The sequence below is a fragment of the Nycticebus coucang genome, chromosome 20 (assembly GCF_027406575.1).
Source record: "Nycticebus coucang isolate mNycCou1 chromosome 20, mNycCou1.pri, whole genome shotgun sequence".
NCBI classification, from domain to species: Eukaryota; Metazoa; Chordata; class Mammalia; order Primates; family Lorisidae; genus Nycticebus; species Nycticebus coucang.
Window position 1 is genome coordinate 14,312,496 of NC_069799.1, and position 72,089 is coordinate 14,384,584.

A 72,089-nucleotide genomic window follows, 5' to 3' on the forward strand; every position below is an offset into this window, starting at 1 on the left:
GTCCATTGATTACAGGGATAGAAATGGGAGGACTCTCCATTCTGAAAGGTTTCCCCATTTCCAAGAAATATTATGAATATTTTAGCCCCCATACCACTAACCTAGAATTGAAAAATCTGTGTAAGGGGAAACATCTTGCTAATCCAAGGGTCTTTTCCATTTGAAAATGTAGATGTGCTCCTTCTCTGGAGTGTAGAGTCCTTTATAAACTTTGCCCTTTTGCACACTTGTGTCTGCTTATTCTGCTCATTTGTTTCACTGTCTTGGTTGAAATAACCATTCTTTGGCACCTGGAACAAAAAAATGGAACACATACCTTACCTCTGTCCCCTAATATCTGACATTTTTGTCTTACTATCTGGGAGGAAAGTACACAACTTCAACAAGATAAGCTAATGGAACAATAGACGATCTGAATTCACTCTGCTGCTGGATATTACTTATTACTCCTCCATCTCTCTGGCTGTCTTCACTTCCAGGTAATGTAGCTCCTTGCGTGCCCCTGCTTCATCTGCTTTTTTCTTCCTCACCTTGACAATGCACTTCATCTCCCAGTTAGTGCTGATATTCAAAAGCTTAAAAAGGGATCTCAGGCCCCACATGCAGAATGTTTAAACCATATTTTAAGGTATTGGTAACCAGAATGGGGATGATAGACAGTGAGAGAAAGCCAGGGCATAGGGCATGAGCAGATCTTTTGATGTTTGGGGAGGGTGTTCTTTTTTGTTTTTTTGTTTGTTTGTTTTTTGTTTTTGAGACAGAGTCTCAAGCTGTCCCCCTGGATAGAATGCAGTGGCATCACAGCTCACAGCAACCTGGAACTCTTGGGCTTAAGCGATTCTCTTGCCTCAGCCTCCCAAGTAGCTGGAACTACTGGTTCCCCCCCCTCATTGCCTGGCTGTTTTTTTTTTTTTTTTTTTTTTTGTAGTTGTCTTTTTTGTTTGGCAGGTCTAGACTGGTTTGAACCCTCTAGCTCTGGTGTATGCTGCTTGAGCTACAGGCATTGAGCCCCATTAGCAGATCTTCAGAGCAGAAGGAAGCTTTTGAAATGGTTACTATCACTAGGGAAGAAGGTTGTCAGGCACTGAGTTCCCCTAGGCAGGTGTCCTCAAACTTTTTAAACAGGTGGCCAGTTCACTGTCCCTTAGACTATTGGAGGGCCAGACTTTAGTTTAAAAAAAAAAACAACTATGAACAAATTCCTATGTACATTGCACATATCTTATTTTGAAGTAAAAAAACAAAAAGGGAACAAATACAATCACACCTCAACCTGTGGCCTGCGGGCCATAGTTTGAGGACCCCTGTGGGGCTCAGAGTAGAAGATACAGGCCTGAGACCTTCCCAGTCTCAGTTCCTGCAGTAAGAAATGAATCAAGAAGGAGCCTGCACTGGAACTATACCCTCTCTATTTAGAGAGGTGCAGTGGAAGTGACATTGCCCTCTCCTGGAAATGGGGAATCACATTCACCCTCCCAGCAGTTCTCAACCTGTGATTCATGACCCCATTATAACAATGAAAATACATCATGGCATTAGGAAGGCTGAGAACCACTGTACACCCTGTGAAATCCCTGAATCAGCACTGATCCTTTGAAACTCTTTCATTCTGATGGACAAACTGCAACTTCAGAACAAGCTCAGCTGGAAAGGCTGAGTGTTCGCAAGCTGTCTCTCTCTCTGTCATAATAAACAAATGTGTGTGCATAACATTAGTGCCTCTCCTCTGCTCTCCCTGGACATTCAGGGCCTCTGTTTCCCTCTCCTATATCTCTCTTCAAAATAGAAGGTGAAATGCAAACCCTTGTGATTGCTGAAGTCCCTCTGCTCACTGCTTGATGATGTCTTTGTTTAACCCTTTTGACGCTTCTCAACTGCCCTAAATTGTTTTTTGGATGAAGTCTCCTCTTCAGGCTACAGACCTAAATCCTTTAAATCCACAGGCCTCCTTTCTCACATCTTTATGAAGAAAAGTCTTAACTAGGTGCAATTTTATTTCAAAGTAGAAAAAAAAAGCAAGAAGGATCCAAAATGTAGAAGTGAAATGTGAAGAAAGTCACGACTATGATAAACAATGAGTCATAATGAACTTTAAAGGGTAATGGAATAATTTTGTCTATGACAAAAACTGATACAGCTATGTTTGTCCTAAAATAAGTTATGTTTTAATAAGAAAAATTTGGAATAAAGACAGGGCTTCAGCATGTCAAAAATAGTCTCTATAAGGCATGATATTTGCAAAAATATTATTCTAACTCCACAGTGGAACATAGATGCTGAATAATTGATGTAATTTATTTGGCAGTTTCAATATATACAGAGCAATCTGAAGAGGTTTTAAACAAGGTCTGGGGTGGTGCCTGTGGCTCAATTGGTAAGGCACCGGCCCCGTATACCGAGGGTGGTGGGTTCAAACCCGGCCCTGGCTGAACTGCAACCAAAAAATAGCTGGGCATTGTGGCCGGTGCTTGTAGTCCCAGCTACTCGGGAGGCTAAGGCAAAAGAATTGCTTAAGCCCAAGAGTTGGAGGTTGCTGTGAGCTGTATGATGCCATGGCACTCTACCAAGGACCATAAAGTGAGACTCTGTCTCTACAAAAAAAAAAAAACATAAACAAGGTCTCATAACAAAAAGAACACTTTGTGGTCTTATTTTTATATTTTTATTTCTTTGAGACAGAATGTCAAGCTGTCACCCTGGGTAGAGGGCTGCGGCATCATAGTTCACGGTACCTCCAAATTCTACGCTCAAGAGATCCTCCTGCTTCAGGGATGGGGTCTCAGTTGTATTCAGGCTGGTCTGGAACTCATAACTTCAAGCAATCCAGCCAACTTTGCCTCCCAGAGTGGCAGAATTGCAGGCCTGAGCCATGGTCCCCAGCCCTCTTTGTTGCTTTAATTAGATATTCCTTTTCAATTAGACCAAATTGTTGACATACAAAATGTTGAAAAATCCACCTTTGCAAGTATCATGCCACAGCACTCTACTAAGGATGACAAAGTGAAACTCTGTTTCAAAAAACTGAAAAAATTTCTCAGGGGCACATGACAACTAGATATGTGAAAGTGCCAGTGACAAGGCAAAGACTCAGCAAACTCCAGGATGGAAAGTCACAGGTTTTAACTTCACTCTGTGTATAAATACCACTGGTGTTTTTCATCTTTTGTAGTAGTGACATATACAAATGTTTTCCACCTGAATGGTCAGGACTCTGTAGACTTAGTTATCTGACACCCTCTGTTACCTGTTATGTTCAGATCACAAAGTCCCCAAAGACCACCAGGGAGCTGATTCCAATGCAAAGGCAAAAGAGCCTTTATTGTCACAAGCTCGAGCCTGGGCTCCTCGGGGCTCCGCTGCAACGGATCCAAGCCAGGAGCCCCGAGCTCTGAAGCAGGGGATTTTTATATTGCAGCACAGTAAAGTGGGTGTATACAACTTAAACAAAGGGACTGCTTCTGAATTGGCTGCCACTGGGCCTGCCATATGGCCTGATCCAGAGGACGGTTCCCGATTGGAAGCCCGTGACTCATTTTGGGGGAAATGCCTGCTTTTACAGGAAAGTTCTCTCATTGCCAAGTCCTTCACCGTAAATGCTAGTTGAATAACAAACTTGGCCTCTTTTGATCATAAGGTGGTACTTCATAGACATACAAACGTGACATTCTAAGAATTCCCCTTGTATAAGTAGGAATCATGGAAAAACCTGCCTTTTCCTCTTGGTTGCTTCATTCAAAGATTAACTCACAATTGTGGTAATTTTTAAAAATATTTTTTTATGTGTGTTTTTGTAATTGTGGTAGATTAATAGGAGAAAGGTTGGGTAGTGCCTGGAAGTTCCAGAAGAGGGGAATGAAGGAGTTAAGTAAATGTCACCTCAAAATATGACTCCTCGGTATAAAGAATATTCTGAATTAAAGGCCATTCATGATTAGGAAGCATTTAAAGAGGGCTTTTTTCTATCTACATAAACCTGAGTAACCTGAAATTCAGAATTTCTTTTCTGAATACTAACAAACCTTCACCCAAATGATGTAGAACACAATACCTGGGTCAGTAGTGATGGCTCACGTCTGTATACCTAGCATTCTAGGAGGCCAAAGTGGGTGGATTGCTTGAGCTCAGGAGTTTGACACTGAGCAAGAGCCAGACCCCCATCTCTACTGAAAATAGAAAAACTGAGGCAAGAGGATTGCTTGAGCCCAAGATGGAGGTGGCTATGAATTATGACACCATGGCATTCTACTCAGAGCAACAAATTCAGACTCTGTCTCAAAAAAAAAAAAAAAAATCACAATACCTGCCTCTCAGGTTAATTTATAAATCAAGCTGTTTCCCTCCATCTACACATCCTCCCTAGCAATGGTTTGGTACACCTATACTTTCCACATTCTCCCCAGTCCCTTCTAAAAGGCATTCATAAAAGTCTCTAACCATCACTTAGACATTGGGCAATCATTCTTCTGGTTCCCAGGATGGTCACAGGAATACAGTGAGTTTTGCCATGATTCCTACAATGGGTTAAGGGTTGCCATGCTTGTGAAAAAAATGTAGGAGGGAAACCAGTCCCCCTGTAGAGTGTTGAAATATACAAGAGGGAATTAGGCTGAAAGGGATCTAAAGCCTTCCACTTCTACGTTAGAAAAACAAAATCCAAAAAAAAAAAAAAAAAAAAAAAAAGAAAAACAAAATCCAACTCCAATTTATTCTTATAAAGTACACGTTGTATTCGGGCCAGATGTAGGACCCACCCAAATAGAACCATTCTATACAGGAAGGAGTGAGTCCAGGCAGGAAGGAATGAGTCTACCAATCCCCACCCTGCCAACTCTTATATGTATCTTTCATATTCCTGTTGATATTATTATATCATTGTATTTAGAATTGTTGTTATATTAATAATGTATGTAGGCTGTATAATTTACTTCTTCTATTTACTTCTTCTGTTTTTCTCTCAGAGACATAATAGTAGTCTCTGTTGCCAGTTATTAGGGCATCTGGGGAAGCTAACTCTCCTCAGAAACATTCTGAGGTGAGTATATTCTGAAAGTGAATATTTAAATCCAGGGCCTAGTAGAGCAGAAGTCTGCACCCATTTTAAATTTTAAAGTTTAAAGAGACAGAATGGCTTTCAGACTTATTTTCAAAAGGCAGAAGAAAGCAGCCTGTAATAGATTCAGGTGTGAGGTGATGAGGGGATCTTTTTAAAATGTATACAGACTTACCCTCTTCAAATTCTCATCCATGTCACTCTAGCTTCTATTTGGAGAATCACTAACTAGAAGGGTGATGTAAGGGTGTCCTGTTTTTCAAGTGTGTGGAGGTAAAAAGAGTTTAAAACATTTGATTGAATATATGGTACAGCAAAAGAAAGAAAATGCCAATCTGAAGAAGGCTTGGTCAGACTTAGGCCAAGAACTTAGGGCTTAGGACAGTAAAGTAGCATCACAGAGGTAGACTGTGATCTGTAGAGAAGTAAGTATATGGAGATGGGACAGAGAGGAATGATCATGCTCCACCAAAGTCACAGTAAACTGTCCCTTAAGCTGTTTACCTTTGTTCTGATTTAATGCTTATCATGCAACCTTCCGATTACTGATCTGACTGGTATTCAGGTGCTGTGCGTAGTGGAGTAAAAGATTTCTCATCACTAGAAAGGAATATTACCCACTCTACATTAGTGTATTTCCATCTGAATTAGTATGTGCAGTTTATGGGTATAGCTTTTTTACGTCAATCTCTCTGAGCCCAAGTCTAGGACAGTGACAGTGCTGAGGCCACTCCCTAAATAGTGGTCAGTTTACAAAGCTAATGTCACATTCTGAAAACTTTTAAAAGGCTATCATCCAACCTTCTCCTGGAGACTGCTCTACCTTATCAAATCTTTTTTTTCTCCCTTATGCCACTCTCCAAAAATCAAGCCTTTTTCAGTTACTTGGAATTCTAGAAGTTTTGTAGTAGTGTAATGCTATATATATAATAAATGTTGCATTCAGACATATGTGGAAGAAGTAATGTTTAATTGCTAATGATTTTAGTCAGATTTGCTATATCATATCTCGGCAGTGTAGATGTGTTTACAATTTTTTATTGTTTCTTTTTGACTTTTTTTTTTTTTTGAAACAGAGCCTCAAGCTGTCACCCTAGGTAGATTGTAGTGGCATCACAGCTCACAGCAAACTCCAACTCCTGGGCTCAAGCAATTCTTCTGCCTCTGCCTCCCAAGTAGCTGTGACTATAGGGGTCTACCACACCTGGCTATTTTTTGGTTGCAGCCATCATTGTTGTTTGGCAGGCCCAGGGTAGATTCAAACCCACCAGCTCAGGTGTATGTAGCTGATACCCTAGCTGCTTGAGCCACAGGCTCCTAGCCTCTTTTTGACCTTTTTGATCAGCAGAACTCCCTGATTAGTTTCCTTTGGTCAGTGCACCACACTATCTCCTACCCAGTCACCTAAGCCAGACACTTGGACCCTTCTGGTTTCTTAACTCTTTGCTAACCATGGTCAGTGAGGCCTTTCTCATGTCAAGCTTGAACCTTTTAATAGTCTCCTAACCATATCTTTAAACACCCTACTCTGTTCTGCAGACTGTTACCAACTAGTAGTAGTAGCTTTTAAAACCACAGTTGTGAATTTGTTATTTTTAGATGTGAAGCCACTGAGTGTGGCTTTTTATATTTTGACAGTCCTTTAGCATGGCACACAAGGCTCTTCATGACCTGGCTGCTTCCTCTTACCTGCCTCCTGCCCCCTGCCTCCAACACACACACTCAAGTCATGGTGAACTGGCCTGCCAGGGTACTTCACTCTTCAGGGGTGTGCATTTGCCATGCATGTGCTCATCACATGCACATCTTACCTGACCTTTTAGCAGCATTTGATACATTGTACACTTCCTTCATTTCCAAACAGTGTCTTCCTTTGACTTCCATCACATCATTCTTTCTGTATTGTCCTCCTAATTCTCTGGTGTTTCCCTCAATTTTTTTTACTAGCCACTGCCTCAGTTTAGTTTCTGTTTTCCCTTAAACCTACTGAATTGACCTCTGCTCAAAATGACTGTAGCAGTCATTTTGTATAAGAATTTTTACATTTTGAAAAAAATGTAAATATTAATTACAATACAATTAATGTTTATTTTTCTCATAGTTATTTGTTCACTGTAGTAGATAGGTATATGTATGTACCATTTCAGGCATTGAAAACTACCATAATATGCTAAATGCACCAGTTTGTAGACAGTGGGAGCTAGCCCCACAGTGTGCTTTCTTCATTTGAACGAGTGGTGGTATTCCCTAGTGTCACCCTGCTCTCTAATCTGCCATTCAATAAAATTATGAGATTATAGCAAACTCCCCAAAGGATTGATTCTTATAGTTCATCAAAGAGCATTTGACACGTCTACATATTTTACTAAAGTAAATGGAACAAGTAGATAGAATACGGCCAGTTTTGATTCTTTGTTTAAAAGAAAATTTTTTTAATGAGAAATAAATTGAAATTGGTACAAGAGACTCTGTGGTGTTTATTATACTTCAGGTCCCTGCCAGGAAATTATTCTTTTTTTGTTTTAAGACAGTCTTACTTTGTCACCATCAGTAGTGTCCTGGTATCATAGCTCACAGCAAGCTTTAACTCTTGGGTTAAGGTGATTCTCTTGTCTCAGCCTCCTGAGTAGTTGGGACTACAGGTGCCTGCCACAATGCCTGGCTATTTTTGTTGTAGTTGTCACTGCTGTTTTATCTGGCCAGGCCCTGGTTCAAACCCGCTATCCTCAGTATATGGCATCGGCACCCTACCCACTGAGCCACAGAAACTGTCCCCAGGAAATTATTCTCATCAAACTAAAGACAGAAATATTTTCAAAAGCAAGAATTGTGGGGGTAATCATGATGCTACTACCTTAAGCTTTTCAGTGATGAAAGATTTGCCTGGTGTTTGTTGGAATTGCTTTACCAGAACATTTGGCTCTTCCTGCTGTTTCCTGCTGTTCCATCTACAAAGAGAATCCTTGGTGGTCAGTGCAGGAGTCTGAGGGGGGGTGCTGCATCAGTATTAGGAAAGTGGCATGTAAAGAAGTTTAAATGACCTTGCCAGAACTGAATAGAAAGTACTGGCACAGAGAAGATAATTTAACCCTTAATCCAGTTCATTTGAAAAAGGAGATTAAAATAATATTGCAATAGGTGTTTTACATTAACTGAGCATAAGTAAGGCATCTTCATTTTCATTTTGTTGTTTCTAATCTGTGTGTAGAACAGTAAAAATTGAGAACTGTCCCTTTAATAAAACGCTGTTTACCTGTCCTCCAATTGTAGGAGTGGCTTAGAAACCTGTTGGGTGAGGTATAGCTTACAATTCTCCATTCTGACCTGCAACCTTGGGAAGAGTGCTGATACTACAGACCAGGAAGTGACAAATAATGTGCTTTAAACTACCTTAGAGCTTGTCTTTTATAAGGCGCAAATTTTTCATAACAAACTTGAGAGACTGAAGTGGTGATTTTACATAGTTGTCATTACACATCTGGAGCTCTGCTTCAAATAAAGACTTTGAAGCATACTTGGAATACAAAGCTTTCTGGGACAGAAATGCTCTTCTGACTTTGGAGCCTTGTCTGATTACCACTTGGTTTATCTTTATTTTGTTAAACTACTCTGCAGGCTGAAACGGAGAGACTTTTTTCTTCTCAGATAGGTGTCAGCTTTTGTTTTGAAAAATATGTTGTTTCAGCAACGCCTGTGGCTCAGGGAGTAGGGCGCCAGCCCCATATGCTGAGAGTGGCAGGTTCAGGCCCTGTCCCTGGCCAAACTGCAACCACAAAAAATAAATAAATAAAATTTTAAAAAAATAGTTTGTTTTTTAAATTTACTCAGATAGATTGGTTGTGGTGTTGATTATTGAAAGAATTATGAACATCAGTCTGGGCATATGTTTTAATGTTTCAATATTCAGCATGGCTGTATATTTCATTATCTTTTCCTGTGATGTGGTTACTAGAAAAGTGGAAGTGATACATATAGCTCTTATTTTATTTCTATTGGACAAGCTGACTCAAAAAACTGCCTCCAGTTTTAAAGCTCAGGTTGCTCCCTCACATAAAATACAAAGTCTACGTGGCTAATTCTAAATGTCATGTGGATATAAAGTATGCGTGCAATAGAAGTAGTAAAGTATTTTAATTAAAAGTTTCAAGTTTATTTACTTATTTATTTCTTGGAGACAGAGCCTCATTTTGACACACTCAGTACTGTGCTCAGTGTTGCCGAAATTTCACTCCTCAGTAGGTCCTTGGTCTCGGGGATTTGAAGAAAGAACCCATGGACCACAGATAAGGGGTAAGATAGGACTTTTATTAGCAGTTAGAAAGGAATACAGAAAAGTACCAGAGCTTCTGAAAGGGGGAAAGAACTGAAGAACTCTTTAGAGAGTCTCCACATGGGCTCTTTAATCTAGGAGTCTTAACTCTAGAGCAGTCATCCTCAAACGTTTTAAACAGGGGGCCAATTCACTGTCCCTCAAACTGGTGGAGGGTTAGACTATAGTTTAAAAAGGAAAAACTATGAACAAATTCCTATGCACACTGTACATATCTTATTTTGAAGCAAAAAAAGTAAACGGGAACAGATACAATCACACTGCCTCATGTGGCCCACGGTTCGCAGTTTGAGGACCCTTGGTCTAGAGGATTACTCATGGCTGGCAGTTGGTCCTTTACTTTCTTTCCTTTTTTTTTTTTTGTAGAGACAGAGTTTCACTTTATGGCTATGGCATCATACAGCTCACAGCAACCTCCAACTCCTGGGCTTAAGCGATTCTCTTGCCTCGGCCTCCCAAGTAGCTGGGACTACAGGCGCCTGCCACAACGCCTGCTATTTTTTGCTTGCAGTTCAACCAGGTCCGGGTTTGAACCCACCACCCTCAGTGTATGGGGCTGGCGCCTTACCGACTGTACCACAGTCGCCGCCTGGTTCTTTACTTTCTTTGTCCCTTTGAAGGGATTAGGGTGTGTGCTTTTACCTAATGTGGAAACACCCCAAAACCATCATAGGCTGCTTTGTTCATGATTTTATAAGAGCCCAGAGGGTGTGTCCTGAAAAAGGCAGTCTGCTTGTGCCTGGAAATGGGGGTCTGACTTCTGAGCTGTCCTGGGCCTAGAGAATTTGGGGCTCCCTGTTTAGCCCTGAGTGGTGGAATCCTGTATCAACAGCTGATAGGAACATCAACCTCCTGGACTCAAGAGATTCTCTTGCCTCAGCCTACCTAGTAGCTGGAATTACAGACCCTCCCCCGCCCCCACCAACACTAGGCTATTTTTGGGTTTGTTTTGTTTAGCAGGCCCTATTTCGGTTGGAACCCACCAGCTCAGTGCATGTGGACTGCGCCCTAACCACTGAGCTGTGGATGACCAGCCCACCCTGAAATTTTAAGTTTAAATAGTAAACTATAGTAAATTGCACACAAGCTTTGTGTCCACCCTTTATATAACTTTTCACCATTATATATATATAATTGTTAACTTGTTGTTTCCCTGAGTGGAAAACATGCATTTACTTTCTGTTTATATATAAACACATAAGTATGCATCTATAACTGAAATTAATAAAAGGATATAATTTCTGTTCAGCGCTAAATGTAAGTATCCCTCAGGCAGAGCTGCATGTCAGGGCAGGAACAAAGCCCTGTGTAAAAAGAGCTACAGAGTTTGTTAGGAAAAGTTAATGTTGGAGCTCAGCCCTTGCCCCCAAGAATTGTACCACATAGTCCTATGTAGTGGCTGTTAGTTGGGAGCTTAAACACCACCTCCTGCATGAAGCTTCCTGCAATGCCAAGGCCCTGGAGATGACAGGTAATTTCACCCTTTTCTGAACTGGCATAGACAGCCTTTGCTTTAACTCCCAATGGCGTTCATCTAGTCTGTAAGGTTACTGAGTTCTTTTTTTTTTTGATCTCAAAGAATCTCACTTTGTCCCCCTCCATAGAGTGCTCTGACATCCCAGCTCACAGCACCCTCCTAAGTCTGGGGCTTAGGCCATTCTCTTGCCTCACCCAACAGAACGGGTGAGGCGGGCCATTTTTTGTTGCAGTTGTCACTGCTGCTTTAGCAGGCCAGGCCAGGCGGGTTCCAACAGTCCCGCAGTGCTTTACCTACTGAGGCACAGGCGCCACCAGGTTCCTGAGTTCTTTACCTGAATGTTTTACCTGGACATCACCATGTAAATTGAAAATACCTTCACAGCAGAGTGTAACTCCTATTGAAATAATAGGTGCCCAAGCTTCTCACAGAAGAAACAGTAAATAGTTTTATTCCTTTTGTCGAAATTTGTTAAACAGTTAATGTCTGCAAGCACAGTGGCCCTGGATTATCAAGAGAAAGTCATGATCCCTGCCCTTAAATTAAAAAAAAAAAAAGTGTTGTGGAAAAGAAACTATTAGCATTCTGTCCTCTTCCAGCCTCTGGTTGGATTGCATTCCTGTTACTCAAAGTCAGAGAGGTGGGCTCTTAGCCCCTGTCCAATCAGGGATGCTCCAATATTAACTGTCCAATCAGATGCACAGCCAGAAAAAAGAAGGCGGCACTGGAGATTCTGAGCAGCGTTTGTGTCTGGATCTGGGCTGCCAGCGGGCGACTCCTCTTCACTGGTTTCATTCCTGGATATCTCATGCGTCTGTGCAGCAGCCTCTGTTATCCTGTGAGCTGCATGTACTGGGAGATCTGTACGGAGGATATCAGAACATCCCGGGAGCGGGAAAATGGTGAGTATAGGAGACTGGGTGTCCTGAGAGGGGGAGGGGCGTGGTTGGAGGCAGAAGTGGCTGTGGAGCGACAGGCAATTTCCCTTCAGTTTTAGAGTCTTCAGGCTAAAGTTTGCCACTGGCACCCCTTGGCCCACGGACCCCACTTGGCAAAAGGTGGAGTGGGGCAGGGAGTTGGGACCCTGTTGCTCTAAGCGTTTCTGAAGCTGTTACTTGCACCACACCCCAGAGCTCTCTGAGCAGCTGTGTGCCTGCAGCGCCCGGCATCTCTCCCTGGTGGTGACGTTAGAAGGGTCCTCAGGGAAGAATCCCAACTGAGCTTGTGGGGCTTGTTAATGAGAGGGGCTGTAGTCTGTGGGGCTCTCAACCCATCCATTTCTTTGTTAAACAAACTGAAGTCTGGACGTGGTAGCTCACTCTGTTGCAGAACCCGAAGTGGCTCAGTAGCCTGTTGTAGTTAAACACCAGGACAGGGAGTTGATGCGCAAAAAGACTTTATTATAAGACAGGCCAGCAATTCTGGAGAACGTCAAGAGAGTTTTTTTTTTTTTTTTTTTCTTCGTAGAGACAGAGTTTCACTTCATCACCCAGGGTAGAGTGTCGTGGAATCACACAGATCACAGCAACCTTCAGTTCCTGGGCTTTGGCGATTCCCTTGCCTCAGCCTCCCTAGTAGCTGAGACTACAGGCGCCTGCCACAATGCCCGGCTGTTTTTTTGTTGCAGTTTGCCTGGGGCCAGGTTTGAACCCTCCACTCTCGGTATATGGGCCAGGCGCCCTGCCCACAGAGCCACAGGTGCCGCCCAAGAGAGTAATTCTTTAATGCTGTTTTTTTTCTGGGTAACAAATTTTAATAATTTATATAGGGAATAATTTCACAAACACTTTCTTGTTTTTTTTTCAAGCTGATTATCTTTATTTCCTATTTCTGGTTTGGCCTGTTTGACTGACTTACTTTTCCTATGTTTTAAGGTGAATTCTCAAATCAGAAATAGCTAAGAAAGGCTGTGGGGTTGTCTCTGTCTAACATATTCTCTACTTTTATTTATTTTATTTTCACATCTTTGAAATTGATTTAAAATGAAAATAATTTTACATAATTTTAAATTAGTTATGGTTAGTTAAATTGACATGTGGGCTCTGCTGGTTAATTTTGTTTCTGACATTTGTGAAACATGGCTGAGCATGGTGGCTCAGGCCTGTAATGCTAGCACTCTGGCAGGCCGAGTAGGTCTGATTGCCTGAGCTCATGAGTTTAAGACCATCCTTAATCACAGGGACACCTAATCTCTAAAAACAAAAAAAAGCCCGGCATTGTATCCAGCACCTATAGTACCAACTACTTCGGAGTCCTAAGATAGAGAATCCCATAAGCCCATGAGTTTGAGGTTACTATGAGCTGTGACGCCAGGCACTCTACAGATGATGACAAAGTGAGACTCTGTCTAAAATAAAATAAAATAAAAAGAAAATTGTTAAACAGCGGATACATATGAATGGTATACATTGCATTTTGTAACATATTAAGACACTTTTAATATAAAACATATACAGAAATAGGTAATGTTGGTAATTATGACAATTCTTTAGATAGGAAGTATTGGATATTCTGAAAAATCTTGTTTTTTGTTTATTTGGATTATGTGTTTTATACAACTTTACTTGCTTTTAATGAGTTGGAAACTGTTAGATAAATTGAAGCAGTACATAGATTTTCAAGTTTTTACGTCTATGATTGTGTTTTAATAATCAATAATGGCTGCTTGATTTTTTAGTACAGCTTTTCATACTTGTTTTAATTTAATGCTCAGAGTGTGTTTGGCTTGAGAAGTTGTAATAAGGGCCTTGATGATGGCACATGCCAATGGACTGATTTTAAGATTGAGTTCAATAGATATTGCAGGTATGACAAAAATAGCTAAAGTGGTGTATTTAGTGAAAGGTTCCAAACCCAAGGATAAAATCATTCTGAGATGCGAGGCGAAAGGAAAAGATAGATGCAATTTTTGCAGTTAACGTGGTCTTCATTCCACCCTGAGTACAGGTGGGCTGATATTCCTGACTGGGGAGAAATCCATATGTGCGCCATGGAAGACCGAGAATTAAAGGGTTTGGGCAGTCAATATTGTTGGCATTCCTATTTCCCGGGAGGGATATGAGTTTGACCTTCTCTGGGTGGGCCCTGAACCTGAGCTTGTCTGGGTGGGGCAACTTTATTTGGGCAGTTGATTTATAAGACCAGCCTCTTTAGTTTATTATAAGGAGGTAGGGTGATGGGTGTGGATTCTTTTTGAGGGTTTCTTGCTGGAGGAAGGGACTGTGTTGGCTGCCTTTAGAAAAGAATTGGAGGGGTAGAGGAATGGTGTTTACAGGATATTTTTTTTTTTTCTTCAGTTTGAGGAGGTTGGTATTTAGTAGGGTTATGATATGACTGTTTTCAGATGATTGTTCAATAAATCTAGAGATGAAGCAAGCAATTGCCATCTGTAACTGAGAAGGAGAAGGATTATGATTAGTGATTTAATCATTAGTTGAGATTGAGGGGTAGGGGAGAAAAGCCGGAATCAGTATGAAGGGTAGCAGAAAGAGAAAAAGAAAGAATAAGAAAATTGTGTTTCTTGATAGAGAAAGCCTTGGAAGGTGCCCTATAGTCACAGATTTTTAGAGGCTCCAAGGAGGTCATTCCAACTTTGAACATGTGAGAGTAGACAGGCATTCTAAGAAAACTTATAGAGAAAAGTAAAAAATTGGGGAAGAATGTTATACATTTATTAGGAAGTAGATTCTTCAGGGATCCTGAGTGTTGGAGGTATTCCTGTACAACACCATTTTCTTTAGGATCTGTGAATCCTAAGTGGGGTTCCACAAGGTGAACAGCTGTGAGGTTGCTGTAAAGAATCATGTGAGGGCCTGTCCAAGAAAGAGGTAAACGCTTGCAGGGCACTAATTTTCTGAGCTGTTGTATAAGGCTGCTATTCATTTGTTCTACTTTTCCTGATAATTGGGGTCTGTAAGGCACATGTAGATGCCACTGAACTCCTAGGGTTTGTGAGATTTGGAAGGTGATGTGGCTAATGAAAGCTGGGCCTTTGTTGCTCTGAATAGAGCTGACAGGATGGAATCTAGGAATAGTGTGCTGCCCTTTACATTGAATAATGGCAATTTCCTTTTGAAGTGTAGTTCCATTTAGGAGGTCTTTATGGAGTGTGGTATTGATGATGGAGGAGCCTTGGATGGTCATGAATCCCCTTTCTTGCTTTATGGCTGCATGGTGGAATTGTAAGGCTTTAGTGAGAGCTAAGAATTCTGCCTGTTATGAGGAAATGCCTGGAGGCAGAGTTACAGAGGTGGTAATGTGGGAAGACGACACAATGGCAAAATCTGTCCTGGCAAAGGAGTCAGCAGTGGGCTTTTTAAAAGAACTGCCATCAATACAATGGGTGTCTTCAGGATTGGGTAAGAGAAAATGAGAAATATTTGGAAAGGGTGTAGTGTTACAATAGTATCTACAGGGAGGTCAGATGGAGAGAACAGAGGGGTTGTTGGGGAGAGGTTGGAGAGGAGCAGGAAGGGTAGTGAGAGGTGGGAACCAGGGGGAATTGTCAAAGTTGCTTGCAATTTTGAGAGAGTATCTACCTAGTAGGGGAACATTACACGAGGGAATTATAAGGAATCAATGCAAAAATGTGTCCAGAAAGTGTGCACCATAAAGTTGGAGTAACATGGGATAGATTTACATTGCCATCAATACCCATCATTGACATCTCTGTTCTAAAAGACCTTTATTAGATGGCAGCATGGAAAAGGTTGCTTCCATGTCTATTAAAAAAGAAATTGGCTTATCTTCCACTAGCAAATTCTTCCGGAGTTTAGACTTTGTAATTATCCAACGGATACTATGTTGCTTTGTGAACTGTGAATCTTTAACAGCTAGGCCCAGAAGATCAGGAAATTGAGGCATGTTTTGGATGCATCCACCAACCATGTCCCCAGGAGAACTTGGGCAGAATTTTGCCTTATTCTGAGAATGTCTGTGAACCAAATTCTCAGAAGGACTTCGTTTGTTAAACTTCCAGTGAGACCTTCTGCAGATTGGACACAGTTTGAGGGCAGGGTTTTGCTTTGGGCATAGTTTAGCCTAGTGACCTGACCTGCTGCCTTTAAAACACAGTCCCGTGGGAAATCTCATTTTTTCAGAGCACCCTAGGGAATTTTGACAAACTGTTGGGTTTTGCCTAATGGCAGAAACCAGTAACTGGAATCTTGAGAGCTGCTGCCTTTTAAAAGCCTCCTCACAATTATTTAAAACTTTAAAAGCCAGGTTAATAAGGTCTTGTTGAGGGGTTTGGTGACCTTGGGGAGATTTTTGGAATTTTTTCTAGATGTCAGCTGCAGACCGAGATAAAATACATGTTGATGATGAAACTTCCTGACTTGGATCCTGTATCTCAAGCGGCTGGGACATCGGCTACATACACCAGAGTTGGTGGGTTAGAATCCAGCCCAGGTCTGCCAAACAACATGACAACTACAACCAAAAAATGGCTGCCATTCTGGCAGGCGCATGTATTCCCAGCTACTTGGGAGGCTGAGGCAAGAGAATCATTTAAGCCCAGGAGTTGCAGGTTGCCGTTAGCTGTGATGTCACAGAACTCTACCCAGGGCAACAGCTTGAGCTTTGTCTCAAAAATAAATAAATAAATAGATAGATAAAAAGTAAAAAATAAAAGGCTGGCATGCTACCCATTGAGCCACGGTGCCATCCTGGGCAGTTTTTTTGGCGCAGGAGTGAGACTGCAGAGGGTGCTAAGACCACCAGCCCTCAGTCCTCTCCCAGCTGCCTGAGAAGGCACCGCTCTCACCACAGTCTTGGTCTGGGTCTGGGGCCTTGGCGTTGCTCGCCTTTGACTTGTGGGAGCTGCACATGCTAGCACCTTATTTTGAATAATATGTCACAATGTGGTGAGAGTTTATGACATTTGCAATTCAAAAGTTAAGATTCCCAACTATTCAATATGGTCATTTCTAGGGTGGGAGCTAAATTTACAAAACCGTAAGTGTTAGAGACAGGTGGGAAGGTCACATGGGACCAAAACCACCAGACCAGCTGTGTCTTCTAGGCTTTAGCCGGGCTAACTCCATCTTCTTCTCACTACTTGTGCTTTCAAGACATGTGAAAAATCTGAGTGGGTCCTTCTTACAGGGTGATAGAAGGCTTTCTTTAGGTCAAGATTAGGATACATCTGTATACAGATATGTATATATACTTTTTGAGAATTGAAAATGATGTTTTCATATATTCAAAGAGGCCAAGTGCCAAGGCTCATGTCTATCATCCTGTCTCTGAGAGGCTGAGGTGAGTGGATTGGTTGAGCTCAGGAGTTGCTGATCAGCCTGAGCAAGAGAAAGACCCTGTCTCTACTAAGAATACAAAAATTAGCCAGTGTTGTTGGGGGGTGGGGTGCTGTAGTCACAGTTAATTGGGAGGCCGGGAAATGAGGATTGGCTGAGCCCATGAGTTGGACGTTGCGGTGAATTATGACATTCCTGCAATCAAGTCTGGGGCAATAGAGTGAGACACTAACTCCAAAATAGATATTGTGAGAGAGAATAGCCGAGAAGAGTGAGGTCTAGAAGAATAGGTCTTCTCAAGAAGACCACAAGCATACACATGCAGGGTCCTCTCCACGGTGACTCAGCTCTTGGGAATTTGTAAACTTAACTTCCTGAAACTTGGAAATTTCCAAGTTCTGTGAAATCCTGTAGTTCTGTAGGGGTGGGAATAGCTTCTCCCGCTTGATTCAAACTGGCCAATGAGATGGGTACCTGTGGGGTGGAACTTTTTGACTGTCAATAAAAAGGGAAAGACCAAGGCAGTTGGGGAGCACGGACATTTGGAATTCTATGCTATAAGCTCCCAGCTGGTGAATAAAGCCCTTCCTCTTATAGACGTGGTGTTTGGGTGCTCTTTCTCTCCGTTGGGCCTTGTCTTCCTGCAACATTTTTGGTTTCCTGACTGGGAAGCGAGATCGCCCTTGGAGAGAACAGGCACCTGGTAGTTGCCACCAATCCTCTGGAATCCCATGTGGGGGCCCCTGATTGGACTGGGCAATGTGAACCACTGAGCATGCCAGCGAGGCAGTTTGGCCTCCCTGTGTGGATGCCTCGACTGGGCTGAGAAAGTACCCCACCATCGGGTCTTCAAGGATTCAAACACCAGGAGGAACTGGTATGCGGGAACAGGTACCTACACAGGAAGACATGTAAGGGAAGGTATGATAGATCTGGGGATCCCACTACAGTTTTAGTGGAAGAGGAGCCTGATCAACTCCTTGGGCATTAGATCACCAGCAGGTCTGTTGAGAGGTGTGTGAGAGTGTGTGGATGTGGTGTGACTGAGAGAACTCCGAGGGTGGAGTTGGACCTCCCTTCACAGGACCTTGAAGAGTGTTGGTTTGCCTCCCTATGGCTAAGTAGCAGCTCGAGAGGGAAATTGAGGCTGCATGGGTTAAGAAGTGAGTTGGAATTGTGTGCATGTGAGTGCTCTGAGAATAACTGAGATAGGTAACAATAGGTGGGGTTTCGCTCCCACTCCCCATTCATTGTGTGAAATGAATGTGTGAGTGGGCCCTTCTTCCTGCTCCAACTTTGGCCCCTGCTATTCTGAGAGAAACTGGAAGTTCCAGGTTTTCTGCTTTCTGTCTTTGGTGGCGGCCACGTGGCCATGTGGGACTTGGGAGGAAATGAAAATTCATAAGAAAAAATGTTGTTGTAGTTTTGTTACTGGAATTTCTTCAGTGAGTGTTTGGTCTCAGGAATTTGAGAATTGAGACCGCGGACCACAGATCAGTGATAAAATGCCATTTTGTTGGACTGAGGGGCACGCAGAGAGAGAGAGTGGAGAGTGCCAGAGCTATTGGCAGAAGTGTCGTGCCTTGAAAAGTGTTGTGGTTCAGGAAGTCCAGTGAGCTCTGGATGGCCCTTGAAAATCTGGGGAAGAGAGTGTAAATCCCATGCTGGATGAGGCTTTATCCATATAAGCAACAGGTCTCCAAGGTGAACAGCCTCTGGAAGGGGGGGGGGAGGCCCCGATCTGAGGTTTTCTGCCTAAGTCCTTTTTTCTTTTTTTTTTTTTTTTTTTGTAGAGACAGTCTCACTGTACCGCCCTCGGGTAGAGTGCCGTGGCGTCACACGGCTCACAGCAACCTCTTAACCCTTGGGCTTACGCGATTCTCTTGCCTCAGCCTCCCGAGCAGCTGGGACTACAGGCGCCCGCCACAACGCCCGGCTATTTTTTGGTTGCAGTTTGGCCGGGGCTGGGTTTGAACCCGCCACCCTCGGCATATGGGGCTGGCGCCCTACTCACTGAGCCACAGGCGCCGCCCCTAAGTCCTTTTTCTAGGGGTAAATAATTGGCCCTGAGAGATATTTTGACCAGGACTTGGTAGATGGAAAATTACCTTTACAAACTGAAGGGGTGTTCTAGCATATCAATGAATGCAGCGCCTCATCCTGGACAAGGTTATTAGGTCTTTGCTGCAGATTTGTCTGGGAAGGGGATTAGGGTGTGTGCTTCTTAGTCAGCGTTGAGCTGTCCAAAAGGGTGTGGGCTGCTTTGTTCATGACCTTGCTGTGGCTCAGAGGGTTTGTGCCTGGAGATGGGGGTCTGATGTCTAAACTCACCTGAGCCTGAAAAATGGGGGTTCCCTGTCCAGTCCTGAGTTTTAATTTTAATACATTAAAATCCTGTATTAATGTTACATCTCATAAAATGTCTCTCGTTTGTAAAATGTAATAATTTGGTTGTTTAAATTGTTGGGGGAACTGAGTCTTTCTCAAATGATAAGATTCTTGCTTTTTAAACCTTCTAGTTATCAGTTTCGCTAAGTGAATGGGTGAATTCATGGTAAACTGGCATCCTGTTTTGGGGGAAGTGAGCTTTGGAGAGTAAGGAGAATGGCATTGTGTAAAGAAAGAATTTTATGTGATAAATTTTGTCCTGAAACAGGATGGTTGTTTAAGAAAATGAAAGGCAGGGCAAAAGTTAAAGAAAGTTTAGAATGTCTGTAGATGGTCTGTGCAGGTTAAATAAAGCTCATAGAGAATTTGTGAAAGAATTTACATGTGATCCAGTTGAATATGTATTTCCTTGAAAATTTTTTGGCTTGTAATTTTGTTTAAACAAATGTTTTAGGCCTTTGATATTTGAAAAACCTTCCAAAATAAAAACTCTATCTGGGGCTTCACACCCGTAGGGCAGTGGTTGCAAGGCTGGCCACATGCACTGAGACTGGTGGGTTCAAACTTGCCTCAGGCCAGGAACAACAACAACAAAAAACAACTTTAAATTTGGTCATCTTGAAATATTATGACCACTGAAAGTGATGGGAAAACAAATTAAACTTATTTGATTTTTAAAAAATATATAGGAAACATTGTCCAATATGAAATGGTGATTAATTTTGTGTGGGTTATGGTTATATATTTGTTACAATCTTATAAAACATTGGTCTGTCCTAACATATATTGTCAGTAATAATTTTAATTCATCTAAAAAGAAAGTATTTTTTATGAAACTGGTTGAGTCCAAAGTTTATCCTAAAAAGAAAAAGAAATATTAAGAGAGACTGATGAATTCTCTTGAATTCAAATTCCTGATGTCTTTGGAAATTGAATGCCTTCAAACTAAAAGCAGATTTTTAGAACTTTCATTGGAAAGTTAACATGTCTATGAGTATTGCTAACCTAACGCCAACAGAACAGAAATCAGTTACGTGGAACTGGGCTAGATTGTAATGGATTTTTTTTGAAATATTGTTGATTCTTTCTGTGTTTTGTTTTCCAGAAGTCAAGAAAATAATTTTCTGTCTTTTAAGCTATTTGTAGCTTTTCAAGCAATGTATGTACTTAAGAGCAGAGTTTGAAACATGTATTTTTCTCTCTTTTTGATTTCTCCAGAATTTGAAAGCCATTTGTAAGCATTCTTAATTTCTGACAATACAGTTATTTGCATAAGTTCAATAAGAATCTGTTTTGTTCTATAGTTCTTGGTTATTTTACCAAGGCTTTGGCTGGAATAGCATTTCCAGAGGTGTCCAGACTTCATTAAGGAATTAAGGTTGACTTTATAAGGCCAATAAAAAAGCCCTTTGGAAAACTGTCCAGATACCCATCAGTAACATTTCCTGATCTGTGGTAAGTAACGAAGATCGCTTGCTGATGGGTCCGGGAATCGAAATGTGCTTGGGGACCTCAAGAGAAGAGGAATTTACCCAATGCATACAGGTATCTAATGGCACAGATGAAACCTGGGCTCTGAAAGGCTTTCAGGAAAGTCAAGCCTGACATTCCTTATAAAAGGTTCCAGCAAAGCCAATTCAAAAGGAAAGAAGAGCCTAGATGGCTAATAATTCTTACTGCACTTTATGCAAATAATCAGACCCTGAATATTGAAGGTACAGTTTATTTTGGCAAATAAGTTAGTTCTACTATAATTTGCCTTTAGTAAAGAGAGAAATTGGAGAGAGAAAAATAGTTTAAATGGAGGAAAAAGAGGTTGTGGTCCACCTGTATTTAGATCCCAGTCTTGTCTGTACTCATAAAATGAAATGTAACTGTTTCACTAAATTGATCTATTGAATGGGAATAAGAGAATGGCCAAAGAGTATAGAATTATATATAGTAGTTATATTTACTCCGAAGCCTTAAGACTCAACAAAGGTCACCTGTTGGCTACACTGGAAAACTTGTGCAGTATTAAATGTTATCTAAAATTTCCCAGTAAATGGTGTAACTGTAAACACTGCATTCTACTCTGCTGAATCTGCTGCGAGCAGAAGCCAAGTGGCCCACTTGTCTGAAATTAGAAGAGGCCTTTTTCAGTATAAGGCTGGCTCTGGGAAGCCAGAAGCTGTTTGCTTTTCAGTGGGAGAGACCAGACATGGAAACAGTACACATGGACCAGGCTGCCACAGGGGTTCAAAACACCCACAATTTTTGGAGAAGGGCTGGCTTGTGGCCTTCAGACATTCCCAGCTGAGGAATTAGAATGTGTGCTGTTCCAATATGTTGATGACCTCCTTTCAGGACACCCTACCCAGGAGTGCTGCACTCAAGGCATGGACTGTCTTTTATGACATCTAGAGGTATGTGACTATAAAGTGTCCAAACGAAAGGCCCAGATTTGCCAGCAGCAAGTACGTTATCTAAGATTTACTATCCAGCAGGGGGAGAGAGGCATCTAGGCATGAAATGGAGGCAGGTCATTAATTGCCTCCTCAGCCCCACAAGCAAAAAGCAGGTTTGGAAATTCTTAGGCCGGTCAGCTTCTGTCGGTTTTAGATCCCCAACTTTGCTATCTTAGCTAAACCGTTGTATGAGGCAACCAAGGAGAGGAGGGAGAGCCCTTGGAGTGGGGAAGAAAACAGGAACATGCCTTCTCCCAGCTAAAGATGGGGCTGATGGCTGCACCTTCATTGGGACTGCCAAACTTGACCAGGCCCTTTACTCTGTATGTTTCAGAGAGAGATAAAATGGCTGTGGGTGTGTTATCCCGGCTGATTAGGTCCTGGCCAAGGCCTGTAGCCTACCACTCTAAGCAGTTGGATGGAGTGGTAAAAGGATGGCCACCCTGTTTACGGGTTCTAGCTGCTACTGCTGTCCTTGTGCAAGAAGCTGATAAGCTGACTCTAGGGCAGGATCTCACAGTCAAAGTACCGTACTCTGTGGTCAATTTAATGGACACTAAGAGACATTTTGGGCTCTAATGCAACACTCTGAACCCAGCCACGCTCCTTCCAGTCAGTGGAAGAGAGACTGAGCATGACCGTTCGGAAGTTATAGATAATGTGTACTCTAGCAGACCTGATTGTGTGACCAGCACTGGACAGATGCAGAATGGGACTTGTATCCCATCTAATGAAAGCAGTTACATGAAAGCTCAAGGTAAGCGGCAGGCTGGGTATGCAGTGGTTACCTTAACATAGACTGTAGAGGCTAAGCCCTTACCCCAAGAAACATTGGCTCAGAAGCCTTAAAACTAAGTCAAGGGAAAAATTTGAATGCTTTTCTGACTCTCCAAGTACGCAGGACATTGTAGAAGGAGAAGAGACTATTAAATTCCAGGGGGGTGGGGGATTGGTGCCTGTGGCTCAGTCAGTAAGGCACTGGCCCCATATACCAAGGGTAGTGGGTTCAAACCTGGCTCTGGCTGAACTGCAACCAAAAAATAGCCGGGCGTTGTGGCGGGCACCTGTAGTCCCAGCTCCTCGGGAGGCTGAGGCAAGAGAATCACTTAAGCCGAGGAGTTGGAGGTTGCTGTGAGCTGTGTGATGCCATGGCACTCTACCGAGGGCCATAAAGTGACACTCTGTCTCTACAAAAAAAATAAATAAATAAATAAAAAAAAAATTCTGGGAAAAAGGACATTAAATATCAGCAGGAGATAACTTCAGCTACTAGAGGCACTATGGAAACCCCGGAAAGTGGCAGTGGTACACTGTTGTGGACATCAAAGAGATGCTTCCACCATCACTAAGGGGAACACCAGAGTTGACACTGAGGCAAAGAGGGCTGCCTCCCAGCCATACCAGATGTCATGAGTGGCTCCCCTCATCCCATGGGTTCCGGAGCTCACCCCTATCTACTCCCGGGAGGAGAAGGAATGGTTGGCAGCAGAAGAGAGCCAGGAAGCAGAGGGAGGATGGATAAAGATGCCAGATGCACGAGTAGCAGTCCCCCAGATTCTAGGAGCCACCATGGTGACAGGAGTGTTTGATGAAGTTGCTGAGCCAGTACTTCTATATATCCCACCTGGCAGCCCTGGCCAAAACTGTCAGTCTACAGTGTGTCACCTGCAGCCAGTTCAATGCATGCCAAGGACCAACGTTGCCCCCAGGAATCTAGTTGTATGGAGCAATGCCTTTCAAGGACTTCCAGATCAAGGAGACCAAGTTTAGGTCTGGAATCAGAAACTGGTCCCCCTGAAACCAAGGTGGAAGGGACTTTACACCATCATCCTAACCACACACACAGCAGTGAAAATGGAAAGAATCCTCACCTGGAATCATCACAGCTGGCTGAATAGGGCTTCACTGCCCCTTGGAAAGTAAAGGCAACTATTAAGACAATCAACATGCCCTGCTCCAGCCACATACTGGGAGCTGGCTGGTCAATGCACTGCTGAAGCCCACAGGGAAATGTAAAAACTTGTATGCATATTAGCCCACCACCATGGTATTATTAAGGCCTGAGTAGAGAACTCAAGAAGAGTCACAGTCCCTAGAACCTCAGTGCTGAAAAGTAATTAATATCAGCACCTGCAGAAACAAGCTGAGATTGAGACCCCCAATTAAAATATATTGGAGTCTCAAAAGGGGGGAATGAGAGACAATAGCTGAGAAGGGTGAGGTCTAGAAGAACAGGTCTTCTCAAGGAGACCACAAGGATACACATGCAGGGTGCTCTTCACAGTGACTCAGCTCTTGGGAATTTGTAAACTTAACTTCTTGAAACTGGGAAATTTCTAAGTTCTGTGAAATCCTGTAGTTCTGTAGGGGTGGGAATAGCATCTCCCTCTTGATTCAAACTGGCCAATGAGAAGGGTACCTGTGGGGTGGAACTTTTTGACTGTCAATAAAAAGGGAAAGACCAAGGCAGTCGGGGATCGCAGCCATTTGGAATTCTTTTATGCCGTAAGCTCCCGGCTGGTAAATAAAGCCCTTTCTCTTATAAACGTGGTGTTTGGGTGTTCTTTCTCTCTATTGGACGTTGTCTTCCTGCAACAATTTAAAGAATGGAAATACTTATCTGTTGTTCTATTTTTGCATCTCCTCTTTCTTTGTAAATTTCAGATTAATATGAGGGTAGAAATATTTAAGTTACATGATTTGTATTTGTGTGTTCAAGTCCGTGTAGGGAGGTGTGTCATATACTTTTACATTGTGCCTCTTAGGTGAGAGCACACAAATCTCCCTCCCACCTCCCTTCTAGTTTTTGTATGACTCTAAAGACCAACCATTCTGATACCGGAATTTCCGCTCTTCAGTAGGTCCTTGGTCTCAGGGATTCAAAGAATGAACCAACGGACCACAGATCAGTGGTAAGATAGGATTTTTATTAGAAGTTAGAAAGGAATACAGAAGAATTGAAAAGCATCAGAACTTTTGGAAGGGGAAAGAACTGAACTAACTGGAGTCTCTACATGGGCTCTTTATCTAGGGGTCTTAGGTCATGAGAATTACATGTGGCCAGCAGTTGGTAGATGAAAAAGCATCTTTTCAAAGTTAGTGAGTGTATTAACAAATGAATATAGTTTCTTCTCCACTACAGCAAGGTTATCAGGTCCTTTACTGTCTTTGTCTTTGAGAAGGGATTAGGATGTGTGCTCTTACTCAAGGTGGCACCACCCAAAAAGCCATCTCAGGCTGTTTTGTTCTTGATCTTATCAGAGCCCAGAGGGTGTGTCCTGAAAAAGGCAGTCTCCTTGTGCCTGGAAATAAGGGTCTAATCTCTGAGCTTACCTGGACCCAGAGAATGGGGCTCCCTGTCTGTCACTGAGTGGTGGACTCCTTTATCAATTCTTGCAACTTATAAAAATAAATTTGAGTTTGATTTTGATTTTGTAACCTAGGATTGCAAGGCTCTGGATTCCTTTCAGCCTAGTTCCCTTCCGTATATTTTAACACTTTACAGGAGGACTGGTCTCCTCTGCATGTTCCAGAAGTATGGCAAGCTGAGTGTAAATGTATCTTGTTTGTTTCCTCAGCCTAACTCGTCTAGATCTTGCAGTCACATCTTAAAATTTCAGTGTCTTTCTCATTTTTCCAGATGCTAACTTTCCATCCAATTTACATTATTGATATAGTTGAACCCCGTGCAAATAGGGTAGACCCACATAAAAGAATCAACCCCTTACCCTCTCCCACCAGATGGCCCACCTAAGAAAGTTGGGTGGGTCAACACCCTATCCTGCTTCTTGGGATGTCACACCTGGGAAATGTAAATGGTCCAACCTCCAACCTTACAACAGAAGTCCAACCCAGGAAAGGGAATGTCCCCTTCCCTATCTTCGTGACCTTTAATCACGCCCCACCCACTCCCTCATTCGCTGTTACCCAGTGTAGATTTATTCCCTACAGGTTGGAAAGCTTACCCCACATGAACCCAGGTGGAATTAAGCCATTTTAATTTCATAAACCAGGACTCTGTTTTCCTTTCATCTAATGCCTCAGAATTTTGACTCAATAATCTTTCAATTGTCTATTTTTTTTTTATTTCTAGTTCAAACAGATGCAATACTTTTGTTATTTGTCATTCCTTTATATAACAGTGGGTGATTGTTTTTCTAAATTGTTGGGTTTTGTAAGTTTCTGAACATAACTCATAAGAAGAAAGCAGACAATAATCCTGTGACACTGATTAAAATCTTTGTGCCTTTACTCCTTATATTTTGTCGAGGCACACACTCCTTGCTGGAATGTGGGGGGGCATTGTGGTTCCCCATTGGTAACTGTACAGGATGATGTGTCCTCAATCATCCTTTTATCATTCCAGGGCTTCACACTTGTCTGAGGATGACCCAAGATGCTCAAAGCATTTATGTTTACTGGAGTGTTACACAAATATCAATTCGTAGGACATACTTGTCCAATGGATAGCGTGAAATACGGGGATGGACCCTCTTACGGGAGTAAATGAATGCCTTTCAGTTTGAGAGTGGTCTCTTAGTATACCCTTCATATACACAGCTGACCCATTTGGACTTTAATTGTTTTTAATACCAGCCTATAACAACAACAACAACAAGGAAATACCAGCTTCAGTCTTCAATTCGGGGACACATTAGTGTTTAGTGAGAGATTAAGGACTAAAAATAAGATGTTATTTTGAGACATTATTTGAGGAAGAGCAGGCCTAATGGAGAGAAAGAGCACACAAACACTATGTTTATAAGAGGAAGGGCTTTATTTCAGCTGGTGAAAGCTTAAGGCATAGAACAATACAAAATGGTCATGTTCTCCATTTGGTTTGGACTTCCCCTTTTCATCTCCAGTCAAAAAGTTCCAAGCCACAGATAAATTTCTCATTGGTCATTTTGAATCAAGCACAAGATGCTGTTCCAGTCTTCACAGAAGTACAAGATTTCACAAAAGTGGAAATTTCCCAGTTAAAGAGAGTTAAGACTATAAATTCCCAAGAGCTGAGTCACCATGGAGAGGACTCTACAGATGTATCCTTGTGGTCTCCTTCATAAGACCTGTTCTCCTAGACATCACCCTTCCCACATATCCTCTCTCATTCATCCCTTTTGAGACTCCATATATATGTTAATTTGGGATCTCAATAACAGCTGGCTTCTTTGGGAGCTCGTATTAATAACTTTTCACATTCAACTTTGCATAACTTTTTTACAAAATCTAAGGCATAGAAGTATTTCTGATCTGTCCTATAGTTTCGTTTCCATTCCTTCTGCTGTAGCACCCTCACGTGGCGCTACAGGTAGAAAGCTTTAGAGTCACATGCCTGGGCTTTTCTATTTCTCTGATCTGTACCAACATTCAGATTTCAGGGACTGTGACTCCTCTCCGGTTCTCTACCCAGGCCTTAATTGTACCATGGTGGTACGCCAATATACGTATGAGTTTTGACTTTTGCCTGTGTTACATATAGAGTAGTGTATCTGATTATGAGAACAAGGTCCCTCTTTGGTGATTTTGCATTTATAGAAGCTATAAACGAGTCACCCTTTGTCCTGTCTCAGTGATGTAGGTATACAGATTACATCCCTCCTCCTTTTTACCCAAAGTCCAATTAAGACAAGTCCTGCAAGGAGGTTCCTCAGTCTTCATCTGTGTGTTGACTAGCTAACTACCAGTATGTGGCTGGACCAAGGCATCTTGACCATCATAAAAGTTACCTTTGCTTCCCACAGGGCAGTGAAGCTTTCTTCAGCCATCTGTGATGAATCCAGGCAAGGATTCCTTCCACCTTTACTGCAATGCATGTGGTCAGGATGATGGTGGAAAGTCCCTTTTACCTTGGTTTGAGGGGCACCAGGTTCTGATCTTTGACCTAGACTTGATCCCATTAATTTCCCAGAGAGAAAGGATGTACCGACACAAAAGACTAAGCAAAACATGGTTAATACCCAAATGGAGATCTTTCTTGTTACTCTTCCTAGGGCTTTTGTCTTCCCCTTTAGTAACTTCATACAATGGTTTAGCAGTCTGTATGTTTCACACAGTCTTTCACAGAAATTCTCAGGGCTTTCATCTGGCTTCTGCATCACCTCAGCCACCTTGCATACATTTGTGGGCCTTCTGGCTCCCTTACACTGACAGGGATGAAGTCAAGATTGGATTAAGTGTAAGAGAATGAAACCACTTAACACTTACCTACAAACATGTACAAGTTCTGGATTTCGAGGCTAAGGTTTACATAGTAAGGAGATTAGTATTCCTACTTACAGACTTAGCATAGCTCTAAAGATAATACCTAATTTTAAGAGTCTATACAGAACTGATACAAAGTTCTGGAAACTTTGAGTGAATGTTTCTGAACATCATTTGGGTGTGAGGCCACTTAGGAGGTTGTGTTACACTCACACCGTATACTGGGAAATTCTCATTCAGGTTCTAATTTTCCTGAGTTACCTGTACAGATACAGCAGATAACATTTAATACTGCACAGATTTTTTCAGTGTAGCCACCAGGTGACCTTTGTTGAGCCTTAAAGTTTCAGAGCAAATAAAACTACTGTATATAATTCTATACTCTTTGCCCAAGAATCGCTTATTGAATTTATGCAAATAACTGTATTGTCAGAAATTAAGAATACTTACAAATGGCTTTCAAATTCTGGAGAAATCAAGGAGAAAGAAAAAAAATGTTTCAAATTCTGGATATAAATACATACATTGTTGAAAGTTACAAATAGCTGAAGAGACAGAAAATTAAAGTTGTAGCAGTTAGTATGCTTTTAGCCCAAAGCTATTTAATTTCCAAAAACATCAGAAATTTGAATTTGAGATAATTCATCAGCCTCTCCTAATATTTCTTTTGAAGTACAAAGTTTGGATTCAGGCATTTATAAAAAATACTTTCTGAGTTGAATTAAAATGATTACTGACAATATACCCTAAGTCAGACCAATATTTTATAATATTGGAAAATACATATAAACATAAGCCACACAAAATAAACCACCATTTCATATCTGACAATGTTTCCTATACTTAAATAACCATTCTGTTTCAGGAGAAAATATACCCCTGCAAGATCCCTTTCTTACACAATGCCATTTTCTTTTTTGTCTAATGCAGCTGTCCTCAACCTGTGGGTTGCGACCCACAGGAACTGTATTAAAGAGTTGTGGCATTAGGGAAATTGAGAACCACTGGTCTAATGCCTCTCAATTTCAAAAACCCACTTTTCAAAAATCAGGATAAGAGTTTCAAAGTTCTCAAGAACAGAATAATTAGAACAGAGTTACTTTGTGGGATGGTAAAGAATGCTATTTAAAGACACAATTAGAGATTAGAAGACATACCAGATTTCTATAAGTGGAATTTTGCCCAAACTGGGTTTTTCTCAACTAGTTTTTATCAGATTATGAGTTACTTTTTTGGCCAGTACTATCACTGCACAGATGTTTGGTTTGTACTTGTGAATCAGCACCTGATACTAATTTATCCTGTTACAGTTGATATTAATTTTATCCGCTCAGTTACAGTGTTTTTGTTTGTGTGTGTGTGTGTTCTTGTGTTTTGTTTGTTTGTTTTGTTTTGTTTTTAGACAGAGTCTCAGGTTGTCGCCCTGGGTAGAGTGCCATGGGATCACAGCTCACCGCAACCTCAAACTCCCGGGCTCAAGTGGTTCTCTTCCCTCAGCCTGCAAAGTAGCTGCGACTACAGGTGACCACCACAACGCCCAGATGTTTTTTGTTTGTAGTCATCATTATTCTTTGATAGGCCCCAGTGGGATTTGAACTTGCCAGCTCCAGTGTATGTGACTTGCATCCTAGCCGCTAAGCTATAGGCACCAAGACAGTTACAGTGTTCATTGACATGTTCTATTCTAACGTTCAGTATATCTTCTGTATTGTTAATAAGAACTTGGGGAGATTATCAACTAATGTGAACAATCAAAACATTAGTTTAGGAAGTACACCATTCTTCTTAGATTCTTTTTCATATACCTTTCTTAGGAAAGTAAAGGTTGTCATCTTTGTTTACTGGTTCAGAAATCACTGAGGTAAATCCAGTGTCTGAAGTTTACTGCATGTTTAATATAATATCATTATGAGACTGAAGCATTGTCATTTCTATTGAGCTTGTTGGAAATTTAGAAATGAAATGTTCACCATATATTGTCTGAATAACAATCTACATTTTTTCAAGATATCCAGTTCTTTCTTGTACACATTAAAACTTTAGAGCAAGCATCCTCAAACTTTTTAAACAGAGGGCCAATTCAATGTCCGTCAGACCGTCAGAGGGCCAGACTACAGTTAAAAAAAAAACTATGGAAGAAATTCCTATGCACATTGCTCATATCTTATTTTGAAGTAAAAAACAAAATGGGAACAAATACAATTCACACGGCTTCATGTGGCCCACGGGCCACAGTTTGAGGATGCCTGCTTTAGAATTACCATTATCTCACATGACATTGTCATATAAAAAACATACACAGATTATAATGTATGATGTAAATAAGGCATAAAATTCTACATGCTTGTATTGGTGGCCTTTCATTTCTACTGTATCAACCAAAAATGTCTGATGTGTACACTGGTTACATGGATGCCAGTCCATCCCTTTTCTTCAGTGTTAGACAACACACGAAGGAATATGTCCCTTCTATACTTATTAGGTAATTGCATTTACTCTTGTAAGTTGGCAGATCTCTTTATTCACTTAACTAAAAGTGAAATTCAAAGCTGAGTGCCTGTAGCACAGTGGTTAAGGCACTGGCCACATACACCCAGGCTGCTGGGTTTGAACCTGGCCCTGGCCAGCTAAACAACAATGACAACGGCAACAAAAAAAATAGCTGGGCATTGTAGAGGGTGCCTGTAGACCCAACTAGGAGATTGAGGCAAGAAAATCACTTAAGCCCAGGAGTTTAAGGTTACTGTGAGCTGTGACACCATAGCACTTTACCCAGGGTAAAAGTTTGAGACTCAAAAAAAAGTGAAATTCTATATGCCCATGTTTTCTTGGTAAATATGTTTGTTTTTCAGGGAGTGTTGACATTTAAGGACGTGTCTATTGAATTCTCTATGGATGAATGGGCCTGCCTAGACACTGCTCAGCAGCATTTGTATCGGGAAGTCATGTTAGAGACCTACAGAAACCTGGTCTTCCTGGGTGAGGACAACTTATAAACACAGTTCCAGGTCTACACTAAACAATTTATATTCTCTCTTTGTAGAAGGTTTTTTTTTTTTTGGTTGCGGTTTGGCCAGGGCCGGGTTCGAACCTACCACCCTTGGTATATGGGGCTGGTGCCCTACTCAGTAAGCCACAGGTGCCACCCTGTAGAAGGTTTTTATTCAGTTTATTCATTGACTGAGTATCAGGTTCCTGTTTCTATGGAAAACTTTAGGATATCTTGGTATAGAAAAGAAAAATTGGAGTTGTTTATTTTGGCATTAATCTTACCTTTTTTGAGCTGATTTAAATCCTTCAGTAGATTAATGAAAATTTCAGAGATTTCATGGCCTAGATGATTACTCATACCTTTGAGTCTGATTTCTAGCACCAAATGGGATTTCAGTGGTTTTGATAGTGGAGGAATTAGGAATATTCCAATGTTAAATACTTTTTAATGATACTGAAATTTCTGCAAGGAAATCTGTTTGGGATTATTATTTCAGGATCTTCTAAAATGTCCTTTTCTCTACTTCACCAAGGTATTAGATTGCCAATTGAAGAATCCCAATTCTTTTTCTAATAAAACAGGTTTTGCTGTCTCTAAGCCAGACCTCATCACCTGTCTGGAGCAAAGCAAAGAACCCTGGAAGGTGAAGACACAGCAGACACTAGTCAAGCACCCAGGTAGGTTGGAGTGAGTAGAGCAGGTAACACTGGTCAGAGGTCCAAGTTCTAGGAGGAAACCACACAATACAGTGTGATTAAGGAAGATCAGCTTCATTGGAAATGATTTCTGGGTTTCTAGGTTTTCTTCTAGGTTTCTTTCTCTTGGCCACAACACTTAGCTTTTCTTTTCTTTTTTTTTTTTTTTTTTTTTTGCATTTGTCATTCCAGGGCTGGGTTGAAACCTGCCACCCAAGACATACAGGGCCTGCGCCCTACCCATTAAGCCACAGGTGCCCCCTATTTGTGTAATTTGAAGATAATTTTTGAAAGGCCATTTCATTTACGATAAAGGGCTTATTTGTTAGAAACATTAATCTTTATTGGAGATATTAGAAGATTTTCTGATTTAGGAAGCTGAGTAATAGTCTGTCATCTTTATGTCATTTTTCTATCCTAAATTATATTTCATCATTTTTTTTTTTTTTTTGTAGAGACAGAGTCTCACTTTCTGGCCCTCGGTAGAGTGCTGTGGCCTCACACAGCTCACAGCAACCTCCAACTCCTGGGCTTAAGCGATTCCGTTGCCTCAGCCTCCCGAGTAGGTGGGACTAAAGGCACCCGCCACAGTGCCCAGCTATTTTTTGGTTGCAGTTTGGCCGGGGCCGGGTTTGAACCCGCCACCCTGGGTATATGGGGCTGGCGCCTTACCGACTGAGCCACAGGCGCCGCCCCATCATTTTTTTTTTTTTTGAGGGAGATTTAGATTTCTTTCACAAATGAATTATGTGAATAATGCTGCAGTAAATTTGTGTGCAAATAGCTGTTTATTGGACCATGTACATGAGTGTTGTGTATCTATCCTACATTTTCTTCATATGTATTTTATGTATATTCAAAATAACAACAATGAGTTATAGGTTTCTAACAAATAAGCCCTTATATTATTATTTCATATTTTTTATCTTTTGTGGCCATTTTGATTTAAAGTATATTTTATGAAATAAGATGTGTTTTGCCTCAAAATATATTGTGCTCTGGCTGAACTCAGGAGCATATGTCTATAATGCTACTAATCTGGGAGGCTGAGATGAGAGGGTGTTTTGAACTCAGGAGTTTGAGACCAGCTGGAACAAGAGCCACACCCCATGTCTCCTAGAAATAGAAGATAAAATTACCTGAATATTATTGCAGGCACCTTTAGAATGCCAGCTAGTCAGAAGGCTGATTCAGGAGGATTGCTTGAATCTAGGAGTTTCAGGTTGCTATGAGCTAGGCTGATCCTGTAGCACTCTAGCCTGGGCCATAGGGTGAGGCTCTGTTTTAACACATGTTGTATCTAGACACACACACACACATTTATATACATATACATATCTCCTTTATGATAATATCCCTTGCTCTCATTTGATAAATATTGGAATTAAATATCTTTCTTGTTCTTTTTTTTTTTTTTGAGACAGAGTCTGAAGATGTTGCTCTGATAACAGTGCTGTGGTGTCATACCTCACAGCAACTTCCAACTTTTGTCCTCAATGGATTCTATGCCTGTTTTTCTATTTGTGTAGAAAAGGGGTCTCACTATTTGCTCAAGCTGGTCTCAAACTGATGACATCAAGCTATGCACCTGCCTTGGCCTCCCAGAGTTCTGGGATTACAGCCATGAGCCACTGCACCCGGCCAAATATCTTTATGTCCTGCCATTTTTATTCCACGTTTGTCATTACACGTAAGATAAGTATCACTTAATAGTATAGAGTTGGATTTTGATTTTTCTATTTTTTAAATCCCAATCTTTACTCATTTTATTTTATTTTATTTTTTTGAGGCAGAGTCTCACTTTGTTTCCCCCAGTTCACTGCCATGGCATCATAGCTCAAAGCAACTTCAATGTCCTGGACTGCAATGATCCTCTTGCCTCAGCCTCTGGAGTTGCTCACATTACAGGTGCTTGTCACAACACCCACCTTTTTTTTTTATAGTCAGGGTGTCTCTTGCTCAGGCTGGTCTTGAACCTGGGAGCTCAAACAATCCACCCAACTAGGACTCCAAGGGTCCTGGAATTGAAGGCATGAAACACCATGCCTGGCCTCCCTATTTTTGTTTAATGTCTGTCATTTATGGGGAAGTTTAGTCTGTGAATATATATGTAATTTTTTTTTTTTTTTTTGAGACTGAGTCTCAAGCTGTCACCCTTAGTACAATGCCATGGTATCATCATACCTCAATGCAATATTCAACTGTTATTTTTTTGCAGTTTTTGGCCAGGACTGGGTTTGAACCTGTACATCTAGCATATGGGGCTGGTGCCCTACTCCTTTGAGCCACAGGCACTGCCATCAACAATTAGTTTCAAGTGATCTTCTTACCTCAGTTTTTCTATTTTTATTAGAGACAGGGTCTCGCTTTTGCTCAGGCTGATTTGCAACTCAGGGGCTCAAGCAATCCACCCACCTCAGTCTGTAAGAGTGCTTGGATTGTAGCCATGAGCCACCCCTGCCTGGCCTTGTGTACATAAATTTTGAAAGAGAAGAAATTACTTTCAATTATGTATATAACTTTTGAAAGAGAAAGACTTACTGTTGATAATTTTTTTTTTACATTTGTACTGGATTTTGTTATTGATGTCAACAATTACATCTTGTTATATTGTACATGTAGACCAATTACCAGAGGTTTACTGCCGACTTCTCTTTTCTTTTTCTCTTTTTTTTAATAATTTTTCTTTTTTCATTTATTTTTTATTTTTTGCAGTTTTTGGCTAGGGCTGGGTTTGAACCCATGACCTCTGTCATATGGGGCCAGCCCCCTACCCTTTGAGCCAGAGGTGCCACCCTCTTTCTTACTTTCTTCTTATTTTTTTTTTTTGTGAGACAGAGTCTCACTATGTCACCCTGTGTAGTGTAATGTGGTGTCATAGCTCACATCATCTTTAAACTCTTGCGTTCAAGTGATCCTCTTGCCTCAGATTTTCTATTTTTTGTAGTGATGGTGTCTTCCTCATCTTCAGGCTGGTCTCAAACCTGTAATTTCAAGCAGTTTACCTGTGTTGGCCTTCCAGAGTGCTAGGATTACAGACGTGAGCCACCTCGCCCTGCCAGCATCTATATATCTGATGAATATTTCTTTTTTCTTCATTTCAAAGGGCAATTTTGGTGGATATTGTGTATGTGCATTCAAGTTTTTTTTTTTTTTTCCTTTTGGCACTTTGACTTATATCACCAACTCTTTTTTTTGATGTGGAAGCTTCGTGTTGATTAATCCACCAGTAATCTGACAGAGCATCCTTACTGGTACCACATCTATTTTCTCTTGCTGCTATCAAGATTCTCTTCTTGTGCATGACTTTCATTATAATTATTTTTATTATTATTATTTTTTTAGAGATAGAGTCTCTGTCACCCTCGGTAGAGTGCTGTGGCATTACAGCTCACAGCAACCTCCAGCTCTTGGGCTTAGGCGATTCTATTGCCTCAGCCTCCTGAGTAGATGGGACTACAGGTGCCCACCACAGTGCCTGGCTGTTTTTTGCTGCAGGTTAGCCAGGGATGGATTCGAACCCTTCAACCTCAGTATATGGGGCTGGCACCCAACCCACTGAGCCACAGGTGCCACCCTTGCACATGACTTTCAAATCCTTGATCTTCATCTGTCTCTTTACAGGACTGTTTGTTTCTCCTAGCTCTTTATACTTTTTTTCTTACATTTGAGACTGCTCAGTCATTTTCATTGTGTTTGATACCTTCATTTTTCTGATTTTACTTAGTTATCTGTATCATTCTTATTTGGTACATTTAGCATTATTCAGATAAAGTTATAAGGTAATTTAGACATCTCTATTTTTTATAATTCATTCCAGAATTTTTTGTGGTTCTTTGGATTATGTCTCCCTAACATTTTATATGCTATAAGCTTTCATTGATTTTTGAGGATTAGAAAAGCCACCTTTCACAAACATTGTGATATGGCTGCATCCTGCAAGACTCTGACACACATTGTACTAAGAAAGGGAGAACTGCACAGTCGGAAAGTGTTTTGCCTGTGGCAATGTGTGGTTGCTTTCTAGTGGAAGCATTTTTCCATATGTCCTCATAAGACTGTCTTATAATTGGTGGCACCAGTACCTCAGTGAGTAGAGTGCAGACCACATGCACTGAGGGTGACAGTTTCAATCCCGGCCTTGCCAGCTAAAAAAAAAGATTTTCTTATAACTTGCTAGACATGAATCTCTCTGTTACATTGGAGTCTCTCTGCTGCTATAATAATATTTTACCTTGGAATTCAGCATCCATGGTCCATCTTACACACTATAGCACCATTCCTTTCAGCACTCTCACTGATGGGAGTCAACAACCATCAGGCTGAGTAATTTAAATGTCTCCAGACTATTGTCAAATCTAAATGAATGTACAATAATACATACCTTAGAGAAAACTTTTAAATGTAAAAGGTATGGGAACACCTCTAAACTCTGCTCACCTTTACAGATCATAAGATAATTCATATTGGAAAAAAACAGTACAAATGCAAAGAAGGTAGCCAAGTCTTCCAATCTTGCTCAAGACTCCATAATGGAGAGAATCTCAACAAGTGTAAAAATGATGACAAATACCACAGGCACAGTACAAAGTATCATAACCATAATATATTTGAGACTGGAGAAATACCTTGCAACTATAACAAACGTGATAAAATTATCAAGCAGCACTCCCATATTTATGGCCATAAAATAATTCATTCTGGAGAGAAATCATACAAAAGTCAAGACTGTGGCAAAGCCTTTAAACAGTACTCAAGCATTTCTGGACATCAAAGAATTCACTCTGTAGAGAAACACTACAAATGTCAAGAATGTGGCAAAGCCTTTACTCGGCACTCACACCTTTCTGTACATCAAAGAATTCACTCTGGAGAAAAACCCTACAAATGTCAAGAATGTGGCAGAGCCTTTAACCAGTATTCAAACCTTTCCGTACATCAAAGAATTCACTCTAGAGAGAAACCCTACAAATGTCAAGAATGTGGAAAAGCCTTTAACCAGTATTCAAACCTTTCTGTACATCAAAGAATTCACTCTGGAGAGAAACCCTACAAATGTCAAGAATGTGGAAAAGCATTTAAACAATCCTCACACCTTTCTGAACATCAAAGAATTCACTCTGGAGAGAAACCCTACAAATGTCAAGAATGTGGAAAAGCCTTTAACCATCACACAAGCTTTTCTAGACATCAAAGAATTCACTCTGGAGAGAAGCCCTACAAATGTCAAGAATGTGGCAGAGCCTTTTACCGGCACTCACACCTTTCTGCACATCAAAACATTCACTCTGGAGAGAAACCTTACAAATGTCAAGAATGTGGCAAAGCCTTTAACCATCACTCATACCTTTCTGCACATGAAAAAATTCACTCTGGAGAAAAACCCTACAAATATCAATAATGTGGCAGGGCCTTTTACCAGCACTCATACCTTTCTGCGCATTAAAGAATTCAATCTGGAAAGAAACCCTACAAATGTCAAGAATGTGGAAAAGCCCTTACCCACTCACAACTTTCTGCTCATCAAAAAATTCACTCTGGAGAGAAACCCTACAAATGTCAAGAATGTGGAAAAGCCTTTATCTATTACTCAAATCTTTCTGTACATCAAGAATTCACTCTGGAGAGAAATCCTACAAATGTCAAGAATGTGGCAAAGCCTTTAACTTCCACTCATACCTTTCTGCACATCAAAGAATTTACTCTGGAGAGAAACCCTACAAATGTCAAGAATGTGGCAAAGCCTCTAAAGATCAGAGAACCTTTTCTAGACATCAAAGAATTTACTCTGGAGAGAAACCTTACAAATGTCAAAAATGTGGCAGAGAATTTAACCATTACTCAAGCCTCTCTGTACATCAAAGAATTCACTCTGGAGAGAAACCATACAAATGTCAAGAATGTGGAAAAGCCTTTACCTGGCACTCACACCTTTTTGCTGATGAAAAAATTCACTCTGGAGAAAAACCCTACAAATGTCCAGAATATGGAAAAGCCTTTAACCAACACTCAAACCTTTCTGATCATCAAAGAATTCACTCTGGACACAAGCCTTCCAAATTTAAAGAATGTGGTAAATCCTTTTAACTCAGTTCAACTGGCAGTAAACATCAAAGAATTTCTTGTGGAGAGAAACTCTAAAAATATGAAGAATGTGGCAAGGCATTTACACTGTATTCCTCCCTTTCTGTACATCAAAGAATTCATTTTTGAGAGAAACTCTGCAAAGGCCAAAAATATGGCAAAGTCTTTCATTGGTATGTGAATGTTTCTAGACATCTAAGAATTCTGGAGAGAAACATTATAAATAAGGACAGGGTGGCAAACTCTAACTCACATTCTATCCTCACTGTACATAGAAAAAAATCCTTCAGGAGTGAAATCTTCCATATGGAGACTGTGGCATTGCCTTTACCTGGTGTTCATAACATGCTAAGCACAAAAGAATTCAAACTGGAAAGAAATCGTAAAAATGTGGAAAGTGTGGCAATGACTTTAAGCACAGCTCAAACCTTACTACACATAAGAACATTCATATTGGTCAGGATTCATTTCATGTTTCCCTAGAGGCTCAGGCAAAAAGTCACCCAGCCTGAGTTCTTCCTTACTATGACAGTGGGTTCCTGGAATAAAAATCTTACAAATATGAATAATGTGGCAAATGTTTTCAGTGGTCCTCAGTCTTAGTAAATATAAGAGAAATCATAGCAGAGAAAAATGGTAACAATATGAAAATGTTGCAAAGTCTCATGCCAGTAAGCACTGTTTTCTGTAAACCTTAGAATTCATGTTGAGCTAAAACCCTACAAATGTCAAGAGATTGACTGTGGTTTAACTACAGTACTAGTTACTGTATTGTTTAACTGATTGACTACAACGGTTTAATGCTTAAACCATTGTGTAAGTGAAAAATTTATAACGTAGAAATGATGGACAAATGAGAGGAAAGCATCATATCCTATGAGCAGTACCCATTTCAATACATAACAGAATTCATAGAGAAATTGTACATCTGTGAAGGGTGTGACAATATCTTTTTTTTTTTTTTTTTCCAGTTTCTGGCTTGGGCTGGGTTTGAACCTCCCACCTCCAGCATGTGGGGCCTGCGCCTTACTCCACTGAGCCATAAGTGGTGCCCAACAATATCTTTAAATTTGTCTCACGCTTTAATAATCATAATTCAAATGGGAGAAATACTCTACAAATGTCAGTCATGTCTCACAGCCTTAAGGTTGTGTTTATCCTGTTAGGTAGGGCTAAGGAGAGACTGGGGCAGATAATACTAGGAGATCCTTTGTAGATACTAAGAAGGACAAATTGGGAAGAGGGTGTTTCCATGAAACAAAAGCTGACGTTTGTTCTACAAAGATTAGTCTCAGATGGTAGAGAGGCCACAATGTGGAGATATGGCCAAAACAACAAAAAAGGGGTCTTTGGAGTGGGCATACCAGTTAGATGAGGACATTAGGCTCAAGTGACCTATTTTCATTAATATACTACAATTTACACCAGTTCTATCATACTTTACAGTTTCAATGACAAATAGTGTGCGTTGATTACGGGGATAGAAATGGGAAGACTCTCCATTCTGGACGGTTTTTCCATTTCCAAGAAAAATCATGAATATTTTACCACCATACCACTTAACCTAGAATTGGAAAATCCATGTAAGGGGAAACATCTTACTAATCCAGGGTCTTCTCCACTTGAAACTGAGATCTGTGTTCCTTCTGTGAAGTGTACAGTCCTTTATAAACTTTGCCCTTTTACACACTTGTATCTGCTTGTTCTGCTTATTCGTTTCACTGTCTTGGTTGTAATAACCATGCTTTGGCACCTGGAACAAAAAAAGGGAACACATACCTCACCTCTAGTCCCCTAATATCTGACATTTTGGTGTTACTATCTGGGAGGAAAATATACATCTTCAGCAAGATAAGCTAATCGAACAATAGACATTCTGAATCACTTTGCCTGCTGGATATTATCTGTTACTCCTACATCTCTCTTGCTGTCTTCACTTCCAGGTAATGTAACTCCTTACCTGCCTCTGCTTCATCTGCTTTTTTCTTCTTCACCTTGACAATGCACTTCATCTCCCAGTTAGTGCTGATATTCAGAAGCTTAAAGGGGCCCCAGGCTCCACAAGCAGAATGTAAACCAGATTTTTAAGATCCAGGTAAGGAGAATGGGGATGAGTGGACCATAAGAGAAAGCCAGGCCATAAGCAGGTCAAAGAGCAGAAGGAAGTTTTTGAAATGGTTTCTACCACTATGGAGAAATGTTGCCAGGCACTGAGTTTCCCTAGAGGCTCAGGCAAAAAGTCACCCAGCCTGAGTTCTTCCCTACTATGACTGTGGGTTCCTGGAATAAAAAATGGCTCAGGAAGGGGCCTGTGCTGGGACTATGCTCTCACTACTAGAGAGATGCACTGGAAGTGACATTGCCCTCTCCTGGAGTCAGAGGATCACATTCGTCTTCTAGCCCCTGTGAAATCCCTGAACCAGAACTGATGCTCTGGAAATCTTCAGCCTGATGGACAAACTGCAGTTTCAGAGCAAGTTCAGCTGGGAAGGCTGATTGTTGGTTGGGAAGCTATCTCTCTCTGTCACAGTAAAGAAATTGATGTTCCTAACATTAGAGCCACTCCTCTGCTCTCCCTGGACTTTCAGGGCCTCTTTTTCCCTCTGCTATATCCTTTTTAGAAATGGAAGGTAAAATACAAACTCCTGTGTTTTCTAAAGTCCCTCTCTACACTGATATTTCTGTTTATCCCTTTTAGTGCTTTACAACTGCCCTACTCTATGTTTGGATGAACTGTCAACTTTAGGTTAGAGACCTAAATCCACAGGCCTCCTTTCTCAGGCATTTATAAAGTAAAGAATTGACAAGGATGCAATTTTCTTTCAAAACAGAAAAAAAAAAAAAGGCAAGAAAGATCCAATATGTAGAAGAGAAATGTGAGGAAAGTGAATACGAAAAATGATGGGTCATAAGGAACCTTAAAGAGAAAGGGAAAAGTTTTGTCTTTGACAAAAACTGATATAACAGTGTTTGTCCTAAAATAAGTCGTGGTTTAATAGGAAATAGTTGGACTAAACATAGGGCTTAGGCATGTCTAACATAGTCTGTGAAAGGCATGATATTTGCAAAGGTGGGTTTATCAACATTTTATATTTCACCAAGTTGGCTTAAAGGGAATCTCTAATTAAATTAACAAAGTGGGCTGGGGGCAGTGGCTCAGGCTGCAATTCTACCACTGTGGGAGGCAAAGTTTTCTAGTTTGCTTGAGCCAATGAGTTCATGACCAGCGTGAGCACAAACAAGACCCCATAGCTAACAAAAATAGAAAACCTGAGGCAAGAGGATTTCTTGAGTCCAAGAGTTGGATGTGCTTAAATTATGATGCTATGGCACTCTCCGCAGGATGACAGCTTTATACTCTGTCTCTAAAAAATAAAGCTCAGCACCTGTTGCTCAGTGGCTAGGGTACCAGCCACATACACTGGAGCTGACCAGTTTGAATCCAGCCTGGGCTGTCAAACAACAATGAAGACTCCAACGAAGAGATAGCCAGGCATTAGTGAGGGGCACTTGTGGTTCCAGCTACTTCAGAGGCTGAGGCAAGAGAATCTCTTGAGCCCAGGAGTTTGAAGTTGCTGTAAGCTGTGACACTACGGAACTCTATTTAGGGCAACATAGTAAGACTGTCTCAAAAATAATAATAATAATAATGAAATAAAAATAATATAAGAAAACAAAGTATTCTTTTTTTTGAGGCTTGGCATCCCTAGCACAGTGGTTATGGTACCAGCCACATTCACGAAGGCTTGTGAGTTTGAACCCAGTTGAGGCCTGCTGAACAGCCACAACTGCAACAAAAAAATTGCCAGGTGTTCTGGCAGGCCCCTGTAGTCCCAGCTACTTGGGAAGCTGAGTCAAGGGAATCGCTTAAACTTAAGAGTTACAAGTTGCTGTGAGCTGTGACACCAAGGCACTCTACTGAGGGCAACATAGTGAGACTGTCTCAAAAAAATAAAATAAATGGGGACTCCTGTGGCTCAATGGGAAGGGTGCTGGCCTCATATACTGAGGGTGGGTCATTCAAACCCGGCCGTGGCCAAACTGCAAAAAAAAAATAGCTGGGTGTTGTGGCAGGCACCTGTAGTCCCAACTACTCGGGAATCTGAGGCAAGAGATTCACTTAAACCCAGGATTTAGAGGTTGCTGTGAGCTATGATGCCACAGCACTCTACCAAGGGCCATAAAGTGAGACTCTTTGTCTCAGAAAAAATAAAAAAAAATACCTTTTCTTATGGCTGTGTGTATGTTGAAACTTGCAAATAAATTGCATCAATTATACACCATCATTCTGCCACTATGGAGTGGAAATTTTCTCACTGTGTGTTCTGCCTGCCTGCTTGCAGCTGTATTTGATTAGTTATGGGTGTTGAGATCAAGATTATTAAACTGTTATCACCACTCAAGATCATCAGTTATTCCTTTTAAACTAAACAAAGAAAAAAAGGAACCAACTTTATCCTTTAAAATTCCACTCTTCTTCTCAGCTGCCTGACATTTTCACTCCTTTCTCTGTGTCTTTAATTCACTCATCACACCTCTGGGATTTTTGTTGCTAACCTCAGATGACAGAACATGTACATGTAACTTCTGCCACACTTGAACAACATGTTTTTTTCTTTCACAAATGTGTACTCTGGCCACACTGCATCCTTTCTGGTTGTGGGACAAACTGAGAACTCCATGCCCTTACTGCTGCACTTTTTGAGTTGTGACAATCTCAATTAAATAAGGTGTTTGGACTAGATTTTTTACCTACTGCATCACTGTGGTCTCTTATAAACCTACAGCCTTGCTCTTCTCTTGGCTTTATAAAACCTCTCATTAGCGACCCCTCAACTGGAGGCAACTGGTCTGTGATAAACCTCTTCACAGACTCCCTGAGAAAGACTCAGGAAGACACTCTAGACTCATCTCAGGTTGAATCAATGGGCAGCCCTTACACTGTGGTCACTGGTAAGAATCAGAGCAAATAGGGATGTCATTTGAGCAAGAGGACTGGGCGAGGCAAAGGCAAACAGAGGTGCCCAACCAGGGGTAGGCCTGACACTCAGGTATTAAGGGTAGAAAGAGGTTTGATGCCTTCTGCACCCGGAATCTGAAGTTGTGATTGCGGGGAAAATGTAGGGCCTGGAGAACTCTGGCCACCTGAGATGGGCACAGCATTGTCCACAGGTATTACTTCATTCATGACAATGATGCTGTTCTGGACAGCAACAATTTGCCTCAATGTCTGTAGGGATGCCTTGTCTAATGGGTAGTCTACCTCTCTTCTCCAATTGTAGAAAGCTGTAGGTCAAGACTTTCTAACAAATGCTAGGGCTGCATGTTTAGTGCTTCATACTGCACTCTCTTCTATGACTAAACAACCTGGCTCTGTAGCAGGAGTTAGAGGACAACAGGAACACAAATTTTCTCTTAAAGCTCTTACATGCTGGATTGGAGAAAAAGAGATGCTTCACTGGTTACTTCAGATGCTTGATTTCCTTGTTGACTTGCTGGGGGGAGTCTTATCTAAATTATGTACTCAGATTGGCTTCTGTCCAGAAAACAATGGCCTTCCAATGAAGGTACCCCAGGAACATGTCTGGTAGGAGCTACTCCAGCATCTGGAAGCTGAGGACAAATGGTCAGAAGAAATCAACATCCAGGTAAATTTCTCTGACTGGGAAGAGGATACCCCTAGGAAAGCCCTTAGGATCACCCCAGTTGAGGCCCACATAAAATCAGAGGCTCAACCACCACAAAAAAGTCCATACTTTTTGAAGCATGAAGTAATAATAGACATAGCCCCTTTGATTGACAACTTCATCAGATGTGGACCTATAAGGGTCTGTGAATCTTTATATAAAGTCCCTATTTTTATTTTTTTTGGGGGGACAGTCTCACTTGGTAACTCTCAGTAGAGTGCCATGGCATCACAGCTCACATCAACATCAAATTATTGGGCTTAATGAATTTTTTTACCTCAGCCTCCCAAGTAGCTGGGATTATCGGTGCCAGCCACATGCCTGACTATTTTTTAGAGGTGAGGTCTAGCTCTGGCTTTGGCTGATATTGAACCTGTGAGCTCAGACAATCTATCCACCTCAGCCTCCCAAGTGTTGAGATGACAGGTGTGAGCCACCACACCACATGAACACCCCTATTCTTTTCATCGAAAAACCTGAAGGGTGGTGCCTAAATCTCAGTAGGTAGGGTGCCAGACCCAAATACCGAGGGTGGCAGGTTCAAACTCGGCCCTGGTCAGCTAAAACAACAGTGACAACTGCAATAAAAAATAGCCAGGCATTGTGGTTGGTACCTGTAGTCCCAGCTACTCAGGAGGCTGATGCAAGAGAATCACTTAAGTCTAGGAATTTGAGGTTGCTGTGAGCTATGATGCTACAGCACTCTACTAAGGGTGATAAAGTGAGACTCTGTCTCATAAAAAAGAAAAATTTCTTAGGGGTCATGACAACTGGATATGTGAAAGTGCCAGTGAGAAGGAGAAGACACAGCAAACTCCACGATGGAAAGTCACAGGTTTTAACTTCACTCTGTCTGTAAATACCACTGGTGTTTTTCATCTGTAGTAGTAACATATGCAAATAGTTTCCACTGAATGGTCAGAACGCTGTAGACTTAGTTATCTGACACCCTCTGTTACCAAGTACTCTACTGTAAATGCCAGTAGAATTACAAACTTGGCCTCTTTTGTTCATAAGGCAGTACTTCATAGACACACAAAACGTGACATAATAAGAAATACCCGGCGGTGCCTGTTGCTCAAAGGAATAGGTTGCTGGCCCCATATGGCGGAGGTGGCAGGTTCAAACCCAGCCCCGGGCAAAAAAAAAAAAAAGGAATCTCCATGTATATGTGAAAAAAAACCTGCCTTTTTTCCCTTGGTTGCTCACAATTGTGGTAGTGTTTTTTTTTGTTGTTGTTTTGAGATAGAGCCTCAAACTGTTGCCCTGGGTAGAGTGCTGTAGCATCATAGCTCACAGCAACCTCCAACTCCTGGGCTCCAGCCATTCTCCTGCCTCTATGTCCCAAGAAGGTGGGACTACAGGCGCCTGCCAGAACGCCCAGCCATTTTTTGGTTGTAGCCGTCATTGTTTGGCGGGCCCGGGCTGGATTCGAACCTGTCAGCTTAGGTGTATGTGTGGCTGGCGCGTTAGCTGCTTGAGCCACAGGCGCTGAGCCTTTAAATTTTATTTTTGTGTGTTTTTTTCTAATTTTGGTAAATTAATAAGAGAAAGGTGGGGCGGTGCCCATAGCTCAGTAAGTGGGGCACCAGTCACATACACTGAGGCTGGCTGGTTCAAACCCAGCCCAGGCCAGCTAAAACAACCATGGCAAAAAAAAAAAAAAAAAAAAATAGTTGGATGGCGGCACCTGTGGCTCAAAGGAATAAGGCACCAGCCCCATATGCTGTAGGTGGTGGGTTCAATCCCAGCCCCAGCCAAAAACGGCAAAAAAAAAAAATAATAGCTGGGCATTATTGGAGGTGCCTGTACTCCCGCTACTTGGGAAGCTAGGGAAGAGAATGGCTTGAGTGCAAGGGTTGGAGGTGACTGAGGTCTGTCGCGATGGCGCTCTACCCAGGGAGACAGCTTGAGACTCTGTCTAAAAAAAATTAAAATAAGAAAAGTTTCATTCTAAATACCATGTGTATGGGTGGAAGCACATGAATGATTACCCATAGATTTGGTAATGATCAGAGACTTTTATAGATGCCTTTTGGAAGGGAGCGGGAGAATGTGGAAAGTGTAGGTGAAACAAGTGGTTGCTAGGGGAGTGTGTGTAAATGGGTGGAAACAGATTTATCTGTAGATTAACCTCAGAGACAGGTATCCTCCTTAAAATGACCTTGGGGCCAGATCTATTAGCATGTAATAAGAAAGTCAGCAGCCCCTTTTGAGTCCCATTCAGGTTACTGAGGTTTTATGTAGATATTTAAAAGTCCTCTTCCAATGCTTTGTGATCATGACTGGCCTTTATTTTGTTGTTGTTGTTGTTGTTGTTTGTTTTATCACCCTTGGTAGACTGCTGGGGCATCACATCTCAGAGCAACCTCCAACTCTTGGGGTTCAGCGATTCTCTCGCCTCAGCCTCCCAAGGAGTTGGGACTACAGGAACCAGTCATAATGCCCGGCTATTATTTTGTTGTAATTTGGCTGGGGCTGAGTTTGAACCCACCATCCTCTGTATACATGGCCAGCGCCCTAACCACTGAGCCACAAGCACAGCCCCTTGACTGGTCTTTAATTGAAAATATTCTTTATACCAAGTGTTAGGCCTAAGTGGGCCTAGGCTAAAGCAGATAAGTGTCAGGCCGAGGCTATAATGGAAAAATATCACTTAACTCCTGGCAAATTTCCAGACTGCAAGTATTCAGAAAAGAAATGAAATAAGTCCAGTTCACCCCCAAGATAAATGAGAAAGTACTAGTTTTTTTCTTCTACTTCTTTCCCAGATTTTTGCTTGGCTAACTCCCTGGTAAACAAACCAACTGTCCTCAGAATGACCTTTAAACAATTCCAGGTGGAGAAAATACTGAGACAAAGATGTATGAAACTAATATGTCTACGGGGTGTATGACATATAACTAACTAACCCCCAAATTCTGCTACTGTACAATGCTTGCTTGCTATCCTACCCAGATGCACCTGGACAGCCTGTGTGCCAACCAGGATGCAGACCAAGTCTTAAAAACCCAACCCCTTAAACACATGAGGCTGCTCTCAGAAACACCATGTTGGGACACTGAAGCAGTTGCCAAGTGGCTCTTCAATAAAGGGACTCTGGTATGTGTGCAACTTGTTTGGCAGTGTGGTCTTCTTTGAACTTCTGGGCACAGCACAAGGAGTCATATTTTGGGGTGAAATTTGCTTACATCCTTCATTTCCCTCAACTGGAATTTCTCTAGAAGTCACACACGGTAAGAGCTGAGTTGGCACCTGGGGAGAGAGAGAGTGGGTTAGTAATGTAGTCATAAGATGTTTGAAAAGAAATACAAGAACATAAATTAGGATGAGAATAAATAAGCAGAAAAGAACAGACCTGAGCACATTTCCCCACAGCCCATTAAACCAGTCTCTCATTCCTGGGAATGGGTCAGTCCAAGGGAATGGTTTCATTAATTTGGTGAAGAGTATTTATCTTGTCCTTTAAGAGAAGTAGATAAGTCTTTATTTGTCCTGAGTCATTTATGTAAAAACACACAACATTTTTCTCCAGTAACAGTATAAGCTCTTTCATGTTGAATAGCCAAAGCATGTTGGATGCTCTTTTTGTTTTGTTTTGTTTTGTTTTTTGAGGCTTTTGGCCAGGGCTAGGTCTAAACCTGCCAACTCTGGATATGGGGCCAGCACCCTACTTTTTTGAACCACAGGCCCTACCTTAGAATGGGTTGGTTTTGAATTACAATAAGTGACAGGCTATTAAGCTCTGGTTGAAGTGTTCCCAATGCTTGAATGTTGATGTTGAGCTCTTGTTCTATTACTATGGAGAGATGCATGACTGCTGTTTCAATTTTATAAGTTCCAAATGTTGGGAAAGGATTTTGATTATTCAAAAGAACTTTGAATTATTATATAGAAGGGGATGTCTTATAATGGTGCATTTTGTATGTTTATAAGGTATTACCCAAATCAACATAACTAAATATGTAAGAAGTATTTTAAGAGGTGGAGAGCACTTTTTACAAGATCTAGAAAAGAGGCTTATCACCCTTAGCACAGTGGTTAGAGAGCTCACCAAATGCACTGGGCGTGGTGGGTTCGACCCGACCCTGGTGGGCCTGCTAAACAACAATGACAACAGCAACAAAAATGGCCAGGCATTGTGTTGGGCTTCAGTGGTCCCAGCTACTTGGAAGGCTGAGGCAAGAGTATTGCTTGAGGTTGCTGTGAGCTGTTGTTGCAGGAAGACAAGGCCCAACGGAGGGAAAGAGCACCCAAACACCACATTTATAAGAGGAAGGGCTTTATTCACCAGCCCAGAGCTTATGGCATAGAACAATTCCAAATGGCTGCGCTCACTAACTGCCTTGGTCTTTCCCCTTTTATTGACAGTCAAAAAGTTCCACCCAACAGGTACCCTTATTATTGGCTACTTTGAATCAAGGGGAAATGCTATTCCCACCCCTAAAGAACTACAGGATTTCACAGAACTTAGATATTTCCAAGTTTCAGGAAGTTAAGTTTACAAATTTCCAAGATCTGAGTCACCATGGAGAGGACTCCGCAGTTGTACCCTTGTGGTCTCTTTGAGAAGACCTGTTCTTCTAGACCTCACCCTTCTCGGCTATCCTCTCTCATTCCCCCCTTTTGAGACCCCAATATATTTTAATTTGGGGTCTCAATATCAGCTTGTTTCTGCAGGTGCCAATATTAATTACTTTTCGGCACTGAGGTTTTAGGGACTGTGACTCTTCTTGGGTTCTCTACTCAGGCCTTAATAGTACCATGGTGGTGGGCTAAATACATATGAGTTTTCACTTTTTCCTGTGACATTTTCCCCCTTTTCCCAAAGTTCAAAGTCCAATTAAGACAAGTCCCTTGAGGATTTTCCTCAGGCTTCAGCGGTGCGTTGACCAGCCACCTCCCAGTATGTGGCTGGAGCAGGGCATGTTGATTGTCTTAAAAGTTACCTTTACTTTCCAAGGGGCAGTGAAGCCCTATTCCGCCAGCTGTGATGACTCCAGGTGAGGATTTTTTTCACCTTCACTGATGTGCATGTGGTCAGAATGATGGTGTGAAGTCCTTTCTACCTTGGTTTCAGGGGGACCAGGTTCTGATGCAGACCTAGACTTGGTCCCCTTGATCTTCCAGAGAGAAATGATGTACAGACACAAAAGACTAAACATAACACAGTTATTATCCCAGTGGAGATTTTTCTTATTACTCTTTCTAGGGTTTTTGTCCATTCAGTTCAGTCTTTTCCAGTTCTTTTAGGAGTTCCTGCTAAATTGCAGAGAATTGACAGAGGCCTCTTTGAACAACACCAGTGGCATGGCCTACAGCCAGTTAAGCTTTGCTTCCTGGCAGAGTTTACCAATTTCTGCTCTTATGGTAATGTTTATGCACTTTATCCCGTCTAAGCTTTGAGGCCTATAAATTATTCATGCTTTAGTTTATTATTTGCAGTAGTTCTGTTATAAAGGGTAGCCCATTTTCAAATTTAAAACAGAGTGGCAGCCTAAATCATGGGACGATTTCTCTGGGCAATATTTTTATTACTTTAGGAGTCCTTTTTATCCTGGTGGGGAAGGCTTTTACCTATTCTAAGTCTGATAGACCATCAACAGCCAGTATTTGTTCTCTCTACACCTGGGCATTTTATTAAGGTCTACTTGGAAGTCCTCGAAGGGCGTTGCTCCATACGAATGGATTCCTGGGGGTATCATTGGTCCTTGGAACACGTTGAACTTGCTGCAGGTGACACACTGTAGACTGACAGTTTTGGCCAGGGCTGCCAGGTGGGAGATGTAGAAGTACTGGCCCAGCAACTTTATGAAACACTACTGTCACCACAGTGGCTCCTAGAATCTGGGGGACTGCTACTCGTGTGTCTGGCATCTTTATCCATCCTCCCTCTGCTTCCTGGCTCCCTTCTGCTGCCAACCATTCCTTTTCCTCCCGGTAGCATAAACGGGTGAGCTCCGGAACCCATCGGATGAGGGGAGCCACTCACAACACCTGGTACGTTTGGGATGCAGCCCTTTTTGCCTCAGTACCAACCCTAGTGTTCCCTTTAGTGATGGTGGAAGCATTTCCTTGATGTCCACAATAGTGCATCACTGCTATCTTCCAGAGTTTCCATACTGCCTCTAGTAACTGAAGTATCTCCTGCTGATACTTAATGTCTTTTTTTCCAGAATTTAATAGTCCCTTCTCCTTGTACAATGCCTTGCATACTTGGAGAGTCAGAAAAGCATTCAAATTTTTCCCTTGACTTAGTTTCAAGGCTCCAGTCAAGGCAATTAACTCAGTCTTCTGAGCCAATGTTTCTTCAGGTAGGGGCTTAGCCTCCACAGTCTCTGTTAAGGTAACCACTGCATACAGAGCCTGCCACTCACCTTGTACCATCATGAAACTTCTTTCATCCACACACAAGTCCCAGTCTGCATCTGTCCAGGGCTGGTCACGCAAGTCAGGTCTGCCAGAGTACACATTATCTATAACTTCCATACAGTCATGCTTAGTCTCTCTTCCACTGATTGGAAGGAGCATGGCTTGGTTTAGAGTGTTGCATTAGAGAGCCAAAAATAGTGTCCATTAAATTGACCACAGAGTGCAGTACTTTCACTCTGAGATCCTGCCTGGAGTCAGCTTATCAGTTTCTTGCACAAGGAGAGTAGTAGCAGCTAGAGCTCGTAAACAGGGTGGCCGTCCTTTTGCACTCCATCTAACTGCTTAGAGAGGTAGGCTATAGGCCTTGGCCAGGAACCAACCAGGTGGGTAACACACCCACAGCCATTTTATGTCTCTGAGACATACACAGTAAAGGGCTTGGTCAAGTTTAGCAGTTCCAATGCAGGTGCAGCCATCAGCCTCATCTTTAGCTGGAAGAAGGCATGTTCCTCTTTTCCTCCCTACTCCAAGGGCTCTATCTCCTCTCCTTTAGTTGCCTCATACACAGGCTTAGCTAAGATGGCAAAGTTGGGGATCCAAAGATGACAGAAGCCAACTGGGCCTAAGAATTCCCAAACCTGCTTTCGGCTCTTGGAGGTGGGGAGGTAATTAATGACCTGCCTCTGTTCCATGCCTAGATTCTTTCCCCCTTGCTGAATAGTAAATCCTAGATAACATACTTGCTGCTGGCAGACCTGGGCCTTCTGCTTAGACACTTTATAGCCACATACCTATAGATGTTATAAAAGACAGTCCATGCCTCAGGTGCAGCCCTCCTGGTTAGGGTGTCCTGACAGGAGGTCATCGATGTGTTGGAACAGCACACATTCTAATTCCTCAGCCAGAAATTTCTGGAGGCCACGAGCCAGCGCTTCTTGAAAAATCATGGGTGTTTTGAACCCCTATGGCAGCCTGGTCCATGTGTACTGTTTCCATGTCTGGTCTCTCCCACTGGAAAGCAAACAGCTTCTTGCTTCCCAGAGCAAGCCTTATACTGAAAAAGGCCTCTTTTAAGTTTAGACAAGTGGGCCACTTGGCTTCTGCTGGCAACAGATTCAGCAGAGTAGAATGCAGTGTTTACAGTTACACCATTTACCTGGAAATTTTAGATAACATTTAATACTGCACAAGTTTTTCAGTGTAGCCAACAGGCGACCTTTGTTGAGTCTTAAGGCTTCAGAGTAAATATAACTACTGTATATAATTGTATACACCTTACCCAGTCTCTTAGTCCCATTCAATACATTAATTTAGTAAAACAGTGATGTCTCATTTTATGAGTATAGACAAGGCTGGGATCTAAATACAGGTGGACCACAGCCTCTTTTTCATCCTTTCAAACTATTTTTCTCTCTCCAATTTCTCTCTTTCCTAAAGGCAAATTAAAGTAGAACTAACTTATTTTCTTTTAATTTACATATTTTTATTGTTAAATCATGGCTGTATACATTAGTGCAATCAAGGGGTACAATGTGCTGGTTTCATATACAATCTGAAATATTCTCATCAAACTGTTCAAAGTTACTACCTTCATGGCATTTTCTTAGTCGCTGTATGTAGGCATTTGTATCCTGCATTTAGTAAGTTTCGCCTGTACCCATTCTAAGATGCACGGTAGATGTGGCCCCACCCATTACCCTCCATCCACCAGAACCTCCCACCTCTCTTCCCCTTCATTGGCCCTTTCCCCATAGTCTTGTGCTATAGTTGGGTTATAGCTTTCATGTGAAAGCTATAATTTAGCTTCACAGTAGAGTTGAGTACATTGGATACTTTTTCTTCCATTCCTGAGATACTTTCCTAAGAAGAATATGTTCCAGGTCCATCCATGTAAAAATGAAAGAGGTAAAGTCCCCATCTTTCTTTAAGGCTACATAATATTCCATGGTATACATATACCACAATTTGCTGGTCCATTCGTGGGTCGATGGACCCTTGGGCTTCTTCCATGACTCAGCAATTATGAATTGGGCTGCAATAAACATTCTGGTACAGATGTCTTTGTTATATTGTGACTTTTGGTCTTCTGGGTATAAACCTAGTAAAGGAATTATAGGATCGAATGGCAGGTCTATTTTTAGGTCTCTAAGTATTCTACAAACATCCTTCCAGAAGCAACATATTAGTGTGCATTCCCACCAGCAGTGTAGAAGTGTGCCCTTTCCTCCACATCCATGCCTACATCTCTGGTTTTGGGATTTTGTTATGTGGGCTATTCTTACTGGGGTCAGGTGATATCTCAAAGTAGTTTTGATTTGCATTTCTTTGATTATTAAGGATGATTAGCTTTTTTTCATGTGTTTGTAGATCTTGCGTCAGTCTTCTTTAGAGAAGTTTCTCTTCAAGTCCCTTGCCCACCCTGAGATGGGGTCACCTGTTCTTTTCTTGCTAATATGTTTGAGTTCTTTGTGGATTCTGGTTATTAGACCTTTATCGGAGTTATAACCTGCAAAAATTTTCTTGCATTCTGAGGGCTGTCTGCTTGTTTTACTTACAATGTTCTTGGCTATGCTGAAGCTTTTTAGTTTGATCAGGTCCCAGTAGTGTATTTTTGATACTGCTTCAATAGCTGGGAGAGTCCTCCTCATAAAATATTCACCCAGGCTGATGCCTTCAAGAGTTTTCCCCGCACTTTCTTCAAATATTTTTACATTTTCATGTCTTAAGTTTAAATCTTTTATCCATTGAGAGTCTATCTTAGTTAATGGTGATAGGTGTGGGTCCAGTTTCAATCTTCTACAGTTTGCCAGCCAGTCTACTCAGCACCATTTGTTAAATAGGGAATCTTTTCCTCACTGAAATTTTTTTTTTTTTTGTAGAGACAGGGTCTCACTTTATGGCCCTCAGTAGATTGCCGTGGCCTCACACAGCTCACAGCAACCTCCAACTCCTGGGCTTAAGCGATTCTCTTGCCTCAGTCTCCCAAGTAGCTGGGACTACAGGCGCCTGCCACAACGCCCGGCTATTTTTTGGTTGCAGTTTGGCCGGGGCCAGGTTTGAGCCTGCAACACTCGGTATATGGGGCCGGCGCATTACCGACTGAGCCACAGGCGCTGCCCTCCTCACTGAATGTTTTTCATTGGCTTGTCAAAGTTCAAATAATGGTAAGTAGCTGGATTCATCTCTTTGTACTCTATTCTTTTCCAGACATCTATTTCTCTGTTTTTGTGCCAATACCATGCCGTTTTGATCACTATCGATTTATAGTACAGTCTCAGGTCTGGTAGTGTGATTCCTCCTGCTTTGTTTTTATTGCTGAGTAATGTTTTGACTATTCAAGGTTTTTTCTGATTCCATATAAAATGAAGTATTATGTTTTCAAGATCTTTAAAATATGACAGTGGAGCTTTAATAAAAATTGCATTAAAATTATATATTGCTTTGGGCAGTATGGACATTTTAACAATGTTGATTCTTCCCAGCCATGAGCATGGTATGTTTTTCTATCTGTTAACATCTTCTACTATTTCTTTTCTTAAAGTTTCATAGTTCTCTATGTAGAGATCTTTCACATCCTTTGTTAGGTATATTCCCAAATATGTCATCTTCTTTGTACTACTGAGATAGGAATAAAGTCCTTAACTATTTTTTCGCCTTGGTTATTGTTGGTATATATAAAGGCTGCAGTTTTATAGGTGTTGATTTTGTAGCCTGAAACATTGCTGTATTCCTTGATCACTTCTACGTTTTCTAGTAGAATTCCTAGTGTTTTCCACATATACAATCATATCATCTGCGAAGAGTGAAAGTTTGATCTCTTCTGACCTATGTGGATACCCTTGATCGCCTTTTCTTCCCTAATCGCAATGGCTAAAACTTCCATTACAATGTTATAGAGCAATGGAGACAATGGGCAACCTTGCCTGGTTCCTGATCTAAGTGGAAATGATTTCAATTTAACTCCATTCAATACGATATTGGCTGTGGGTTTGCTGTAGATGGCCTCTATTAGTTTAAGAAATGTCCCTTCTATACCAATTTTCTTAAGTGTTCTGATCACGAAGGGATGCTGGATATTATCAAAAGCTTTTTCTCCATCAATTGAAAGAATCATATAGTCCCTATTTTTTAGTTTGTGTATGTGTTGAATTACATTGGTAGATTTACGTATATTGAACCAGTTTTGAGACCCTGGGATAAATTCTGCTTGGTCATGGTGTATAATTTTTTTGATGTGTTGTTGGATTCTGTTTGTTAGGATCTTATTGGGTATTTTAGCATCAATATTTATTAGTGATATTGGTCTATAATTTTCTTTTCTTGTTGGGTCTTTCCCTAGTTTGGGGATCAAGGTGATTTTTGCTTCATAGACTGTGTTGGGTAATATTCCTTCTTTTTCTATATTTTGGAAGAGATTTAGTAGGGTAGGCACTAGTTCTTCTTTAAAGATTTGGTAGAATTCTGACGTAAAGCCATCTGGTCCTGGGCTTTTCTTTTTAGAGAGATTTTGTATAGTTGATGCTATTTCACAACTTGATATAGGCCTTTTCAACATTTTCACTTTGTTCTGGGTAAGTTTCGGTAGGTGGTGTACTTTCAGGTATTGGTTGATTTCTTTCAGATTTTCATATTTCTGAGAGTAGAGTTTCTTGTAGTATTCATTAAGGATTTTTTTAATTTTTGAGGTGTCTGTTTTTATTTCATCTTTACCATTTCTGATTGATGAAACTAGAGATTTTACTCTTTTTTTCCTGGTTAGATTGGCCAAAGGTTTATCTATTTTATTGATCTTTTCAAAAAACCAACTTTTGGATTTATTGATCTGTTGTATAATTCTTTTGTTTTTAATTTCATTTAGTTCTGCTCTGATTTTGGTCATTTCTTTTCTTCTGTTGTGTTTGGGGTTGGAGTGTTCTTCCTTCTCCAGTTGCTTGAGATGTCCCATTAAGTTATTAACTTCCTCTCTTTCCGTTTTCTTGAGGAAGGGTTGCAGTGCTATATATTTCCCTCTTAGGACTGCCTTTGCAGTATCCAAGAGGTTCTGGTAATTCGTGTCTTGATTGTTGTTTTGTTCCAAAAATTTGGTGATTTCCTTCTTAATCTCGTCTGTAACCCATCTATCTTTCAGCATAAGGTTGTTCAGCTTTTATGTTTTTGTATAGGTATGCAGGTTCCTGTTGTTATTGAGTTCAACTTTTATTCCATGATGGTCTGAGAAGATGCAAGGAATAATTTCTACTTTTTTAAATTTGCTGAGGTTAGATTTCTGGCCTATGATGTGGTCAATTTTGGAGTATATTCTATGGGCTTATGAGAAGAATGTGTATTCAGTTTTGTTGGGATGAAATGTTCTGTAGATGTCTGTTAAGTCCAGATGTTGAATGGTTGAGTTTAAATCTAAAATTTCTTTGCTTAGCTTCTTTTTGGAGGATCTATCCAGCACTGCTAAAGGGGTGTTAAAATCTCCAAATACTATGGAAGTGGAGGAAATCATGTTGCTCATGTCTGTTAGAGTTTCTCTTATAAATTGAGGTGTGTTGTGGTTGGGTGCATAAATATTAATAATTGAGATCTCATCATATTGAGTATTACCTTTAACAAATACGAAGTGTCCATACTTATCCTTAATTCTTTTGGTTGGTTTAAAGCCTATTGCATCTGCTAACAGGCTTGTAACAACTGCTTTTTTCTGCTTTTCATTGCCAGGAATATAGATGACCATCCCTTCACTTTGAGTCTATATTTGTCTTTTAATGTAAGATGCGATTCTCATATGCAGCAGATATCTGGCTTGAGTTTCTGCATCCAGTCAGCCAACCTGTACCTCTTTAGATGACAATTTAAACCATTCACATTATTTGAGAATATTGATAAGCCTTTTGAGAGTCCAGTGGACATTTTTAATCCTTTTGTGACTGTGAAAGTTGGAATTTGATCAAAATTTTCTGGGTGGGTATACTTTTGTGGTGGAGGATTATGCTGGTCTTTACGGATGATAGGTTTGATGATATCCTGGAGAACTTGTTTAGTTATGGCAAATTTCTTCAACATGTGAAGGTCATTGAAGTATGTAATTTCTCCATCACAAATGAAACTCAGTTTAGCTGGGTACAGGATCCTGGGTTGAAAGTTATTTTGTTTTAGGAAATTAAAAGTCGATGTCCATCTTTTTCTAGCTTGAAAGGTTTCAGCAGAGAGATCTGCAGTTATTCTAATATTCTTCCTTTTGTGGGTGATGGTTTTCTTTCATCTGGCAGCTTTCAGAATTTTCTCCTTCATATTAACTTTAGTGAAATTGATTATGTTGTGTCTGGGTGATGTCTTATTTGGGTTCAGTCGTGCTGGAGTTCTGAAACTGTCTGCTATTTGAATTTCAGAATCTCTTGGCATGTCTGGAAAGTTCTCCTTCATAATCTCATGGAGAAGAGACCCTGTTCCATGTGAAGCCACTTTGTCACTTTCAGGGATCCCTGTAAGACAAATAATGGTTTTCTTCGAATTGTACCAGAGCTCTGTGAGAGAGTGATCTGTTTTTGCCCTCCATTTCTCATCCTCTGAGAATTTGGGAGCGTTTGAAAACTTTGTCTTCAATGTGAAAAATCTTTTCTTCTGCTTGCTGCATTCTGTTACTGAGGTATTCTACTGTGTTTCTCAGATCTTTGATGGATGCAACTTCTTGTCTCAATGTGTCAAAATCTTTGTTTTTTTGGTCTTTGAATTTGTTGAATACTTGAGATATTTTTTCGGTTACTGCTTGGAGTTCTAATTCAATCTTATTTCTTTCCAGATTCTGAATTCGATTTCTGACATCTCAACTATTTGTTTGTGCATGGGATCTTGTGCTGTATCTGCCGCATTGATCCTTGGGGAGTTGATCTACTCTGATTATTCATATTGCCAGAGTTTTTCTGTTGATTTCACCTCATGATTGTTTTTCACCATTGCCTCTGGACGTCCTCAGATTTGGGGAGGTGTCTCTCCAAATTAGCCCCCAGCGGGATCACTCTATTGTTGCTTGATCTTTGTAAGGATCTGCTCTTGTTTAGTTCCTCTGGGGCTGTTCCAGCTAGGGAGTTCTAGTTGTGGAAGCAGCTCCGGCGTGTGACAGACCTGGATCCCGCAACACAGCATGAGGTGTTGCACATGGTTCTGGGAGTGTTTGGTATCCAGTGACTTTGGCACAGAGAGCACAAGGCTCCAGCAATCTCTGGCCAGGAGAAGGGCTCTGCACAGAGGCAGGGAGGGCTCCAGAGGGCACATGGCTACCATTATCCCTGGCCAGATGAGCAGGCCAGTGTGGAGGCTGTGAGGACACAGGAGGGAGGTCACAGGGTTGCAGGTTTCCCGCAGTTCCTGGTCAGGGCATGAGGAGGCCTGGTTGGTGCGGGGTTGCAGCACAGATCTAAGGGAGGTTTGTGTAGTACCAAGCCCAGGAATTTGAGGTTGCTATGAACTTTGACACTTAGCGACTCTACCCATTGCAACAGCCCGAGCCTCCAGTGTGCCAAAACTGTCTCACTCTGCCCCTAAAGGTTAAGGCTGTAAGGTAGCTCAGTCCCCACCTGTAGGCTAGGTCCCAGCTGATCATTACTCTGGGACCCTGAGGGCGGAGATTGCCGGGGAAGTTCTCTCACACAATGGCTCCCTGCAGCCCAGCTCAGTTTCTCTGTATGGGGCCCCAGACAATGCCCAAATTTCTACGCCCTTCTGCTCAAGCTCTCCCCAAGGGAGTTCAACTGAGTGCCAAGTCCAAAAACACCGAAATAGTTCACAGGTAAGGGCTTTCCGGTATGCAGTCTCACTGCTGCTTGTACTTTTGTTGCCAGCATGATTAGGTTGATCGAACACATGCAACCACTTGCCAGTTTCCCACTGTTTTTGTCCTCCTCTTGGGGTCCAGAAGAACTTTGCTGACTCCCTGTGTCCTCAAAGGGATGATTATAGGCAGATCCCACCAGCCAGAGATGTCTGGAATCTTATTTCCCCATACTCACTGTGCCCAGTTGCAGGGAAGCTGTTACCCGGCCGCCATCTTTAATCTCTCTCAGAACTAACTTATTTGCCAAAATAAACTGTACCTTCAATGTACGGGGTCTGATTATTTGCATAAAGTGCAGTAAGAATAATTAAGTATTAGCCATCTAGGCTCTTCTTTCCTTTAAAATTGGCTTTGCTACAATCTTTTATAAGGAATCTCAGGCTGGACTTTTTGAAAGCCTTTCAGAGCCTAGGTTTCATCTGTGCCATTAGATACCTGTATGCATTTGGTAAATCCCTCCTCTCTTGAGGTCCCCAAGCACATTTCAATTATTGGACCCATCAGCAAGCGACCTTTGTTACTTACCACAGATAAAGAAATGTTACTGATGGGTATCTGGACAGTTTTCCAATGGGCTTTTTTATTGGCCTTATGAAGTTAACCTTAATTCCTTAATGCAGTCTGGACACCTCTGGAAATGCTATTCTAGCCAAAGCCTTGGTAAAATAACCAATGCTTTCATCATATCCAATAAAACGAAAATAGATTCTTATTGAACAAATAACTGTATTGTCAGAAATTAAGAGTACTTACAAATGGCTTTCAAATTCCGGAGAAATCAAGGATAGAGAAAAATACATGTTTCAAACTCTGCTCATAAGTACATACATTGCTTGAAAAGCTGCAAATAGCTCAAAGACAGAAAATTATTTCTTGACTTCTGGAAAACAGAACACAGAAAGAATCAACAATTTTTTGAACAAACAGCCATTACAAACTAGTCCAGTTCCATGTAACTGATTTCTGTTCTATTGAAGTTAGGTTAGCAATACTCATGGACATGTTATCTTTCCAATGAAAGTTCTAAAAATCTGCTTTTAGTTCAAAGGTATTCAATTTCCAAAGACATCAGTAATTTGAATTTGAGAGACCTTGTCAGCCTCTCTTAATATTTCTTTTTTTTTTTTTTTTAGGATAAACATTGGATTCAGCCAGTTACATAAAAAATACTTTCTTTTAAGATAAATTAAAGTTATTACCGACAATATATGTTAGGACAGACCAATGTTTTGTACATTAGGACAGACCAATGCTTTATACATTAGGACTGAGAAATGCTTTATAATATTGGAATATATATATATAACCATAACCCACACAAAATTAATCGCCATTTCATATTTGATAATGTTTCCTATATATTTTTAATAAATCAAATAAGTTTAATTTATTTTCCCATGACTTTCAGTGGTGTTAATGTTTCAAGAAGACGAAATTTAAAGTTGTATTTTTTTGTTGTTGTTGTTTGGCCTGGGCCAAGTTTGAACCCTCCAGTTCAATGCCAGCCCAGTTCATGTGGCTAGTGTTGCAACCACTGCCCTATGGGTGTCAAGTCCCAGATTTAGAGTTTTTATTTTAGAAAGTTTGTCAAATATCAAAGGCCTAAAACATTTGTTTAGAGAAAATTACAAGCCAAAAGATTTTAAAGGAAATACATAGTCAATTGGATCACATATAAATTCTTCCACAAATTCTCTTTTATGAGCTTCATTTAACCTGCACAGACCATCTACAAACATTCTAAACTTTCTTTAACTTTTGCCCTGCCTTTCATTTTCTTACACAATCATTCTGTTTCAGGACAAAATTTATCATAGAAGATTCTTTCTTTACACAATGCCATTCTCCTTTCTGTCTAATTTCTCTTACTGTCAAAACTCACTTTCCAAAAAACAGGATCACAGTTTACCGTGAAGTCACCCATTCACTCAACCAAACTAATAACTAGAAGGTTTAAAAGGCAAGAGTCTTATCCTTTGACAAAGATTCAGTTTCTCCAACAATTTAAACAACCAAATTATTACATTTTACAAACGAGAGACATTTTATGAGATGTAACATTAATACAGGATTTTAATGTATTAAAATTAAAACTCAGGACTGGACAGGGAACCCCCATTTTTCAGGCTCAGGTGAGTTTAGACATCAGACCCCCATCTCCAGGCACAAACCCTCTGAGCCCCAGCAAGGTCATGAACAAAGCAGCCCACACCCTTTTGGACAGCTCAACGCTGACTAAGAAGCACACACCCTAATCCCCTTCCCAGACAAATCTGCAGCAAAGACCTAATAACTTTGTCCAGGATGAGGCGCTGCATTCATTGATTTGCTAGAACACCCCTTCAGTTTGTAAAGGTAATTTTCCATCTGCCAAGTCCTGGTCAAAATATCTCTCAGGGCCAATTATTTACCCCTAGAAAAAGGACTTATGCAGAAAACCTCCGATCTGGGCCTCCTTCCCCCTTCCAGAGGCTGTTCACCTTGGAGACCTGTTGCTTATATGGATAAAGCCTCATCCAGCATGGGATTTACACTCTCTTCCCCAGATTTTCAAGGGCCATCCAGAGCTCACTGGACTTCCTGAACCGCAACACTTTTCAAGGCACGACCCTTCTGCCAATAGATCTGGCACTCTCCACTCTCTCTCTGCGTGCCCCCCAGTCCAACAAAATGGCATTTTATCACTGATCTGTGGCCCGCGGTCTCAATTCTCAAATTCCTGAGACCAAACACTCACTGAAGAAATTCCAGTAACAAAACTACAACAACATTTTTTCTTATGAATTTTCATTTCCTCCCAAGTCCCACGTGGCCACGTGGCCGCCACCAAAGACAGAAAGCAGAAAACCTGGAACTTCCAGTTTCTCTCAGAATAGCAGGGGCCAAAGTTGGAGCAGGAAGAAGGGCCCACTCACACATTCATTTCACACAATGAATGGGGAGTGGGGGCGAAACCCCACCTATTGTTACCTATCTCAGTTATTCTCAGAGCACTCACATGCACACAATTCCAACTCACTTCTTAACCCATGCAGCCTCAATTTCCCTCTCGAGCTGCTACTTAGCCATAGGGAGGCAAACCAACACTCTTCAAGGCCCTGTGAAGGGAGGTCCAACTCCACCCTCGGAGTTCTCTCAGTCACACCACATCCACACACTCTCACACACCTCTCAACAGACCTGCTGGTGATCTAATGCCCAAGGAGTTGATCAGGCTCCTCTTCCACTAAAACTGTAGTGGGATCCCCAGATGGATCATACCTTCCCTTAGACGTCTCTCTGTGTAGGTACCTGTTTCTACCGGTGTTTGACTCCTTGAAGACCCGCTGACGGAGTTCTTTCTCAACCCAGTCGAGGCCAAACTGCCTCCCTGGTGTGCTCAGTGGTTCACATCACAAAGGCCGATCAGGGGCCCCCACGTAGGTGTCCAGAGTATTGGCAGCAACTACCAGGTGTGTGTTCTCTCCAGGGGTGATCTCACTTCCCAGTCAGGGAACCAAAAATGTTGCAGGAAGACAAGGCCCAATGGAGAGAAAGAGCACCCAAACACCATGTTTAAAAGAGGAAGGGCTTTATTCACCAGCTGGGAGCTCATGGCATAGAAGAATTCCAAATGACCGTGCTCCCCAACTGCCTTGGTCTTTCCCTTTTTATTGACAGTCAAAAACTTCCACCCCACTAGTACCCTTCTCATTGGCCAGTTTGAATCAAGCGGGAGATGCTGTTCCCCCCCTACAGAACTACAGGATTTCACAGAACTTGGAAATTTCCAAGTTTCAGGAAGTAAAGTTTACAAATACCCAAGAGCTGAGTCACCGTGGAGAGGACCCTGCATGAGTATCCTTGTGGTCTCCTTAAGAAGACCTGTTCTTCTAGACTTCACCCTTCTCGACTATCCTCTCTCACTGTGACACCGCAGCAGTCTACTGAGAAAGACACAGTAAGACTCTGTATCAAAAAAAAAAAAAAAAAGAAAAGATAAAAAATTTACAAAGAAAGGCATTACTAGTCATGAATAAGAGGTAAATTATTATTTTGTTCAGTCATATTTTTTAGGGTCCCAGCTTGTCAAATAATCATTTATGTATAAGTATTCAAAAGTCTCATATATTTCTATAGAATATAGGAAAGTCAAACATGTGAATAGAAGGGAAAAGAACTAATGAACATTGTAAGTTATAAACATAATTTTTTTTTTTAGACAGTCTCAAATTTTAGGTATCTTTTTAAATCCATTTTTGGTCATTAATCCAAATGTTATGTTTATTCCAATAGCAACTCAATGTAATGCCTCTTTATAAGGCCAATGCTTTTTCATACAAAAGGCCATTTCTAACATTCCTAAAAATTGACTTTCAGAAATAGACTTTGGATAGAATAGACTATGAGAAAAGGCTTAACTTTTCAGAACTTGACATGTTTGGTACACACAGTATGCTGCTTAGAATTTTGTGTGTCCTGGGCCCCCAGTCTTTCCAGATCACCCTCCCCAGATGTGTTACTGACAAAACACACCTCCTGGATGAAGGAGCCTGAGGAGAGAACTCCCCTGAGTCACAAAATCAAGCTCAGAGACATAAAACATGAATAGAGGAAAAGGTCAAACGGCTTTGTTTTCTAGGACCCAAAACAAAAAGGACAAACATATTTTACCATCTGCTCAAACAAAGTCAACAGAAAGAAAAATGGGGAGTTTGGTAAGTAAAACATCTCACCACATGACTTTATACTTATTGTGCAATCTTCTGATTACTAATCTGACTAGTATTCAAGTGTTGTGGGTAGTGGAGTAAAACATTTCTCATCAATAGAAAGGAATATTACCCACTCTACATTAGTGTATTTCCAACTGAGGGAGTATCTGTATTTTATGGGTATAGCTTTTTTACATCAATCTCTCTAAGCCCAAGTCTAGGACAGTGACAATGCTAAGGGTCAGTTTACAAAGCTAATGTTACCTTCTGAAACCTTTTAAAAGAATGTCATCCAGCCTTCTCCTGGAGACTGCTCAACCTTATCAAATCTCTTTTTTTCTCCCTTATGCCACTCTCCAAAAATCAATCCTTTTTCGGTTAATTGGAGTTCTAGAAGTTTTGTAGTAGTGTAGTGCTATCTAATGAATGCCACATTCAGACCTGTGTGGAAGAAGTAAATGTGAAATTGCTAACGATTTTAGTCACATTTCCTGTATAATACCTGGGCAGTGTAGAGGTGTTTACAATTATACATTGTTTCTTTTTGACCCTTTTGATCACCAGAGCTCCCCTGCTTATTTTCCCTTGCTCAGTGCACCACACTATCTCCTACCCAGAAACCTAAGCCATACACTTGGACTCTTCGGGTTTCTTAACTCTTTGCTAACCATGGTCACTGAGGCCTTCTTCATGTCTACCTTGAACCTTTTAATAGTCTCCTAATGATCTCTTTAAACACCCTACTCTGTTCTGTAGATTCTTACCAAGTAGTAGTAGTAGCTTTTAAAACCACAATTGTGAATTTGTTATTTTTAGATGTGAAGCCACTGGGTGTGGCTTTTTATATTTTGACAGTCCTTTAGCATGGCACACAAGACTCTTCATGACCTGGCTGCTACATATTACTTGCCTCCTGCCTCCTGCCTCCAAAACACACTCAAGTCATGGTGAACTAGCCTACCAGGCTGCTTCACTCTTTAGGTGTGTGCATTTGCCATGCATGTGCTCAGCACGTGTGCATCTTACCTGACCTTTTAGCATCATTTGACACATTGTAGACTTCCTGTATTCTGAAACAGTGTCTTCCCTTGACTTCCATGACGTCATTCTTTCTGGATTGTCTTCCTACCTCTCTAATATTTCTCTCAATATTTTTTACTAGCTACTGCTCTACTTACCCTTTGCATATAGGGCTTTCCTGGGGCCACAGTTTAAGTTCTGTTTTCCCTTAAGCCTACTGAATTGACCTCTGATCAAAATGACCATAGTAGTCATTTTGTATAAGATTTTTTACATTTTGCAAAAAATAAGTAAATATTAATTACAATACAGGTAATGTTTGTTTTTCTCATAGCTATTTGTTCACCATAGTAGATAGGTATATGTTTCAGTCAGTGAAAACTACTATAATATGCTAAATGCACCGGTTTGTAGACAGTGGGAGCTAGCCCCACAGTGTGCTTTCTTCTTTTGAATGAGTGGTGGTATTACCTAGTGTTACTCTCCTCTCTCATCTGCCATTCAATAAAATTACTAGATTTTAGCAACCTTACCAAAGGATTGATTCTTATAGTTCATCAAAGAGCATTTGAACTGTCTACATATTTTACTAAAGTAAATGGAACAAGTAAGTAGAATAGGGCCAGTTTTGAGTCTTGGTTTAGAAGAAAAAAAATTTTTTTTTGGTAGACAGAGTCTGACTTTGTTGCCCTCAGTAGAGTGCAGTGACATCACAGCTCACAGCAATCTCCAGCTTTTTTGGGCTTAGGCGATTCTCTTGCCTCAGACTCCAGAGTAGCTGGGATTACAGGTGCCTGCCACAACACCCAGCTATTTTTTTGTTGTTTCAGTTTGGCCGGGTCCGGGTTTGAACCTGCCACCCTCCGTATATGGGACCGGTGCCCTACTCACTGAGCCACAGGCGCCTCCCTAGACGAAAACTTTTTTACAGAGAAATAAATTGAAATTGGTAGATGAGACTCTCTGTAGCGTTTATTATAGTTCAGGTCCCTGCCAGGAAAATATTCCTTTTTTTTTTTTTTCTTTTTTTTGAGACAGAGTCTCACTTTGTCACCCTCAGTAGTGTCCTGGCATCACAGGTCACAGCCATCTCCAACTCTTGGGTTTAGGTGATTCTCTTGCCTCAGTCTCCTTAGTAGCTGTGACTACAGGCGCCTACCACGATGCCTGGCTATTTTTTTTTTTTTTTTTGTAGAGATTGAGTCTCACTGTACCGCCCTCAGGTAGAGTGCCATGACGTCACACGGCTCACAGCAACCTCTAACTCTTGGGCTTACGCGATTCTCTTGCCTCAGCCTCCCAAGCAGCTGGGACTACAGGCGCCCACCACAATGCCCAGCTATTTTTTTTTGTTGCAGTTTGGCCGGGGCTGTGTTTCAACCCACCACCCTCGGCATATGGGGCCAGCGCCCTACTCACTGAGGCACAGGCGCCGCCCAATGCCTGGCTATTTTTGTTGGGAGTTGTCACTGCCACCCTGGGTATATGAGGCTGGCGCCCAACCCACTGAGCCACAGGCACTGTCTCCAGGAAATTATTCTGATCAAACTAAAGTCAGAAATATTTTCAACAGCAAGAATTTTGGGGTAATCATGATCTTACCAGCTTAAGCTTTTCAGTGATGAAAGATTTGCCCAGTGTTTGTTGGAATTGCTTTACCTGAACATCTGGCTCTCTCTGTTATTTCCTGCTGTTTCATCTACACAAAGAGAATCCTTGGTGGTCAGTGCAGGAGTCTGAGGGGGGTGCTGCATCAGTATTAGGGAAGTGGCATGTAAAGAAGTCAAAATGAAGTTGCCAGAACTGAATAGAAAGTACTGACACAGAGAAAATAATTTAACTCTTAATCCACTTCATTTTATTTTCTTATTTTTTTTGCAGTTTTTGGCCAGGTTTGAACCCTCTACCTCTGGCATATGCGGCTGGTGCCCTACTCCTTTGAGGTACAGGCGATGCCCTCCAGTACATTTTAAAAAGGAGATTAAAATAATATTGCAATAGGTCGTTTACATTAACTGAGCATAAGTAAGACATCTTCATTTTCTTTTTTTTTTTTTTTTTTTTTTTTTTGTAGAGACAGAGTCTTGCTTTATGGCCCTCTGTAGAGTGCCGTGGTCTCACACAGCTCACAGCAACCTCCAACTCCTGGGCTTAAGCGATTCTCTTGGCTCAGACTCCAGAGTAGCTGGGACTACAGGCGCCCGCCACAACGCCCGGCTATTTTTTGGTTACAGTTTGGCCAGGGCCCGGTTTGAACCCGGCACCCTCCGTATATGGGGCCAGCGCCCTACCGACTGAGCCATAGGTGCCGCCTCATCTTCATTTTCATTTTGTTTCTAATCTGTGTGTAGAACAGTAAAAATTGAGAACTGTCCCTTAAATAAAATGCTGTTTACCTGTCCTCCTCTTGTAGGAGTGGCTTAGGGACCTGCAGAGTGAGGTATAACTTCCAATTCTGCATTCTGACCTGCAACCTTGGGAAGAGTGCTGATAATACAGACCAGGAAGTGACAAATAATGTGCTTTAAACTACCTTAGAACTTGTCCTGTATAAGTTGCAAATTTCATAACAAAATTGAGAGACTGAAGCGGTGATTTTACATACTTGTCATTACACATTTGGAGCTCTGCTTCAAATAAAGACTTTGAAGCATACTTGGAACACACAGCTTTCTGGGACAGAAACTGATCTTCTGACTTTTGAGCCTTATCTGATTACCACTTGGTTCATCTTTATTTTGTTAAACTACTCTATAGGCTGTAATGAGGGGACCTTTTTCTTCTCAGGTAGGTGTAAGGTTTTGTTTTAAAACACAGGTTGTTTTTTAAATTTGGAGGCATTTCTGGGTGCAACCATGTCGCTCCTAGTTTCCATCGTGTGGGAAAAACGGAGTAACGAGTCTCACGCAGAAAAAAGTCTTGAGAACACCTTGTGGCTCACCCAGTGTAACTGTGACAAAATATCATAAGCAAGGAATGAAAGGGGACACCGTGAATGTGCAGCAGAGTGTCCAGGTGAAAACCAAGGTACCTTGGATGCCCCCTGGAAAATCATCTGCACGGCATGTGGGATGCAAGTGGGAGAATCCACTTCATTGCCTGGAGATCATACCACCATCTTCAGAAAAGCTGGTCTCAGTGATGCGGTTAAGTGATCTCTCTACAGAAGATGATGACTCAGGTCACTGTAAAATGAACCGTTATGATAAGATGATTGATAGTCTAATAAACGCGGTTGGTTTTCTCAAGTCTGAGATGCAGAAAGGTGAGTGCCAGGTGGCCAAAAGTTTCCTGGAGGAGCGGAAGCAGGATCTGGAAGAGGCGGCCCAGGAACTGGCCGAGACGGAGCACAAGAACACAGTGCTCAGGCACAACATTGAGAGCATGAAGGAGGAGAAGGACTATACCATACTCCAGAAGAAACACCTACAGCAGGAGAAGGAGTGACTCATGTCCAAGCTGGTAGAGGCTGAAATGAATGGAGCAGCTGCTGCCCAACAAGCCATGGCCTTGAAGGATACCATAGGGAAGCTAAAAACAGAGAAACAAATGACCTGCACGGACATCAACATCCTAAGGAGGCAGAAGGATCTTCTCCTGCAGAAGCTGAACACATTTGAGGAGACCAACCGCACTCTCCGAGACCTGCTGAGGGAACAGCACTGTAAAGAGGTGAGAGAGGATTCAGAAAGACTAATGGAGCAACAGGGAGCTTTACTGAAACGGCTAGCAGAGGCAGACACAGAGAAAGCGCGCCTGCAGTTGTTGCTGCAAGACAAGGACGAGGAGGTCGAAGAGCTCCTCCAGGAAATACAATGTGAAAAGGCTTAAGCAAAGACAGCATCTGAGCTTTCTAAGTCCATGGAGTCCATGCGTGGACATTTGCAGGCACAGCTTCGATGTAAAGAGGCTGAGAACAGTCGACTTTGTATGCAGATTAAGAACCTGGAGCTCAGTGGGAACCAGCACAAGACAGAAGCGGAGGCCATCATGGAGCAGCTAAAGGAGTTGAAGCAAAAGGGAGATCGAGATAAGGAAAACTTGAAGAAGGCCATCTGAGCCCAGAAGGAGCGAGCTGAGAAGAGCGAGGAGTACACTGAGCAGCTGCATGTGCAATTTGCTGACTAGGATCTTTATGTCGCTGAAGCTTTATCTACTCTGGAGTCCTGGAGGAGCCGCTACAACCAAGTTGTAAAAGAAAAGGGAGACCTTGAGCTGGGAATTATTGTCCTGAACGACCGGGTGACAGATCTTGTAAACCAACAACATACCTTGGAGGAGAAAATGCGAGAAAACCGGGACAGCCTGGTGGAGAGACTACATCGTCAGACTGCCGAGTACTCCTCATTCAAGCCTGAGAATGAGAGGCTGAAGGCGAGCTTGGCCCCATTGGAGGACAAGCTCAACCAAGCACAGCTCAAGGTCCAGCAGCTGAAGGTGTCAGTGAAGAACTAGGAGGGAATGATTGACAACTATCAGAGTCAGGTTATGAAGACCAGATTGGAAGCTGATGAAGTGGCTACCCAACTAGAATGTTGCGACAAAGAGAATAAGATCCTTAAAGATGAGATGTACAGAGATTGAGGCGGCAAGTCGGCAGTTCCAGTCCCAGCTGGCGGACCTGCAACAGCTGCCTGACAACCACAAGATCACGGAGGCAAAGCTGGCGGAGTGCCAAGACCAGTTACAGGGCTAGGAGAGGAAGAACATCCATCTCACAGCCATCATATCAGACCTGAGCAGCTGGGTAAGGGACTGGCAGAAAGGGTCCTACGAACTGACCCGAGCAGGGGCCCGCTTACCAAGATGAGCTGCGCTTCCCCCAAGGGAGGACCACTTCCTTTTTCTTGGTTGCTGCTTTCTGAAAGGAGCGAGCTATCATCAGTGCTGTGAAATAAAAATCTGGTGTGCCAAAAAAAAAATAAATAAAAAAATAAGAAAAAGAAAACACCTTCACAGCAGAGTCTAACTCCTATTTAAATAATAGGTGCCCAAGCCTCGCTCAGACTAAACACTCAGTAAATAGTTTCATTCCTTTTGTCGAAATTTGTTAAACAGTTACTGTCTGGCAAGCACGGTGGCCCTGGAATATCGAGATAAAGTCATGATCCCTGCCCTTAAATTAAAAAAAAAAAAAAAAGAAAGAAAAGAAAAGAAAGAAGTGCTGTGGGGATGAAACTATTAACATTCTGGCCTCTTCCAGCCTCTTGTTGGATTGCATTCCGGCCACGCAAAGTCAGAGAGGTGGGCTCTTAGCCTCTATCCAATTAGGGATGCTCGAATATGAACTGTCCAATCATATGCACAGCCAGAAAGAAGAAGGCCGCACCCGGGATTCTGAGCAGGGTTTGTCTTTGAGGTGGAGCCTCCTCTTTAGCTGTTCCATCTCCTGGAGATTCCAAATGTCTCTGCAGCAGCCTCTGTCACCCTGTGACCTGCAGGTACTGGGAGATCTGTTGGGAGGACCTCGGGACATCCCAGGAGCTGGTAAATGGTGAGTATAGGAGACTAGGTGTCCTGAGGTGTCCTGAGGGAGGGGCGTGGTTGGAGCCAGAAGTGGCTGTTGCAGAACCCGGTAATTTCCCTTCAGTTTTAGAGTCTTCAGACTAAAGTTTTCGACGGGCACCCTTTAGCCCACGTAACCCACTTGGCAAAGGTGGAGTGGGACAGAGAGTTGGGACCCTGTTGTTCCAAGCGTTTCTGAAGCTATTACTTGCACCACGGCCCAGAGCTCTTTGAGAAGCTGTGTGCCTGCAGCGCCCGGCATCGCTCCCTCCTGGTGACAATGGAAGGGTCCTCAGGGAAGAATCCCAACTGAGAGTGTGGGGCTTGTTCATGTGAGGGGCTGTAGACTGTGGGGCCCTCAACTCCTCCATTCTTTTGTTAAACAAACTGAAGTCCCTCTTGGTGGTTCACTCTGTTGCGGAACCGGAAGTGGCTCAGTTGCCTGTTGTAAACAACAGGACAGGGAGTTGATGTGCAAAAAGACTTTAATATAAGACAGGCTAGAAATTCTGGAGAACATTGAGAGAATAATTTTTTTTTTCTTGTAGAGACAGAGTTTCACTTTATCGCCCACGATAGAGTGCCTTGTCACACAGCTCACAGCAACCTCCAGCTCAGGCGGTTCTCCTGCCTCAGCCTCCGGAGTAGCTTGGACTACAGGTGCCCGCCACAACGTCCATTTGTTTTTTTGTTGCAGTTTTGCCAAGGCCGGGCTTGAACCCACTACCCTCGTATATGGGCCCCGGCCCGCCCCACAGAGCCACAGGTGCCACCTGAGAGAGTAATTTTTTAAATGCTGTTTTTTCTATGTAACAAATTTTAATAATTTATATAGGGAATAATTTCACAAACATACTAGATGTATACTTATGTGATTAACAACATATAAGCAAGTTAAATACATATGACAATTTTAAACTAATCAAAAATCATCATCAATAAAACATTAAACATGCTATTAACTTGTTCTATAGTGCATCATTACTTTCTTGGTTTTTTTCTTTTTCAAAATTATTATCTTTATTTCTTATTTCTGGTTTGGCCTGTTTGACTGACTTACTCTTCCCATGTTTTAAAATAAATTATCACTTCAGGAATAGATAAGAAAGGCTGTGGGGTTGTCTCTGTCTACCACATTCTCTACTTTTATTTATTTTCACATCTATGAAATTGATTTAAAATGAAAATAAGTTTACATAATTTTCAATTAGTTATGGTTAGTTAAATTGACCTGTGAGTTGTGCTAGTTAATTTTGTTCCTGAAATTTGTGAAACATGGCTGAGTATGGTGGCTCAGGCCTGTTATGCTAGCACTCTGGCAGGCAGAAGCAGGTGGATTGCCTGAGCTCATGAGTTTAAGACCATTCTGAGCCAGAGGGACACCTAATCTCTAAAGAAAAAAAAAGGCAAAAAAAAAGCCCAGTTTTGTAGCCACAATCTCAAATACCAACTACTTGGGAGGCCGAAGCAAGAGAATCCCATAAGCCCAAGAGTTTGAGTTTGCTGTGAGCTGTGATGGCAGACACTCTACAGATGATGACAAAGTGAGACTCTGTCTAAAATAAAATAAAGAAAAAGAAATTTGTGAAACAGCGGGTACATATGAATGGTATACATTGCATTTTGCAACATATTAAGACACTTAATACAAAACATATACAGAAGTATGTAATGTTGGGTAATTATGACAATTCTTTAGATAGGAAGTATTGGATATTCTGAAAAATCTTGTTTTTTGTTTATTTAGATTATGTGTTTTATACAACTTTACTTGCTTTTAATGAGTTGGGAACTGTTAAATAAGTTGAAGCAGCATATAGATTTTAAAGTTTTTACATCTATGATTGTGTTTTAATAATCAATAATGGGTGTTTTATTTTTTAGTAAAGCTTCTCATACTTGTTTTAATTTAATGCTCAGAGAGTTTTTGGCTTGAGAAGTTGTATTAAGGGCACATGCCAATGGACTAATTTTCAGATTAAATCCAATAGGTATTGTTGGTATGACAAAAATGGCTAAAGTGGTATATTAAGTGAAAGGTTCCAGACGCAAGTATAAAATCATTCTGAGATGCGAGGAGAAAGGAAAAGATAGATCCAATTTTTGTAGTAAACGTGGTCTTCATTCCACCCCGAGCACAGGTAGGCTGAGATTCCTGACTGGGGAGAAATCCACACGTGTGCTATGGCAGACTGGGAATTAAAGAGTTTGGGCAGTCAAGATCGTTGGCATTCCTATTTCCTGGGAGGGACATGAGTTTGACCATCTCTGGGTGGGCTCTGAACCTGAGCCTGTCTGTGCAGGGCAAATTTATTTGGGCAGTTGATCTATCAGACCAGTCTCTTTAGTTTATTATAAGGAGGTAGGGTGATGGGTGTGGATTCTTTTGACGGCTTTTTGCGGGGGCAAGGATCTGTGTGGGCTGCCTTTAAAAAAAATTGGAGGGGTAGAAGAATGGTGTTTACAGGAATTTCTTGGTTTTTCTTCAGTTTGAGGAGGTTGGTATTTAGTCGGGTTATGATATGACAGTTTTCAGGTGATTGTTCAATAAATCTAAAGATGAAGCAGGGAATTGCTGATCTGTAACTGAGAATGAGAAGGATTATGATTAGTGATTTTATCATCAGTTGAGATTGATGGGTAGGGGAGAAAAACCAGAATTGGTATGAGGGATAGCCAGAAGGGGGAAAAGAAAGAATAAGAAAATTTTGTTTCTTGAGGGAGAAAGTTTTGGAAGGTGCTTTGTAGTCACAGATTTTTAGAGGCTCCAAGGAGGTCGTTCCATCTTTGAACATGTGAGAGTAGCCAGGCATCCTGAGAAAAGTTATAGAGAAAACTAAAAAATTGGGGAAGGATGTTATACATTTATTAGGAAGTGGATTCTTCAGGGATCCTGGTGAGTTTGAGGTGGCGGGGCACAGTACTTGGGATTTCAAGTGATAGTTCTTTAGTGTTGGAAGTTTTCCTGTAAAACACCATTTTATTTAGGATGGGTAAATCCTAACTTGGGTTTCACAAGATGGACAGCCATAAGGTTGCTGTAAAGAATCATGTGAGGGCCTGTCCAAGAA

General features: G+C 41.5%; 1 protein-coding gene and 1 pseudogene across 1 annotated transcript; both read left to right on the forward strand.

The window, feature by feature from the left end:
- The first annotated feature begins 11,601 nt into the window (after positions 1-11,601).
- LOC128572933 (zinc finger protein 98-like) lies at positions 11,602-37,253 on the forward strand. The gene is made up of 4 exons (XM_053573089.1): positions 11,602-11,759; positions 31,003-31,129; positions 31,724-31,819; positions 36,286-37,253. Exons 1-4 carry the CDS (start codon positions 11,757-11,759, stop codon positions 37,236-37,238), a joined length of 1,179 nt encoding a protein of 392 aa, XP_053429064.1. The 5' UTR covers positions 11,602-11,756; the 3' UTR covers positions 37,239-37,253.
- A 29,221-nt stretch (positions 37,254-66,474) lies between these two features.
- On the forward strand, positions 66,475-68,323 carry LOC128572932 (outer dense fiber protein 2-like; annotated as a pseudogene).
- Positions 68,324-72,089: the final 3,766 nt, after the last annotated feature.

What these genes read in the sequence shown, in the direction of transcription:
- LOC128572933 (XM_053573089.1), top strand. An exon ending in CAGAAACCTGGTCTTCCTGG is followed by an intron (nt 31,130 to 31,723) that starts GTGAGGACAACT and finishes CTAATAAAACAG; the next exon opens with GTTTTGCTGTCTCTAAGCCA. An exon ending in GACACTAGTCAAGCACCCAG is followed by an intron (nt 31,820 to 36,285) that starts GTAGGTTGGAGT and finishes TCACCTTTACAG; the next exon opens with ATCATAAGATAATTCATATT.